The 72,089-nt window shown below is 40.1% G+C and overlaps 1 protein-coding gene across 1 annotated transcript; it reads left to right on the top strand.

Annotated features, from left to right (window-relative positions):
- Positions 1-47,084: 47,084 nt before the first annotated feature.
- ICOS (inducible T cell costimulator) lies at positions 47,085-66,751 on the top strand. The gene is made up of 5 exons (XM_060151346.1): positions 47,085-47,142; positions 61,872-62,210; positions 62,930-63,036; positions 64,314-64,398; positions 66,711-66,751. The coding sequence occupies exons 1-5, from the start codon at positions 47,085-47,087 to the stop codon at positions 66,749-66,751; spliced, it is 630 nt and encodes a 209-aa protein (XP_060007329.1).
- The last annotated feature ends 5,338 nt before the right edge of the window (positions 66,752-72,089 follow it).

The following is a 72,089-nucleotide window of genomic DNA, read 5'->3' as shown; positions in this document are numbered from 1 at the left end:
AATATTACCGTGTCCCCAAATACAAAATGAATTCCCCAAGGGACTTTTACTTCCTGGAGGCAGTGTGGGGTAATAGTTCAGCATGACCTCTGCTGCAAGGGGCCTGGGGCTAATCCTGCCCCGTACTCTATGCCTCTGTTTCCTCTTCTGTAGGACGAGGTTGCAGATTGAATGACTTGGTGTTTATAAAGTGCTTAGCATGGGCCTGGCATGGGCTGAACACTGTGTTGTGTAGCAATATACATAGTAACTGTATGACTACAGAATACTTGTATTATTTCTTCATGACCCCTTATGGTACTTGGCACGGTGCCTGGCACAGGTCAGGTCTACATTTTTCCTGTTTGCCTTCCTCTCTTGCACCTTTCCTTCATTTCCCCTTCAGCAAATATTTGCTAGGCAGATAGAGCCTTTTAAATAAGACTGATACTGGTTAAAATGGACATGGGCATTAGTTTGGGTGACTGAATTCACTGTATCCCCTAGTTATTCTCCTGCAAATCTACTCTGCATGCTCTCCTACTCTGCTCTGTGTGGGGAAAGCTGACCTGAATGGACCACAGCACCTGCCTTCCTTGCCCTCTGGAAATCACGATGGATGGAAGGCACCAGCAGGAGATGGGCATGGAGAGACAGTGATTGGGGTATTTCTTCCAGTCATCCCTGCTTTAACACAGCATCCAGGGCAGTAGTTGCATCCTTCCCTGACTTCATCTCTGGTTGGGTGGCTGCTTCTCCTCATTTCCTGCCCTCACTGAGCTCTGGTCACTACTTTTGCCCCTTCTCCTTGAGCTCTAGGGAAAATAAAGTATTTCTGTGGTTGTTGGTTGCTGAGGAATCTCGACATCCACTGTTTGCCCTTAACGCTGTCCACACCTCTGTAAGAAGTCCCTTTATTCAAGTTTCTTCAGTTGAACCATCTGAGATGAACTCTGCTTTGTGCTGAGATCCTAACTGATAAATCACAGATCCTTGGAAATGTCCTCTGTGCCTCTGGATCCCCATTTCCTTCTCTATAGTGGAAGGGGGCTGGTCAGACTCGCTACCTCCAAGGTCCCTTCTAGGTCTGAAAGCCTATGGAGCTAGCATTAGAATTCAGAGCAACCTTGAGAAGCTGCAGAGATTTTCAGATATAAACAAGGTGAATTTCAATGAAGAACAAGTGTAGAGGGGTGTGTTTGGGGAGGAAAAACAAAATTATAGAAATGTCAGGTGGTAAACGGCTGGCTGTGTGCAATTACATCAGCAAAAAGAAAGAAAGAAGCAAAAAACTCCAGGATGAGTAAGCTGTGCTGATGCTGTTCACGTTGAGTAAATCTGGGGGATAGACACAGTGTGTGATCTGTAGGAAGTACAAGGCGGTCCCCTGGAGTTGCTTGTCACTGCACACACTAGGCTAGGGTGTGGTGATCTGATTCAGCTCAGTAATTTAGAAGAGCTGAACTTAAGAGAAAAGATTCCCAGAGTTAGATTGAAAATCGTAACCGACTTCTACAAAGATCAATTTCTTCTGTCCTTCCTCCCTTTGTTAGAGCCTGAAGGTAGATCCAGGAGCAGTCATCATTCATATGAAGGGATATCTCAAGTCCCTGTGTCCGGGAAATGAACTATGTAGAACAAGTTGTATCTTGGCCAATTATGAGTGTAATCCTGGACATAAATTACAATGTACAGGGATTGGTGTGTTGTCATTGGTGGTGTCAGGGTCTTGAGAATGTATTCTTTTCACTCTGCCCAATTCTTTCCACTTTAACGGCTTGGACACTGAACAGTTACTGACACAGAGTAGGTTTTCAGTAAGTATCTCTAGAAGAATGAGTGCCTGATTGAATATGAAAATGGGGCTATAATCATTCAACGGAGTTGAATGAAGCTAAGACCAATATAAGAGGGAACCTCAAAGGCTTGTAGGGCCTTTATTTACTAGGTATAGACCTGCAACCTACTTCCCAGGAAATGATATAAGAATAAGCTGTAATCTAGAATTCTGCACATTTAAAGAAGAAACCTCAAGCACAAGACTACATTAATAGAGTTCCTCCAGTGACTGGAAGAAGACCTGGCTTGTGGTCAATGCCAGAGGAGGCCTTGGGTAGCAGAAGAGCAGGCAGAAATTCACGTCTCCTTGGTGGTGATTTGGGGAGGAGTGTGTCACCCAGAGAAGGACCACCTAGGACTGTGTCCACATGTTTCTCAAACATTAGTTTCAAAGCAGAATACTCAGTCATTTTAGTTAGAAGAGGACTCTTCAAATAGATCTGTTCCGCATTGTGATGTTAAACTCTTTCCATTCCTTTTGGGTGGTGAAGACCTGAGTGTAGTGCTTATTTCTAAAGCATGTCTTTTCAAATTGCTATCTTGGTTTCACAATTGGTTCACAAAGAGAAATTGGAAAGATGACAGAATCTCCTGAGAAAATACTGCTGGATTGTAAATAAAGACTCCTAGCTCTGAGTCCCAGACCCATCACTAATCAGCCTGCCAGTTTTACAAAAGCCACTTAACTTTTCCGGGCTTGAATTTTCTCAACACCTTCCACTTGAGGAACATATGCCTGTTTTAAAAGCATTTTCATGTACATAGCTGAAATGCAAGTAGTCAAAGAAAATGGTATTTCCTTTGATCATCATCACTACCCTAAGAAGTAGGCAGTGCCAAGCTGGTCATGGCTTAGAGACGAGAAGTTCAAGGTTGAAGGATGTCAATTAACTTAGTTAAGAAAAAGGCTCATATTAGCCCAGACCTTCTTACAGGAAGGGTTTACTTGATCAATCATTTTCAGCTTCATTTTATTGTGGTACTGACTTTGTGATAGATTTGATAAGGAACATAAATGTGAATATAGTTGCTGTCCTGTAAGTTTTAAAATAAGCAGGTAAAATTTATACAACATGGGCTGTGTTCTAGTTCCTTCTTGCTAGAACATTAATCTTTATTATTGAATGAAAAGAAAGTCATGTGATTTTTTTGATAGATGCCCTTTTCTCCTCCCTCCCTACCTCCCCCCCACCCCCCAGACCTCAGAGCTTTGCTTTCTGGAAAGAATTCAGTACATAAGCTCCATAACAAATTAGACTTGAGACCGCACACTTGGAACAGTCAGAATGGGTTTGATGAGGTGTGCTAATCAAGAGAGGAAAGGAGCACAATTCATTTCTGAATTGGTTATCAAATTCTTCTTGTAAGTGACATGATTGAAACTGCCAATTGGTTTTGTAATCTGCTGAGTCCATATTTCTACATCTGTGAAAGCTCAGCAAACGAGCCCTTCTAAGCAAAGCAAGAGCGTTTCACCAGCAAGAAATGTGATGAGGTGTTGCACCCTGTGGCCAACCATTTCTCAAGAGACCTCTTTCTGTTTCACCTATCGAATTCCTTTATGATTGATTGACAGGCAGCTTCACTCATTACTCAGATTTTCCTTCATGTTATCTCCTTGGCCAATCTGGTCACCACAATACTTTTCAAAAGCAGTCACATTATTATTATGGAATCATTCAAACCTAGAGCTTGGAGGGACTCAAAAGGTCATAAGGTCTCTTCTCCCAAGAGCAGTCATTAAGTTTTCACATGTTGAATCCTTACCAGGTGAAAATCTTAGGCTCCCTGAACTACACAATGGTGCCTTGAGTGATTTGTTTTACTACAAATTATGATAACGAAGATATTCATTTTCTTTGAGCTAGAGCATTTGTTTTGCCATTTTTAGCATTATAAGAGGAGCAGAAGCATTTTCATAAGGGCCAAGGTATCCTGAGAAGGTCTATCGATGCAATAAGAAACAGAAGCTAATCCACTTTGATTCAATCTCAGGACAGTCTACTACTCTTTTGGTGACTACATCTTTCATAAAGACATTCTGAGGAGTAGGATGTGTTTAATATTTGGGTAGGGGGCAAAGAGCATTAAGAAAAAATGATATACACTTAATTATTTTCTTCTGGGCGTTTTTCTTCCTTCCAGACGTTATAAGTTTGTTTCAAAGACACACTTCTCATAACAGAACAGCTACAGCTGCTTGAATAAACACATTGTCCATTTGAAAGAACATTATTCAGACTGCTGGAAACAGAGCTGAGTTAAACAATAGGTGCACAGAACCAGGAGAGTGGCATTTTGGCACTTAATGAATTACAAGAAACAGATGTGAGTTTTTTAAAAGGACGCATAGCCTGAACTCGGCCAGCTTATCAAGAATTAGCAAAAGGACTTCAGATTCATGATTTAGAGAAAAGCCATTGACTCATTTGTGTATACACATGCCTTTGATGATCCCATCATATGATTTGATGGCTTTTCTCATTCAAAGACCTGCTTATTATTGGAGATACTTAAGGCTTTTGCTGGGTTGGGGTTGGGAATATAGGGAATTTATTTAGCATCCATTTACTGTCACCCTATTACACCATAACATCATTTTCCACACGTGGAATTTACTAACCGTTTTCTTAGAACATAGTAGAGTGAGTGGGAGGTGCTGTTTATTAGAGGAGGTGAACATTTATAAGCTTCCTTAGGTCAAGCCTATGCCTTGCATTTCTGCTGTATCTCCTGGAGTACCTAACACAGTGCTACCAGGGCAAGTACACATCATGCTTAATAAGAACACATGGCACAAACGTATGCTTGGTAGCATCTCTCCTTGAAGCTTGCACAGAATCTGATCATTTACCTCCACACAGCCGTTAAGTTAAGACAGATCTGGGAAGGACAGAGAAGCAGCAAAGGCATGAGATTCTGTGAGGTGAAAGAGAAGAACTAAGATGGGGGCTGGTGGGGTGAGGACTGTCGAGGGGAGTGAGCAGGCGGAGATCATTCGGTAATTTGCGGCTGCATAAGAAGCCAGAATTAAGTAAATGTTTTCAGCCCTAAACTACTGTATCTAGTCCAAGTCCAGAGCTATCAGGTGAACTGCTGTGATTTCGAGATCAGGAAAGGCCGAGGGATAGGTCACGGGAAAAGAATACTGTTGAACATTTGTCAAAAACTGGATTGGGCTGCCTGTTGGCTGGAACCCTTGGAAGCCTGTGCACAGCTCGACTGGGGACCCATGGGATATCCATTCATGGTCTTAGCAGCCATTTTTGAGTGATAGCTTGATTCTGTAGTCACTCTGGAGCTGTGATATCTGCCCCAATTTTACAAATTTTCTGTTTCTCCTAACAACTTTTGACTGGGAATTATAGCCTTCTTTCTATAGGGTTATGCTGTCGTGACCCTTGGTAGTCTGTTTGGCTTCAAGTCCTAGTGCTCGAGAAGAGGGCAAAGTGGGAGGACAGGAGATGAACACTAGTCAATGTTGTTGAGATTTAGCCATGCTCTGAGATTCCCCAGTGCAGCTTCTCCAGCAGAGTTACACCCGAAAAATCTTCTTCAGCCATCCCTCATTGATGATGTATCTAGTTGAAGAGCTGAAGAGTTGAAGAGTTGAAGAGATTCTCAGCTGCAGAATCAACATTCTCTCCTGTTGCTGGTAGGTTGGCAGAAAGGACTTTCTCAGACCGAGAATGGAGGGATGGCTTCTGGGTCAAAGGGGCTAAGCTTAGATTCAGTTATGATGCCTCTGAGTGTCTTATGGACTGTGTGATAAGGAAACTCTGAGGTGGGTGATCACAAAGGCTGCCCTGTCCAGGGAACTTCAGGAAAAATGATGGTGGACTCAGCACTCTAAGAGAAGACCCTGACAAAGACTACGTAATTAACCTACAGGTTCTAGAATTATCAGGATGTATCCAATGAAAATGGCATTTCTACAACATTGGCAAGTGATAACTTTGTGTTTGTTTAGGAAACACCCTTCAGAGTCTTCAGGGATAGTAATTACAAATATTTAGAGCTGGCTATGCACCCAAACTGTTTTAGACCCTTAAAGTTGAATTATTTAGTTTATCTTCCTACGATGAGGTAGGAACTATTAATACCTTCATCCATGAGATTAGAATTGGGGAGCAGGCATCACAAAGACAGTGAAGACCTGTGTGACTGCGTGGGGTTTAGGGAAGGGGGAATATTTCAAGTGACCTAACTAAGCTTGTGGAAGAGTATCTAGGCTAAGTAGGATGAGAATGTTTCTATCCTTGCCTATAACCTAGATTCAGGTTTCTGACTTGTTAGAAAATCTTGGGTCTGTGGTTTTTCCTTTTATAGTCGCTGTCTTGAAAACTTAGAGATGAGATTCTTGTCAGTTATTTAGTGTCTGCAGAGTCCTTGGCATTCTTCTAGATGTGGATAGTAAAAATTGATCTTATCAGGCTTCCCTGGTGGCGCAGTGGTTGAGAGTCCGCCTGCCAATGCAGGGGACACAGGTTCGTGCCCCGATCTGGGAGGATCCCACATGCCGCTGAGTGGCTGGGCCCGTGAGCCATGGCCGCTGAGCCTGCGCGTCCGGAGCGCCTGTGCTCCGCAACGGGAGAGGCCACAACAGTGAGAGGCCCACATACCGCGAAAAAATAATTGATCTTACCACTTCATTCTTTTTGCTTTGAGTTTAATGTGTACAGTACCCAGTAAAATCATCTGGGCAGTGAGCTAAATAGAGCTATGATGGAAAAGGAAGGAAGGAAGGAAGGAAGGTCAGTAAGGAAGTCATTCTTATCAGGAGTAAGATTGACGTTGAAATAAGAACCAGGATCACAACGCTGCCATTGGTGATTGAGCATTAAAATCATATCTCTTCCCTGTTTTCTTATATACTTAAATTTCCAAACCCCGTTTAAAAAAAAAATCTTTTTTAAGAGAAAGAAAGCAACAAAACAGGATTTGTGGGTGGTAAGTTAGTACTTTTGAGCAGTCACTGTTAAAGTGAGATGTGAAATCATGTCACTTTCAGATGAGAACAAATGCAGAAGCTGTTGTTTGAAGTGTGTCTTAGCCAGTGGGAGAGAGACCTCTGCAGCAACAAACAGAATCCTATACGGCTGCCTCTCAGAGGGAGCCTGATGCCTTCGCTAGGGTTTATCCTATACTTCCAGTAGGAAGTGGTTATTATTCATCTATTTCTTAATATAACACCTCCCCTTCCAAATTATCAAAAGGGAGAGGTTTAGGAATATTTTTAGCAGCACGAACTATAATGTTGAAAATAATGAGGACCTAGGGCTGTTGAAAGGCTATTTTCAATTTCAGTTAACACCCGGGCATGTCTGGTTATAGCACAGCTGCCAGAGGTGAACTTCACACTTCAAAACGTAGCATCCCAGATTTCACAGTGGTCCTGGAGCTTCAAAACTCTTAACGCCTTCACAGTCCTTGTAAAAGCACGTTCGGCAGCTGTCTGCCTTCCAGGGTCAGCTTTCTGGTGGAAAGGATGGAATTCGTGCAGGCTGGATCTTTGGAGTAATCGGAGGAAACGGGATCTGGTAAAAGCTGTTATTAAGGGCCCTGTCTTAGGTCACATTTTACTGATTCAAATAGTTTTCTGCCTTTCGCTATTCAAACTAGCACACTAAAATAAAGAAAGGGAGTTGTTTCAGTGTTTCATTAAATATGCGGGTCATTCAGACAACCAGTCAGCCAGCAGACGGTATTCATAGAGACTGCTGTATGCCACGCATGGCTCCAGATACTTCAAGGATGCTTAGCTCCCAAGGAATACTGAATGAATTGTATTTTAGACTCCCTAGTATTTTGAAGTGTCGATACCTACTGGAGTTGATCGTGCAAGGCAATGCAACACAACACTTTTGGGATGGAGAGCAGTTATGAATTTTAGGGAGGGATAATATATATTTCAGTTCATTTTCTTAATTTTAGTAACTCAATTTCAGATTTTGATTTCTGACTGCAAGCTTCATTCTGCTAGGCTAGTGGAAAGAAATCTTAACCTCAGTCCCTCCTGGGGTTTCCCCATCTCTCCCCAGGATTGTGTCACACTTCTGGACCTTGTGCAATATTAAGACACTGGGGTAGGCTGATATCAGGTCTTTCCACACCTGTCCAGTTTCTTTCTTTCTTTTTGTTTTTTGTCTTCTTCCCCCTTCGGGTCTGGTGGGTCTCAGCCACAGCCATGCGCAGCTTGGGCAGGGGGGTCTTGGATGAGGCTGTTTCTGGTCTCATTGGCCTGTGTGTGCCCTACAGCCATTCCCAGCCTTCTCTGTGGTATCGATGTTTTCCAGGTGGTGTCTCCAGGGAACGAGGCATAGGTACCCTCTGCTCCCTGACCTATCTCTCTCTCCCCCGACCTCCGCGGGAGTCTCTTTCGGGGCTGAGGGAAATCCTCAGTTCACGCTTCTTTGAGAGCCTCCCGTACCCTGAGGACTTCTGTTTAAAAAAAAGCAGAAAGCCCAGTGGGAGTAGTTTTGCCTTTTCTCTGGCACATTCTTTCCTTGAGGCAAATAAGAGCAAAAGCGAGTTATGAGAACATTGGGGGGTGGGGGGGTGGAGGGAGTAGAGAGAAGAAGTGAAAGGGAATAAATTACTATTTCAAAATATTATTCTTTAAAACCCCTATGAATGTAAATGTACACATTCATCAAAATGGCAGGGGATGTAAAAGGAGAGGAGAAGGGGACTAGGAAGAAATAATCCAACTCACAGGGGATTGAGGGGGCGGTTCTCCGTGCACATGCTCAGTGGTACCTTTTAAAATTGGATGACATACAAATGGGTCATTCTTAAAAATGACTGTTTAATGTGGGATGGCTCCGTAGTATAGCGGGCGATCATCAAATGGCCTGTGGGGCAATTGTAATGTAGGAAGACTTTGGGGGAGAGGAATGAGTAAGTAGAAGGAAGAGAGAGAAAATTTCTCTACAGTCATTTCTCCTACTATTTTGTGAAGATTAGAACCACTGTCTCAAAGAGTATTAGTGCCAGGAAAGATTGTTGGAGAGCCTATAGTTTTACCACTTAATTTTCTAAAGGATGGAAAGCTAATAACATTTGCTCCAAGTTTTCTAGTCCATGGCAAGAAAAGAACTAATCCTAAGTCTTTGGGTCCTTGTTCTTTGTGCTCTCCAGGACATTCTTATGTATTGCAAAGGTCTTTAACAATTCAGTTACTTTAAGGATAAGAACAAACTGAAAAAGAACATCTCCATCAATGCCAATAAAATATCATTTGAGTGGATTTCAAGACAAAACCCTTTGTCAATATAACTCTTCCTGGTAGTCTATTTCCAGGAACCCAAGGTGTCATCTAAGGACTTGGATGGCGTGCAGTGAATCATCATTGTGTTCTCAGACTCAGAAGCCCAGGCCAGCTGCATAGCCAGATGGCCCTGTGGCCCCAGTGGACCTATCCTGCTGGCCTGAGAATTAGAAGCAGAGCAGAGCAGAGAGAGAGAGAGGGAGAGAGAAAGAGAAAGAGAAATTAGAGCCAGTGGCTGCTGCAACTCCAGCTGTTGATACGATTCCAGACATGAGCACAATGATGATTTGGCTGCCAAAAGAATAACACATATTCTAGCCAGAGAGAGAACTGCTAAGGGTCTGGATGATTTGCTTCAATAAATGTGTGTTGTCTCATGAGCATCCAGCAGAGGAGTGCAGCTCAGTTTAATTATTTTCTTCAGTATTATTTGAAGGAATGTATGTTGTGATTTTGTTATGACTTTGCTACTCAAAGTATCGTTCCCAGCAGCATCGGTGCCACTGGGAGCAGGTTAGAAATGCGAACCCTTCGTCCCCACCCCAAACCCAGTGACTCAGATTTTGCATTTTTAATAAGACCCCCAGGTGATTCACAGGCACCTTGGGATTAAGAAAGCACTTTAGGGGCTTCCCTGGTGGCGCAGTGGTTGAGAGTCCGCCTGCCGATGCAGGGGACACGGGTTCGTGCCCCGGTCCGGGAGGATCCCACGTGCCGCGGAGCGGCTGGGCCCGTGAGCCATGGCCGCTGAGCCTGCGCGTCCGGAGCCTGTGCTCCGCAACGGGAGAGGCCATAACAGTGAGAGGCCCGCGTACCGCAAAAAAACAAAAAAAAAGAAAGCACTTTAGGTGGCAAATAAATGCAGGTCTTAATACCGGGCCAATAGGATTGGGTAGGCAAAACTTGACTGTAGGCAGCCTTGGGGGTGCAAAGAAGACCAGATTGAGATACGAGACCTGGTTCTAGACCCAGTTCTGCCATTTTCCCTCAGTGTGATCCTGAGCAAATCACTCCCTCTCCTTAGGTATTGATTTCCTCTTCTTTAAAATGGGAGACTAACATCTGACTGGTTTACCCTAGGACTGTGGTGAGGATGGAATGAGATACTGTCAAGAAAATGATCTGTAAAGTAGAGTGCACTTTTCAAATGCAAGAGCATGAAGACTGCTGTAATTGTTCAGATCTACCTAAAATGGAATTTGGGCTTTTTTGACTTTTGAAATGAGTCATGGCATGTCTAAGTCAATTATGAAGAAAATGTACGTGACAGGCAAGAGCAACTCATGAGCCAAGGAAATATCTCCTCTGAGCCACTTTCCTCTGAGATGAACATAGAATTCTGACTCGTAAAAATGGCTACAGTCAGGCACTGTTCATGAAGTTAGCAGTGGTTCTCAGCCTGAGCTGTTCATTACAATCATCATCTCGGGGGATCTTTTAAAAACTATCGTTGCTTGGGTTCCAGCTCAAATCATTTGAACCAGAACCACCAGGGCTGGGACACAGCCATTCGTTTTTCAAAAGCTCCCCTGGTGATTCTAATGTGTAGCCAGGGTTAAGAACCACAGATAAAGGGCTCAATGAGAACAAGCTGCTATGTGCAACTGAATATTGCTTGTCATGGCCAATTGTGGAATAAAACTAGGGCAGGGAAATACTTCTGTGTTTTTTCCTCTGCTTCCAGAATCCCTCTTAAAGGAATTCATTTTCAAATGTGAACTTGGATGACTGAGGAAAAGATAACAATCTCATTTCACAGCACCAGAAACACTGAACATAAAGAATTCTTTCGGTGATCTATTGTGATGTGATAGGGTCAAGTGGGGCACCACGATTCTGGTTTATTAGGCTTTAGAAATGAGACTTATCAAAAGAAAGATGCTGAGAACTAAGGAATGGGCACTCAAACTCAGAGCGAATCCAGGACAAAAAAAAAAAAAAATGTACTGGTCAGGGAAAGGCTGATGGCTATGAATCAGGAAGACTCAGGAATTTGGAGATTGCTCAGCAAGAACTGGGACGGACACAGTTAGTCACTTTGGAGCCAGGTGAACTTTCTGAGACCCTGTGTCTTTGCTCTGGGTCACTGAGGCTGGGGACTCTCATACTGCTTTCTGGTCCCTCTGCTCCAGGGACCACCCCTTTTCTGATCAGGGCTCTGGCTTAGCTGAGGATGTGATCCACCCTTTTCACACCATTTCTACGGAATGTGAGTAGAAAGCCTCCATATTTCCAGTGTAAGCAAGTTCCCTAAAATGAGAGTAGTCTGCCAAGAGGAGGAACCAGATCACAGTGGTTACATTCGCCCTAGTACCTAGAATGCTTTGTGTTCCGAACCATGATACACGAGGACATTGGCTGTGGGAAAAGCACCCCTGTCTCATGCGGACACAGGGATATATTGCCTCAATTTCCTTTTCCTGAACAGCCTTTTCCTATATCCCTCCAAATACCTGATGACCCAAGGTCTTCTTGGCCACCTTTGTTAATGAACATGTTTGTCTTTCTGGCAGAAAACGCCATGCCCTCGCCCATCATCTGAACTTTGCTGGTCAAGAATCAGATACCTCCTGTTGTCCCTTTCAGAACTGGTGTGGACTCAGGAAGCGAACATGCTGGACTTAGACTGTCGAAAGCAGAGACTGCACATAACTCCCTTCCCGTGAAGGGTTGTGGACTCAGCCTCTTCTGTATGTCTTTCCTCATCAGACTGTCTCTCACTGGCTACAATGAAAACCCCTGGGATTTGGGACCAACACTGTTTTCCAACTCCTCTTTAATGGAGCACATTTATTAGTAAAGCAAAAGAGAGTTATAGGTTTATTTTCTCTGTACTTTTTACCCTGGGTGCGGGGGGGGGGAAGAAAACTTGATAGATCAGCAGCTGTTTTAGGGGTTGTTAAAAAATGTAGGCTATCGGGCTTCCCTGGTGGCGCAGTGGTTAGGAGTCCGCCTGCCGATGCAGGGGACACGGGTTCGTGCCCCGGTCTGGGAGGATCCCACATGCCGCGAAGCGGCTGGGCCTGTGAGCCATGGCCGCTGAGCCTGCGCGTCCGGAGCCTGTGCTCCACAACGGGAGGGGCCGTAACAGTGAGAGGTCCGTGTACCGCAAAAAAAAAAAAAAAAAAAAAAAAAAAAGTAGGATATCATTAGCACAAGATTGCTTACAAATGTGCATATTGTCTGTTATTATTTACAAAATGTCTGGCACTTTCCTAGTGTCCAGGAGACTTAAAAACTTATAGGGAAAAAGAGAAACAAATGAAAAGAAACAAATGTCTTTTTAAGTTTCCTGTATTTTGTTCTGCCTCTCCTGTCCCCTGTCTCAATTCTGAAGCAATGGTAAGTGGAAGGAGCAAATCCTCTGGAATCAGAAGGGCAGCCTTACCACCCAGCCAGGCCTCAAACTTACTGCTCGACAGTTTTATTCATTTCTTTGAGCCCCGCTTTCCTTTTGTGAGGTTTCCATGTACCTCCATGTCTTTGGCCTTGCCAGTAGTTTTAAGTATTTTAAGCAGTCGAAACACAAGAGATTTATTTTCTCATATACAATTTATACAATCACGTCTCCAAACACCACAGCATTTAATTCTTGTTAAAAAACAAACAAACAACCCCCCCCCCCAGAAAACCCTAAACCCTTATTCCCTGAGGTTAAAATATCAATTTTAATGGAATCATCTGGCTTGGAAACCATCAACTAAGATTTACGCACTTCCCCCCAACCCCTACCACTCTCTTGCCCTTACTTCGGGCCTGTGCTTAGCTCCTGTGGGTCCCAGGAGCTGTGTGACAGTTATGGTGGTGATGAGATTGCTCTGGAGGAGAGAATCTTGAAAAACTCACACTGCTGAGCTGATAATAACTCAGTTCCTTGGTAATGGCCTGGACAGTAAGCAGATACTGGACATTTTTACTTCTGTCTCTTTCATTTCATTGATAGCCCAGTTCCAGATATGTTGCTTCCAATCTTTGACCCTTTGCCACAGTTCTGAAGGGGTCAGGCAAACAAGGGGCCATTTCTGGGGGCCTGGAAAATCAGATACCCTTTCTCCCCCTTTTTTCTGATGTGGCAGAAGGTGAAAAGTTGAATTCTCAGATAGGATGGGGGTTACATGCACCTTTTGGGGGAAGTTTCCAGGTGCATTTTTTAGTAGGAAGATTGTCAGCCTAGAAGGGTGTAACCAGATTTGATCTCCAAAGTATGGTAATTAACCAACCTCTCTTTAATTTTTTAAAAACAGGATATTGCTGCTCAGGTGTGTAACACTTGTGGTCTTATTGGGTGTTCTCCCTAACATCAGTGCTGGCAGGAGCCAGAGAATCACATCCTCAGACAATAGCCAAGCCTCTTTCCTGCCTCCGACTGGATTCTTTATGCCTTGTAATCTGTTTGATGGCCTGAAAATTCACTGTATTTGCAGCCTAGGCAAAGAAATTGCAAAATGTACTTGACCTAAAAATAATTCCTGTTCATCACTCAAAAGGTTCAGAGGAAATTTTATTGAAGGCCATGAATAGAACCTTCATTTCCATGGGACCTCTCTTGATTTCTTTAAATAGTAAGTTTTTCATCTGTCTTTCACTTCCCATTAGAAAGTGCTGACATTTCTTCTAATTTTTTGTAAGCTTATTACTCTATGTGGCTTCCATAGAGCACCTTCTTATTTTTTCTTCCTGTTATCTTGATTTTTGAACATTTACAGGGTGTTAGGTGTCAATGATAATTAACCCCAACCATAGGCCTTTAATCTTTTCATAATGGGGCCCTAAGATCTTTATAATTACGAGCAGAGAGCTCTGTAACTGGCCAAAATTGCAATTAGTAAGGAAGAGTCCCTTCCTCCACTCTATTTTCTATTACGGCTTTTTCCCCTCCCTGCTCCCCTGCACTGGTGAGCACAAGACTCTGGAGGAATGATAAGTGCCTCCTTCTCATCAAAACTGGGGGACCCTTGCTTTCTAGAAAAACCACAGAGACACAGTGCTATTCTCATAACACTCTCTGCCTTTCCAAAATTCCCTCTATGACTTGTGTAAATTTCTCTAAGCTATATCATACTTTTTATTCATTTTTCCATTTAATTTTTTTTTCTTTTTTTTTGCGCTATGTGGTCCTCTCACTGCCGTGGCCTCTTCCATTGCAGAGCGCAGGCCCAGCAGCCATGGCTCACGGGCCCAGCCGCTCCACGGCATGCGGGATCCTCCTGGACCGGGGCACGAACCCGTGTCCCCCGCATCTGCAGGCGGACTCCCAACCACTGCGCCACCAGGGAAGCCCCTCCATCTCATTTTTAAATGTCAGGATTGACATTTCAAATGCTACTGTAAACGGGGTTTATCCATCTTCTTCCCCAAATCCAAAAGAACAGGCTCAGAAAGGAGACCTTGGTACCTCTTCTTTTCCTGGCACTGCAATCCTTCATAGCTTCTAAGCCAGGGACACTTGTCAAAGATAGATGTGGTAGGGGCTGTATGTGCAACTCTGCCTCCCTTTTACCCAGACCCAGAAACCCAGTGATGACAGATTATGATGGTTAATTTTGGGTCAATTTGACTGGGCCACGGAATGCCCAGATATTTGGTCAAACTTTACTCTGGGTGTGTGTGAGGGTGTTTCTGGATGTAACCGACATTTAAGTTGGTAGGCGGAGTAAAGCAGATTGCCCTCTCTAACATGGGTGGGCCTCCTCCAACCAGTTGAAGACCTGAATAGAACAAAATGGCTGACCCTCCTGTGAAGAAGTAACTCCTCCTGCCTGATTGCCTTTGAACTGTGACAGTGGTTTTTTTCCTGCCTTCAGACTCAAAATGAAACATTGGTTCTTCTGGGTTTCCAGCCTGCTGATGGCAGATCCTGGGACTTGTCAGCCTCTAGACTGGCATGAGTCAACTCCTTATAATCTTTCTCTCTCATCGTATTGGTTATATTTCTCTGAAGAACACTGACTAATACACAGATGTAATGATTTTATGCCTGGATATAACAAAATCTCTTGGTGTTCAATGGGAAGTCTTGATTTCTAGGTTTTCATGAAAAGCACTGTTGGGAGACCGTGAATCCTAGTGCGTAGGCTTTGGATCACTTGTTTCAGTATCTAGACTTGTATTTGAGACCCAGTGTCTAATTCCATCTCTGCCACCAAGTAGCTGTATAATTAGAGACAAATTACCTCTCTTGGAGCTCCATTTTTTCATCCACTGAATGAAGGAATTGTGGTAGATTATCTCTAATGTCTCTTTTCCCTCTAAAGTCCTATGGTTTTTAAAACTAAAATAATTAATACTCATTCAGACACCTTTATATTTGAAATCTCAGAGGGAGTTGAAGAGGATCGAGGGAAGGACAGGGTATTCAGGGATCTGAGGAAACATGTTCTGCGATCTTACCTTCCCAGCTGTTCTCTTTTTCCTCCTCTCATCTGCCCTGGACTCATTACCATCTGGATCAATTAGAATTTGGGCTTTGGGTTATAGGTGACTGAAAATACTGATTCACATTAGCTTCAAGGGTGATGAAAGTTATTACCCCAGGTAGCAATAAGTTCAGAGGCGGGATGGGCTTCAGGTGGGATGCAATTAAGGGTCTGGTTTCACTTCCCTGTGGCCCCCTGACTCTGCTTCCTCTTTGTGTTAGTTCATATAGCAAGATGGCTGAAGTAGTTTCTTGGGGGCCAGAGAGACGAGGAGACTTCTCTCCAGAGCCTTCAACAGATTTTCCCTTATATCTCATTGGCTAGAATTACATCACATACCCTCTTCTAAAGCAGCAATTGATAAGGGGAATGAAGCTATTATGACGGGTTTGACAAGGAATTGGCAAACTATAGCCTATGAGTCAAATCCAGCCTGTGGCCTGTGTTTGAATGACGCATGACCTAAAAAAAGGTTTTTACATGTGTAAAGGGTTATAAAAAACAAAACCAAAAACCAAAGACTATGTGACAGACACTTAGGTAGCTGAAACTCTAAAATATTTATTATCTGGCTCTTATAATAAAAGTTTGCTGGTCCTCAGCTTAGATGAGTCAAGAGCTAGTTCTAGAGCTGAGAATGGGGTCAACATTCCCCTGAGTTGCCTGAAGGGCAGGGTTGGACATCTGAACAAAAACTGAGTTCTGTTAGAAGGAAGAGGGGGAAATGGAGGTTGGTTGTGTAGGCAGCCAGTTGGGTGCACAGCACGACCTCTTCTTAGCCTCTCCACTCCTCTTGGATGCAGGAGATAGGTCTCCACTGCCGAATGGAAGCATTAGCAATGAGCTGTCAAATACAAGCTCTGAAGAGAATTTAGGTTCCCCGATGGAAAGTATTTTCTCTCCTGAATGTTCTGTTTCTCTGCTTAGCAACAGATTTTCAGGTAATAGTCAGCTCTTCTCTTTCTTCCGGAGATCTGCACAGAGTATTTTTAGACCACAGACACAGACACGCTGTCTCAGACACACACTCACACACTGACATAGAAAGACGTACACAGAGACACCCACCTTGAGCTGCTCACTCAGAGAACATTCGACAAACATCCAGGAACTTAAACGTGTACACACTGTTAGAATGGTTTTTAAAGGGAAAAGCTAATTGTAGTTCCTGGTTCAGTTTTGGGTAAACACAGGTTGTATTAGGACTAAGTGAGCCTGCATATAACTGATAATATCTCTAATTAGACACCTGTGCTCTTTTCTGGGTCCCTAAGTAACCCACTGAGTGTAATTGGTTGTTAAATATACCCCAAAGCCAAGAAGATCCTGTAATCACCCTTTGAAAGTGCTGGTCTTCGGGCATTGTTTACGACCCTAGAAGAGTTTGTATTGGGGATTAGCATTCACAGACATGAAGAGCTGAATACTAATGAGCGCTTTTTCTTTAAGCCTATTATTGACGTTGTCATATCAGCTCATGTTCTGCAGTGCTATAAATTCCTAATACCAGCTGAGGACATTGTTATTACAGCCTCTGCGTACTGGTCAAGAACAGTGAGGGTGAAACAGCCTGGCTGTGCCACCAGAAATTCATAGTTGACCTTTATTCTGCCTGTGCTCAGCAGGCTGGGCAAGGGTATGGTTTTCCTTGTCTTCTACTAAGACTTTCAAGGGGAAAGTAAATATGAAGTGCTTTAACGAGGTTATTGATAAAGCAAGGCAGCTTCTAGTTACTTATTTATTCACTCAACAACTCTGTGTTTGCTGCACTGAGATGTAGCTGGTCCGGTTCTGGGCTCTGAAGATGCACCAGGAAAGAAGCAGACAAGGATTCCTGCCCTCATAGGGCTTATACTCTAGTAGGCTGGAGAGAAAGTTTAGGAGCTGCAGTATCTAGATGGTATTTAAAGCTATGACACTGGATAAGATCACCAAGAAAGTGAACGTAGATAGAAAAGAGATTTCCTAGGACTGAGGGGCACTCTGATAATATGTGGTAAGAGAGATGAGGAAGAGACAGACACAGAGCAGCTGGTGAGGATGGAGGAAGTCCAAGACAGGGAGGTGTTCTGTAAACTGAGTGAAGTTTTTCAAAGAGGGGAATATACACTGATATTCTGATGCTGAGAATTAACCATAGAATTTCATTATGCGGAGGTCATTGTTGATCCCGATAAAAGTGATTTTGCTGGAGGAGTAGGAGAAAGGAGTTGACGGAATTGTGTTCAAGAGAGAGTGAAAAGAGAGAAACAAATGGCTGGGGAAAAAAACCCCATTAAGACAATGTTCTGTAAAGGATATTACTTATCTGGTCTTTTTGCTCATTTGTTGTGTGATACCAAACTTGTGACTAAAATTGAAAGCCGCAGCGTGTTAGATAAAAATGTCTTTAACAATATCTTGAGGGTTTTGTTTTTGTTTTTAAACCTGGAATTTTAGACAAAGATTGTATTACTTAGGATACTAATTTGGCTGCTATAACAAAGGCCAAAATAGCAGTGGGTCAAACAAGATGGAAATTTATTTCTCTCTTACGTAATGGTCTGAGTGAAAGGATTCAAGAAGATCAGTGATGTTGGGGATCTGGGGTCCTTCTTGCTCTGCCGTGCTCAACACATGGCTTCCATATTGTGATCTGTGAAAGCTGCTTTAACTTCCACCTTGACTTCTACATTCCAACAGACAGGAATAAGGAATAGGGAAGAAGATATTCCTATATTTTTAAGGGTATGACTTATAAATTGCACATCACCTTCTCTCATTTCCTACTGGCCAAAACCTGGTGACATGACCACATCTAGGTACAAAGGTGGCTGAGAGATGTAGGCTTTGGTGGCGGAGTTATATGTCCAGCTAAATTTTTCTATTATGAAAGAAGGAAAAGGGACAAGATGCTGGGGGACAATTAGCAAACTCTGTCACAAAAACTGATTGAAAACAACTGAACTGTGACTATGGACTGAAAACTTTGTAAATTTTTTTCCTGTACAGTTAAGCATAATTATATTCAATGACTAATTTAATATTAAACTTAAGTTTTGCTCCATTAAGAATTAGGTATCAGGTCATGCTGGTCATTTTCAGTGCTACAATGGTTATTTCCTTGGGTCTAGCTTGTATCTTGTATCTACCAATTGTGTAAGATTCTTATTTTCTGAAAGCACATTTGTTTATAGTATAGAGTCTACAAAATGCCTGTTGTCAGTTATTTGTTTAATAGGGCACAGCTTCTCTTTATTTTTCTATCACCTTTTGAGCTCTTCTTGTTGCTTCTGTCCATTGCCTCTTGCATCAGTATCTCCCCAAAGAAGATTTCCTCCTAACTCATTTTATGAGGATAGTATTACCCTAATACCCAAACCAGGCAAGGACATCAGAAGAAAAGAAAACTACAGACCAATATCCCTTATAAATATAGATGCAGACATCCTCAACAAAATAGTAACAAACTAAATCCATCAGCATATATGAAGGATTATATACTGGGACTAAATCAAATTTGTCCCAGGAATGCAAATTTGGTTCAACATACAAAAATCAGTGTATAATGCACCATATTAATGGAATAAAAGATCATCTCAATAGATGCAGAAAAAGCATTTGACAAAATCTAGTACTCTTTCATGCTGAAAACACTCACAAAACTAGAAATAGAAGGAAACTCTCTCAACCTGATAAAGGTCATCTCTAAAAACCCTAGTTAACATACTTAATAGTGAAAAACTGAAAGCTTTTTCTCTGAAAACAGAAGCAAGACAGGGATGTCTCTTCTTGCCACTTCTAATCAACACTGTACTGGAGGTTCTAGCTAGGGAAATTAAGCAAGAAAAAGAAATATAAGCCTCTAGATTGGAAAGGAAGAAATAAAACTCTTTCATTTGTGTATGAAATGATCATATATGTAGAAAAATCCTAAAGAGTCCACCAAAAAACTATAAGCACTAATACACAAAGTCAGCAAGGTTGCAGGATACAAGATCAACAGTTGTAGCTAAAGTATGGTGAAGGTTAGTGGTTTGCTTCTTTTGGAAAATACAGTCACTTTCTGATGGGGGTTCAAATTAAGAAGGCTCTGTAGACTTACACGTGCCAGGTGTTTCTTATGCAGCACTGTGAAAGCACCCTCTGCTGGCTGCATCTTGGGCTCTCCTGTTTAATTTCATGCTCACAGTGGAGAAGTCTGGTGGTTTTCAAACGCCAGCACTAGGAGGAGGAGTGCTTTTCTTTGATAAAATTTCACTGGACTGTAGTAAGATGAAAACAAAGTATGATTATATAGCACAGCTTTAATTCCATTTAAAGAATTGTCCTTATCTTAAGAATATAGTCTTCCTAATTTTTTGGTGTCAGATGTGTCCCTTTCTTTCTATGAATTTGTCATGGTAGTTTATACTAGGATCTTTGCTGTTTTTACAATTTTATTTACTCAGTGCTATTACTTGGCAGAGTGAAAAGCTAATGAGGTTCCCCAATTTTTATTTATTTTTGAAAATTTACTTTGTGAACTTTGAGAATCTGTGAAAAGCAGGTTTCAGTTACATTAGCTATGTTTACTAGGTTTCTAGGGTTCTCTCCGGCAAGCTATCTGATTACAAAACATTTTGATGACCTACCCCAAATTCCTGTATGATTCTTACTGCACCGTGTGTGCTCGTGAACTTTCCAACTTCTTTACGTAAGGTGTATAAATAGACACTGACCCATGGGCTTTCAAAAATGTACTTTGACCAGAAAAGAGACAAAAAAGAATAATACCCATAGTTTGAATGACTTCATTTTTAATGTTCTGGGTTTTTTTTTTTGTTTGTTTGTCCAATGTCTTCTTTCTTTTTTATTTGAATTTTTGAATTTAGTTTTTTATACAGCAGGTTCTTATTAGTTATCTATTTTATACATATTAATGTACATATGTCAATTCCAATAATGTTCTGTTGACTTCAATTATTTTATGATTATCTTGTTCATAATGATAAAACCTGGTCAACCTTCTGCAGGCAAAGCCAACAAAAGTTTTGGTGATCCCGGAGTGTTCTTTTCCCTTGTCTTCAGAATAGTGAAATAAATATCACTATCTAAAACGTCATGTAGTTTTATAACATTGGACCTCACATCACAGCAATGGTTCTCTTGCTCTGAATGGCACTCTGTTCTTTTTGAGCTAAAAAATGTTCTCCAACTCTCTATTTATGCAATGATAGGAGTGAAGGCCCACAGAGGTTAACCATCTTGCTTGAGGTAATGAAATTAGGATCCGAGCCAGATTTCCTGATTTCTAGCCTATTGTTCTTTCCACAACGCCAGACTGTCTTCCTCAGATTTCTGTTCTGAAGAAACAAACTCTGAAGAGAAAGAGTCAAGCAGAGTGAGAGAAATCTCTGAAAGCCTTTTTATTTTGGATTAACTGTGCTACTATTTAGTTTACAAAATGGAGCTCTGGCACCGTGCAGTTCAACGAAAGTTGATTGATCAGACTCGCCTGTGTTCACAGACTTGTGGAGTGTTGGAGTCTGGGGGACTTTTGAGACTGTCCAGTCTAGAAGCTTCTGAATGATCCAAAGCTGCACAACTCTTTCCTCAAATGAACCCTTCCATAGAAACTCAGTCCAAGAAGCAATGGTTCCAAGTGAAGCTTCTCTCACAGAGACAGGGTGTGGGTGGGGGGAGCTGGGATCTGTCCCAATCCCTCCATCACCCCTCACCTCCAGGGACCCTGGCACCTATGTCCAAGCACTGGGCTCTGTGGTGAGCAGATTCAAAAATGAAAGGCCTGGTTTTGGCCCTCATTTTTTCTCTGAAGAAATTGAGGCCATACCTTTATTCTCTAAATTATATCCTCAAGTACCTTCTTAAGAAACGGTGTTTGGAAGGCAAAAACTCTATTCCTTGCAAGTCTGAAAAAAGTTTTTATTTTGCCCTCCCATTTGATTAAGGATATGTAAGTTGAAAATAATTTTCTTTCCGAGTTTTGATGGCATATCTTCATTGGCATAGAAGTCTGATGCCATCTGATGTTCTCATTCCTTTTGTGAGGAATATATTTCTTTCCCTCTCTCTGGACAGTTAGAATCGATTTTAATTTTTAAATTTCCTTTTGCTACATGCTTGGCTCTTAATACTTGTAATTTTTTGTATTATGTGTAAAGACACATGTACATAAGTGTGTGTGTGAGCATGAATATGTGTGTACCCTTACCATGCTAATGTTCCACATAGTCCTTACTTCTTGGGTCTGATTTCACCTGTGTTTCTGCAGAGAAATGATTTGCTTTCACAGCAGCCAGTGTTGTCAATCCCTCTCCCATTTCTAGAGGAGAGAGCCCCCTGCTGTTTTTGTTGCTGCCCTAGAACCCACTTTAAAAACCACCTGGAGCTATTAAATAATCTGTAGTTTCAGAGGCACGGGAAGGGCAGGTATCATAAAAACAGGAACAAGTCGGGACAAATTCTGAAGCTAGATTCTTAGCAAGGACAGTCCTGCCTATTCTCACATGGTTCTGATGATTAATTTATGTGTCATCTTGACTGGGCCACAGGTGCTAAGACATTGGGACAAATGTTATTCTGGGTGTGTCTGTGTTTTTGGATGAGATTAACATTTAAATTGGTAAACTGAGGAAAGCAGATTGCCCTCCCTAATGTGAGTGGGCCTCATTCAATCAGTTGAAGAGCTGAATAGAAGAGAAGGGCTAAGCTTCCCATGAGTAAGAGGGAATTCCTTTCGCTTGCCTGAGTGCTTTTGAACTAGGACATCAATTTTTCCAGTCTTTAGACTTGAACTGAAACATCAGCTCTTCCTTGGCGTAGAACCTGTTGGTCTTCAAAACAGAATTATACCATTAGCTTCCCTGGATCTCAGGTCTTTGAACTTGGAATGGAGCTATCCCATGAGCTCTCCTGGGTCTCCAGCTTGCCAACTGAAGATCCTAGGGCTTGTCAGCTCCCAGAACTGTGTGAGCCAATTCCATATAATCCACACGCACACACATACACTCTCACGCGCTGTTGGTCTGGTTTTTCTGGAGAAACTTGACAAATACAATGGTGTCCAAACTGACATTTATCTGTATGTTTTAATATTTATTTTATTTCATTGACTGGAATTCTATTAATTAGTGCCTCATTTAGTTTAACAAGCATTTTCCTTTAAAATACAAAGAAACAGACTTCCAGTTACTAGTCCAGCATGGAAGCCGCTTAGAAGTCACCATACCATCCTGAACACAAGGAAAAAGCTGAGCAAACTGAAAAATCAACAGATCTCTTGAGTTTGTCAGAGAGGTAAGATCACAGGGCCCACTGCTATTCCTAAAATTAGAATGACAGGCAGGCAGATACAGGGAATCACAACTAACCAGAGTAGAAACCTCTGCAGAAGCCAGTGCCAGGGTAGGAAAACCTGGGCTGTAATTGACAAATTCCTGGACACTCAGTGTAGACAACTGTGAGAGTGAAAAACTTCAGAGAGACCCAGTCATTGGGAAGCCCGCACACTTTTGTGTTTTAACTCTAGGAGTTCTACCAGGTCTCATGGTGAATCTTGGAGAAAAATCTTCTTGTGCTTCTAGAAGGAGAGGTAAAAGAACCATTTTGAAATATGTGAGAGCATTCTGTTCTCCTGTTCTCAGAAGAAACTATGTTACCAGAGCTTAATCTGCTCAAGATTTATCAGAGCATAACCTACCTGAGGGAAGAGAAATACCCAACTTCAGTCTGCTCTAGCCTTCCATGTAGGGGAAGGAAACACCCAATCCTCCCCCCTCCCCCCATCCTGTACCACCTAAGGGGAGAAAAAAAATGAGAGGCATTGGAAAAATTCATAGTGCAGGGGGACACATTATTATTTAAATTAGCACCCTCAGAAATGAAATACGTCCATATAGGTCTAACAAAATACATACAAGATGTATATGAGGAAAACTACAAAACTATATGATGAAAATACCAAAGAAGAACTAAATAAACAGAGAGAGAATCCATATTCATGGATAAAAAGACTCAATATTGTCAAGACATGAGCTCTTGAATATAGCCAATATTTTATAATAACTATGAATGGAGTATAACCTTTAAAAATTGTGAATCACTATGCTGTACCCCTGTAACTTACATAATAGTGTACAGTAACTATACTTCAATTAAAAAAAAGATACCAGTTCTTCCCAATATGACACATAGATTCAACACAATTCCAATCAACATCTGAGAAAGTTATTTTATGGATGTGGACAAACTGATTTTAAAGTTATTGTGGAGAGGCAAAAGACCTATAATAGCCACCTCAGTATTGAAGGACAGAGTTGGTGGACTGAGATGACCTGACTTCAAGACATTATAAAGCTACTGTAACCAAAACATTGTGGTGTTGGTGAAATAATAGACAAATAGATCAATGGAACAGAATAGAGAGTCCAGAAATAGACCCACATAAATATAGTTAACTGGTCTTTGACAAAGGCGCAAAGGCAATAAAATGGAATTTTAGTGGTCATTCCCATTTTAGTGTGAATTAGTTTGTATGTGGGGGGTCATTTTCTTCTACTAAGGAGGAAAGGAAGAAGAGGGTAATTTTAGGGTTTAGAGAAACATAATAGCACTAAGACTTGGAGGGGTAGAAACTAGTAGGTGATAGGTAATAAAGGAGTTAAAATGGCACCAATGTTAATTTTTGCCAGTTGAAAAGTGGTATCTAGGATTGGTCCTATGTTGTGTAAAGGCATTGTTGTGTTGATGTATATATGTTTTTTTCTTCTTTTATAACAGAATCATTTGCACATGCAATATTGTGTCTTCCTTTCTAATGCTTTCACCTTCTTAATTCCTTTTCTTGTCTTGTTGCATGAACTAGAACTTGTAGAACAATGTTGAATAATAGAGAATAATAGTTGGATTCCTAGTCTTGTTCCTGACTTTAACTTGAATACACCCGGAATTTTAAACTGAAATATAATGCTTTTGATTTCTGTTAATATCCCAGAATTAGAAAGACACATCCATAACATAAGGTGTTCTAAGAGCTTTAACTAAAAATGACTATTGACTTTTATTAAATACCTATTAATGTATTTAAATTAGTTTATTTTTATTTATTTTAACTTTTGTATAAATTGCATAACTATATGTACATATCCTCACACACATGCATAATTTTCACATATGGGAAAAATGTATGATGTATGTACTTTTTACATCCTGACCACATATTCTCCCTCTCTTTTCTTTTTTTTTTTACATACAGTATGATCCATTTTATATACAATTTGAACAAAGGAAAAGGGAAGTCATTTATTGTTTGGGGTTACATATATAGGTGATAAAATTAAAAGGAGAAAATATGAATGATTTAAAAGATAATTATTACCTTGAGGAGGTTTACGTGCATAGATTTGATTGGGGAGAGTGGTACAAGGAGGTTTCAAGGTATGTATTGGCAATATTCTATTTTGTGACCTATGTGGTTGGTACATGGGTGTTCAACTTAGTATGATTGTTTATCTTTATACACTCTCTTGTATATATATATAACCTACTTCACAACGTTAATTTTAATTAAACATTTACAATTCTGTAAAGTGAACATTTGGACATTTTCTTTCATTATTTACAAACATGTGTCTCAAAGCCTTTTAATAAATTAGAAATCACATTCATAAGTAAAAGTAACATTAACACTACACATATTCTCTTATAACCTAGATTAACAACCTCAGATGTTTCCTCCTATGTTTTTTCCATGTTAATGTAATTCTTTACATATGTATATTTTAGGTAATTTTTGGCTTTGGCTTTTTTTTAATTCAATAATACTTCCTGGAAATCCCTCCAAGTTAAACAAATGTTACATTTTTAGTCTTGCCTCTGCTAGTTATTAATTGCATGCCCTTGGGTAGGTTAAGTAACTTTTCTGGCACAAGTATTCCCATCTAAACATGAGGATAATTATTCCTTCCTCCCAGGACTACTGTGAGAACCAAATGGTATCATAAATATAAAGCACTAAACATGGACCTGGCAAATAATAAGCTCTAAACAAGTGTTACTTAATTTCATGCCTGGTACAGGGAGAGAACGCCCTTTCTTTCCCTTTTGGCACTCATGGCCTTTAGCCAGAGGATTTGTAACTCAGCCAGTGCCTGAGCATTTGCTGAGGGGCCCTGGGTAGTTGTTTGTTCCACAGCAACTATTCTGCAGCCCCATGGCCTGGCTTTGAGAATAAAATAGGAAAAGGTATGGTTGGTGGTGTACACAGTAAGTGCTCAGCGCAGGCTGCTTCCCTCTGCTCCTGATATGGTCTAGCCTACGGATTGCATGTGCTTTGATTGGCAGCCTAAGGACTCTAACTGTCCTTCCTACTTTTCTCAATTCCAAACGTGGGCCTGCCAGTGAACTTCCAGAGTGTGTTCTCAGTGAGTTGGGGCATGCCTGAGTCCTGACTGTCCCTTCACTGGTTCATGGCATATCCCAGCGGGCGCTGGGGTCATGCTCTGTTCTCAGCCTTTGCCCTTCCTTTTGTTTTCTCCCTGCATGTGGGAATACGAATTTTGTTTCAAGTTACTCATCTTGTTTTGTGGGGTGCAGATCTACCGCTGGTCAGGCAAGCACTATGAAGTGCGGTTACAGTTAGAGGAGGTAGTAATGGACCAAGATGAGCCTGACGGGATGCATAGCAATTTCAGTTGGTTTTCTTGCCTTCACTGGGATATCGCAATCCTCCAAGGACGTCTCCGTTTCCTTCTCAAATCTCTGTGTGTGGAAGCGTTCCCACTACCCTGCCGCACCCCCTCACGCCCCAAAGCAAAGCACGACAAAACATGCACAGGTTTTCAGGCAGTCATCTCCTTCAATGCAAATACAAAATTCTTTTAAGAGAACAATTCAAGCGCAGGTATCACCACATCAATCTGGCCATCTGGCTGAGACTTACTTGCATCTGTTGGCAATACAGGAATTCATTGCAGTTGCTCTATAGGCCTGTACTGCAAACTGCTAAAACAACAAAACAAAAGCAAACAAACAAACAAAATCTTACACTGAATTGCACGCAAACCTGTGGAAATTGTTCCTGATTTTTTTTTTTTTTTGGTTGCAGCAAAGGAACAAAAGCATTTATACAGCTGTGGGTTTTGCTAGTTAAGTATGATTCAGCAGCACCCCCTAGCGGCTATATTTGGGAATTGTAGAAGTCTCTGAGACTTCTTGCGATGTCAAAGTAGGACACCCTTGGAAATACTTTCTTTTTAATACCTAATAATATCAGCCACCCACAACTGATCCAAGTATGTTTAATTACACCGGACTTTAAAAAATCACCTAATTACCTTTTTTTAAAGGCAGCCAAATTGAACAAATAGAAACAACTACATTTCTCTGCTTTGGTCTCGGGAGTCCTTGGAATATTCCATTTGGACCACACTCTGCCTGTCTCCACTTAAGGAGCACAGCCCCAGGAAGTGGTGCCCAGTTCTACTCCTTTATTAAGGAAGAGTCTGTCATTCAGCCACTGGAGTGGGTATTGATGAACACAATGGATTCTGTATTCAACCACAGGGAGCTAGCTCCATTTTGAACATCAGGGTCATTACCAGTCATCATAAAACCTGACGATGGATAGAATCCCTACAGTAGAGAACCAATTTTTCAAAATTATTAACACATTAAAAAGTTGATAAAATAAAACACTTAGGCAGTTGAGCTAACTGGAGCATATGTGAATATAATGGGAAGATAGGCAAATATGTGACTCCCAGCCTCTGCCAGTTGTTATTTTCTCGAGCTTCAATTTTCTTATCTGTATAATAGAACTTCTGTGAGCATTTAATGAGATAATGTTTGTTAAAATCTTAGCACAGTGTATGGAAGCTTAAATAAAGGTCAATTCTCCCACTCTATGTCATGTAGAAAAAAAGTTAAAACAGAGTTTACAGTTGGTAAATCTTGAGCTGTGGAATTTGAATGAACTGATGCCAGAGACTAAGGGAACTAAACTTGATGTTGTATCTTGGATTGGATCCAGGGACAACAACAAAAGAGGAGATCAGTGGAAAAAAGTGAAATTTGAGTACAGTTCGCAGTTTAGTTCATGGTACTGTATCAATACTAACTTATTGCTTTTGATAATTGTATTGTGGTTATAGAAGACACTGACTTGAGAGGAAGCTAGGTGAAGAATATACGGGAACTCCGTACAGCTGTGCAACTTTTCTGTAAGTCTAAAACTGCTTCAAAATAAAATAATTTAAAAGTTAAAAAGAAACAAGCGAGTTTAGTATTAGCAACATTTTGATTTAACCCAATATATCCAAAGTATTATCATTTCAACATGTATTCATTGTAGAATTATTTAAATGAGATTTTACCTCTTTTTGGTTACTGTCCTAAAAAACTTTGGTGTGTATTTTACACTGAGGTGCATCTCCAAGTTGGACTAGCAATTTTCAAGTACTCAGTAGCCATGTGTGTCTGGAGGCTGCCATATTGGACAGTGCAGGGGTGGATGCAGTGATGGGATGTCATCCAGTGGCCCAGTGACTACTTGGCAGTGTTTCTCTGGGGTGGTGCTTCTCCCAGCTCCGATCCTGGACTTCCTCTTATAAACTCTTAGAACTCCCAGAGGTGATTAACTCCTAGAAGGGGGCTCAGGTAAACTAAAGTCTGGTGACACTGATGACTATTCTAAGGAGAAAATGTATTAATTTATAAAGAGCAAGGTCCCTTCCAGAAAATAAAATGCTCACAGCCACAGTGCTTTTCAAAGCTAGTGGATACCACTAGCTTTAGGGGGTATAAGAAAAAAAAATGAGTTCAGATAGAACTTGGACATGACAAAAAATCACATTGACACACAAAGTGGGAATATTTTTTCTCATTTCAGTTCTCTTTCATTCTTTCTGATTACATTTAAGAACAAGTCTCATGCAGTCCTCTTATATCTTTACCACTCCCCTAACATTTGCTAATCTCAAACACACTCACTCTCTGGCTAGAATTTACTGCATTGTTTCAATTTTATTTATTTTTGTCATCACCTTTTATTTATGGCAAATAATACTGGCTTTCCATTTAACTACTGATATGAAATTCCTTTAATTTTAAAATAAAGATATAAATAAAAGGACAAATTTAGTAAAAATACAAATATTAAGGTAATCATAGCCCAAGTGGCACTGGGAAATAATGAAAACAGAAATAAAACCCCAAAGCAAAAACGAAACCAAAAATCATCTGGTGACTACAAGAAGGTTTAAAATTTGGGGAGCTTGTAGCTCAATGCTTAGTTTCAGAGGTGCCCTCTTACAGAAGCCTTTAAGAAACCAATTAAGCCTGCCGAGGTGGAGTGGGATGTTCTCAATAAATCAGTTCCCTTGTTAAATCTTTCCCTAGAAAGACTGCTTTCCTTCTCCCAGGCCTCTCTTCCTCTAGCTGTTGTCTCTCCCTTCCCTTTCACTTTACTTCTCAACCCTCGAGTCCTTTCGCCACTCCCTCTCACGTTTTCCTCTCATCTCCCACCAAAGTTTCGGCTGTCCTCACCCACCAATCACTGCCCACCTCTGATGGGGCATGTACTGCCCTCTGACCAATCAGGGTGCTGCTTTCGGCTTCCTCTGATATCTTCAAAAGAAGACCAACGTACACACAGAAATTTCCCCGGATATTTTGAATCCCTTTAAGGTTACTTTAACAATTTCTGGGTTCCAATTCTGGGCACCTGGAGGGTACTATGCCCCAATGACAGCATTGTCCATGATGCAGTCACCCTAGACTTCCTTGGGCCAGACAGGTGGGTTTTCGAGGTTATGGAGCACACTGTTTTATCTATTTTAGGCACAGTTTGGACATCAAAATGGATCTGGCTTGGATAATTGATGTCCTTAAAGAACTGGTATTATTGCATTAAATTCTGGGGGTATTTAGGGAAAACACTGCCAAAGTGAAACTAGATATATCCAACAAGGCAGTCAACTTGGAAATTATTTTGGGGAAAGTAATTACTATTTCCTTCTCTTCCATCATTGTTATGGATGGAGTCTGATGGGAAGGAAAGCTTCAAGGGACTTTTTCCCACTATGAGATAATATAAGAAAACTTTCCACCTCAGACCTGAAAATAAATTCAAATTCGAATTCTGCATTTAGCTTTCTTCACACCTCTCTTCCTTTCTCACATTTCACATTTCACGTCAGTTGTCTTCTTTCTATATTCAGCTTGGAGCACACATAATAAGGAATAGCTTTAAATTTGGCTAAATCTTATAGGTCAAGCAAGAAAAAGTTTGAAGTGGTTCTTTTTAGTGGTAATTAAGCAACCTCTGCATCTTCAGAACAAAACCCACCAAGAAAGCTTGTTCCACAAAACCTCACCACCATCACCACAGGCCTGGTTCAGGAGCCCTAAAAGACAGCTTGAGGCATCTACCAGCTAACCACGGGGTCATTGTGCAATTCACACAGGCACCCTTGGTCTTTCCATTGGCTGTTTGACTGAAATAGGAGGCTGACCTGAGCAGTGTGGAAAAGAGGCGAGAGTCACAAGCTGTTTCTCTGTGCTTAACACCAGCTGCAGCTAATACTTATTGAGCAAACAAAACATATTAGATGGAAATACGTTTATTGTGTTAATTTAATTACCACATCAAACTAAGGAGGTAGGTATTGTCATTATAATTTTCATTTTACAGATGAGAAAACTGAACTCAGAAGTTCAGGCACTTGCCCAGTGAGCCTGCAGCTACTAAGGTGGGGAGCTTGGGTTCAAACCCAGAAGGCCTGGCTCCAGAAGCCCAGCTCTTAATCCCTGCACCAAGCCCTGGGCCTTCTGGGTGAAGCTGTGTTGCTCCAACAGAGTTTGGAGCCAACAACAGTCTGTGAAGGAAATCCAGTTTTTCTGTTCTGAAATCAAATTGTATTCCACTGGAAAAATTCCTGGGCCCTGGCGTGTAATAAACATCACGTTTGAGAATGCAGCAGAACTTCCAATTTTATATATTTGGATGGAAAAACTCACTCGTATAAACTATTGTGAAGAACAGTGAGCCTCACTAAATTAAATAAAAATGAACAGCTCTGGAACTCGAAACTAAGATGAGACGTTATAGAACAAATGACTCCATTACTGGGGTTTCTGTCACATATGACATTCAATTTTTGAGGCTGAGATCTCTAAAACTTTAGCAATTTGGTTTTGATTTTCTTTGAGTTTGTTTTTTAATCAGTTCCAAACCTACCTGATGCTTTTACATTCATTTCTAAGGCAATGGGTTCCCAAGCCCAAATTTCAAAAGAGAATTTTATTACTTCTTAATAATTGCAAGAGAAGTACGGGGCATCCTGGAAGCATTTAGTCCTATAGAGAGAAAAAATAAATGGGATTGCCTGGGGCTCTTTCTTTGCTTTGCTCTCCATTGCTGTTTAGACTTTTCCTTGTTCATGTATAGTAGTGGCCAGTAACAAACTAAATAGACTACTAATCCTTAACAAGCAAATCCTGCAAAGTAATGGAGTTGGGTTAGGTGAGGGTATGGCCTCAAGGAGACCCGGCAGTCTCAGAAAAGGCTTTATAAATACCCTTTGTTGGAGTAGCAACACCTAGGGATTGGGCAGGTGCTGAACTCTGCAATCCAGGGATTTTATCTAACCTTATTTTATTTCTTACTCTTCATATCATTTGAATTTCGACACCTCTTTATCCAGTATATTTTTGCCTAATATCATTGTGTGAGAAGAGGTAACACATTAAGTACTAAAATGCCAAGTCCTCACTTAGAAATGGAGATTGATCCCAATATTTGATAGGTTGGGCAGTAGTGCGGCCATAGGCTAATTCCCCAGAATGTCTGGCAAATAAATGCACTGACCATTCTGTTGTCCCAGATGATGGCTCTGGTAGCATATATTTATGGACAGATAGGTAACACAATGGCTAAGTCACCTTAGGGTTTATATATGTAAGTTGCAGTTTCAGGATACTAAAACAATGGTTTGATCTGGTTTTCCTGGTGTAGTGGAGGAGATGTTTTTTTCCCCCTGCAAGTCTTTACTTTAGGAGCCTTGGGGGTGTGTGTATTAGTTTGCTAGGGCTGCCTAAACAAAGGGCCATAGATTGGATGGCTTAAACAACAGAAATTTCTCGTAATTCTGGAGGCTAGAAATCCAAGATCGAGGCGTTGGGAGGGTTGGTTCCATCTGAGGGTCGTGAGGTAAGGATCTATTCCAGGTTTCTCTCCTTAGCTGATAGATGACTCTTTTTTTTCCCCTATGTCTTCACAGGCTATTTCCTCTGTGCATGTCACTGTCCTAATCTCCTCTCCTTATAAGAACACTGGTCATACTGGATTAAGACCTACCCATCTGACCTCTGTTTACCTTCATGACCTCTCTAAAGGTCCTATCTCCAAATACAGTCATGTTCAGGGGTGTTGGGGGTAGTAATTCAACACATGATTTATAAGGGAGACACAATCCAACCCCTAACTCTGGATAACCTCATTTATTCCAGGCTGTTCGAGAAGAGATCCTTTGCTTTAGAGCTAGCCTTCAAAATTACAAGTTGAAAAAGTCTATCTTTGGTATACACAGTCTTTCCATTTTTTTTCCTGGATCCTTTCTCCACTGTGTTGTCAGCATCTTCTTTATCCTAATCAGATTCTCTGCCTCACCCTCTGTCTCCCTCCATCATCAATGCTATGCTATCTCTCGAGAAAGAATCTGATATAGCGAAGCAATTTTAACTCAGGGCAATTTGCACATTATGTCCTCTCCAGAATAATGTAGTGAAAGGCTTTGTGTCCACTTAAAGGAAATTCACCTATCAGTGAGTACATCAATAGGTGGTATGGGGGGGGAGGTGAGATTTTCCTTGTCTCACCCCTGAAATAACAAGAGGTAGCTAGACACCTACTAAATTCACCTATTTATAAAATTGTTTCTCGGATCAGTGGGGGCATCACCCCCCCCCAACTCCCCCAGCATACACACAAAGGAAATAGGCAATAAACTCAAGCAAGAGTAATTGAGGAAAGTTTAATAAAGAGACTATTTGCAAAGGTGTAAGCAGGGTTAAAGAGAACCTTAAGAGATGGAGAAACATCCCAGGGCAAGCAACAGCAGGAAGCCGTTACCACCTCTAGATCTGAAGGTCAAGGGGAAAGAGTGCTTACCAGAACCCAGCAGAGCCAGGGATAGCGGTAGCTGTGACAGGGCTCCCAGATAGAAGCTATGGTTTTGAAGGGAGGCAGTCTAGGGAATAAGTACTCAGCTTCACTTTCCTCCCACCCTACAATTTCCCCCAGCTGGAAGCACATGGAAGGCAGAGGTTGAGGAAGTTGATGTGGTCTGTAGGGTCAGTCTCCCAAAGTACAGAGCAGGGTGGAAAAGTCCTTCTCACACCAGGTGTTTCATTTCTTGTTGCACATGAGGTAGCTATTCAAGGCCTTGGAACAGTCAAACAATGAGTGCTAATTCCAGGCCCCCATTTTTCTCCTTCTCTATTTTGAATGTTGAAATGACTAAGAAAAACTTCTCTTAATCACTGTCAGTTATTTAGTCTAAAAGTTTTTTTTAAATAATTTTATTTATTTTATTTATTTTTGGCTGCGTTGGGTCTTTGTTGCTGCACGCGGGCTTTCTCTAGTTGCGGCAAGCAGGGGCTACTCTTTGTTGCGGTGCGCGGACTTCTCATTGCGGTGGCTTCTCTTGTTGCGGAGCACAGGCTCTAGGCACGCGGGCTTCAGTAGTTGTGGCTCACGGGCTTAGTTGCTCCGCGGCACGTGGGATCTTCCAGGACCAGGGCTCGAACCCCTGTCCCCTTCATTGGCAGGCAGATTCTTAACCACTGCACCACCAGGGAAGTCCCTAAAAGTTTTATTATTCATCCTACCACAGTGAGTTTTCACACTGTGCCTTGGACATTTATTTTACCCCCAGCATCAAGATGAAGGAAGCGTTTTCCCGTTTGTGCCTGTGCAGACTTTCAGCTGTTTTTGTCTGACCAACATTCCTTTTCCTCTTTTCTAGTAACAGTACCTTGATTTGCCTTTAGGGGCCACTTTCCTCCAACTTTCAGTTCAGGTCATTGGGGTGGGACTGACCTTGCCCCTGGGCTCCAGGGATAGGCACGTGACCAAACCAATCAGAGCTCTGCATCTCCTTTGCCAATGGGACTATTTCAAAAACATGCACGTGCCCCGTATCAGCCTAGTGCATCAGACATAGGGCTTCTGCTAGTGCTGCAAACCCTTTATAAGCTGTCACATTTTCAAGGCTGGGAGAATGTAACACCAATGTTCCTTGGAATAACCTGCTTCAGAATGAAGCCAACGCAGAAAACAGCAGGAAGGGGATACAAATAAAGATAGATTCTTGGATCTAGCTGTACCTAAAGTTCTGTTGGACTTACTTTAGTTTCATTATGGCTTATAATTCTTAGATAAGCCACAATTCTTTTTCTTTTCTTAAGACAATTTGGGTTTCTGTCATTTATAATGGAAATTCCTGGCTAATATATTGCTTTATGTTGGGTTCTACACATCTTGTTCATCATCAAATGGCATGGGTTCACTTCCGTTCTCCAGTGTCGCACGGGAGGGACAGGTAGGTTAGCATTGTTAAAAATACATTTGTCAGCAGAAAAATAAAATACTTTACAGGCTGTCAGCTGACACTTTTTTTCTTGAGAATAGAAGCCACCTAACAATGATAAAGAATATCACTTGTTTGATGAAATAATGCAAAATCCAGACATGGGCCATCCAGAGGAATACAGAACAATAATTTTTAGTTTTCGTTTATAGCAACAAGGCTACTAGAGCAATAAAAGATGCAACACACTTAGAAACTATTCTGGTTTCTTATAAATTTTTAAGCTACGTTAACTATATTCCAAGCCCTCTTTCCCTCGGTCTGGGAAGGATATGCAGAATAGTTCTCATTACATTTTCTGTGTGTTTTACTATTATTCTCTTTCAGGCCATAAATATGTTTCCAAGGCTATTGCCAGAGAAATTTTTCAAAGCTGGAATAGGTATGTATTCTGCCACATTTCTGTTCAGGCTTTTTCCATCTAACACTAAATAATTGAAAGAATAAAATTCATTCAATCATTTGGATGATTTTAAATGGCTATGAAGACCTATTTTAATTTATAATGGGGATGCATATCTGTATATGGATTTGGGGTTCATTGGAGCTTCACTGAGGGCCGTGACCTGTTGCAAAATGTCTGATAAAATGGAAGGAGAGGCCTCCTGAGAAGGTGCTGGTTGATCATGGGACTGTGTAACGCACTTTAAGACCTCTGATACTATTATCAAATGGCCCTTCAGAAGGTTGTATCAATGTTCACTCCCACCAGCTGTGGAAAAAATGCCCATTTTCTTACCAAAACTGAACATTAGATTTTATTTAATATCTTTAAGATATCATTTAATATCTTTTAAATACTATTTTAAAATATCTTGGCAAACTTGGTAGGACAAAAAAGTATGTCATGGTTTCATGTATCTCATTTCTCTTTGCTTACTAGTGAGCGTGAACTTGTTTTTCTTAATGTGGATTTTGGGCTTTTGCCTTTCTTCTTCTGTGAATTGCCCACTTAGGCCTCTTATCTGCCTTTTAAAGTTAGAGTGTTCATCTAATTAGGGATGACTTGTAAGAAGTTTTATATATGATCACACTGGCCTTTTTGCTGTCATTTAAATTGCAAATAGTTTTCCTGCCTTCACTGTTTGACTTTTAGATTTATGATGCATGAAAATTTGTGAGTTCTTATGAATTAAATTTATTAAGATTTTTTCCTTTATGTTTTATTTTTCCTTTGTTTTTAGGTTTAATATTGATTTTTTAAAACTTTATTTAATTTATTTTATTTTTGGCCACGTTGGGTCTTCATTGCTGTGTGCGGGCTTTCTCTAGTTGCGGCGAGCAGGGGCTACTCTTTGTTGCGGTGCGTGTGCTTCTCATTGCGGTGGCTTCTCTTGTTGCGGAGCACGGGCTCTAGGTGCGCAGGCTTCAGTAGTTGTGGCACGTGGGCTCAGTAGTTGCAGCTCATGGGCTCTAGAGTGCAGGCTCAGTAGTTGTGGCTCACGGGCTTAGTTGCTCCGCAGCATGTGGAATCTTCCAGGACCAGGACACGAACCTGTGTCCCCTATATTGGCAGGCAGATTCTTAACCACTGCACCACCAGGGAAGCCCTGTTTTTAGGTTTAAAATACTTTCTTCACCCTGAGATCAGGCAAATAGTCATCTATATATTTTTTCAAAAATGTCATTATTTTTTCTAACACCTGATTATTGATTTTAAAGAATAACAATACAGATGAGGAGAATACCTGAGAAAAAACTGTGCAGGAGTTTATCTTTCCAAGCAGTTAGGGTATACTTTTCTAATCTAAATTTTCTTCAAATTCTTTTATGATTTCATATTTTTACATTTAATTTTGGATCAGGAATTTTATTTGTCTTATTCTATGACTTAGGGCTCTTAACTGAATTTTTGGCTAACTATTCCTACCTCTTTACTGAAAAATACATATTTCACTCACTGGCTTGAAATTCTATGTATTTATCATTTTACTAAATTCCTAAGTTATGTGGATTTGGTTTTGGATTTTGTATTCAGTTTGGCTAATTCTTACACCCATTCTTAGGACTCAACCCCCTTGTCACTCCACATTCCAGTCAATTGTGAATTAATTTTGTTTTTCTCAACTAAATTATTCCCCCCAAAAGCTGGGATCCTTTTGTAAAGTGTTCCACTTGGAAAATCCACTTGACGTTTTGGGTGGAAAAACATTACATTTATAAATTAATTTGAGAGAATTCATATTTTTATTACATTGAGTTTTCCCATTCAGAAGAGTTATGCGCCTTTCCATTAATTTGGATCTTCTGTTAGGTCCTTTAGTAAGGTTCATAGCTTTCTGGATATAGACTGTGTGTACTTATTGTTATTTTTTTCCTTAAAGTTTTCTAACCCTTCATTTTTTCCCCCTGACTTACAGAAAGCTATATGTTTTCTTATGTTTATTTTGTTCTTGGCTGCCTTACTAAACTTTCTTATTAATCGTAATACCTTTTCAGTTTATTCTCCTGGATTTTCTTGGTAATCGATTACATCAGAACAAATATCTGGTGATTGTTTCTCCTCTTTTGAAAAATGTGTAGCACTTATTTTCTTTAAATGTCTTTCTAAATATTGAAAAACAGCAGGCATAATAATGTCTTCCTCCAAACTTTAGGGGATTCCTTCAACTTTTTGTAATTAAGATGATAATGTCTAGTGATATGGGGTAGAAACTTTTCATTAGGTTAAGAAGTATCCTTCTAGTTTTAATATATTTACAGATTTTTCTTTTTAAAAATCATGAATTCATTGAAGTTCTGTTCAGCATCTATTGGGATGATTGTATATTTTTCCCCTTTAAGTTATCGAGATTTAGATTTCTTAATATTAAGCAATTCTTGCATTTAGGGAGTAAATCCCATTTGGTGGGTTATTCCCTTAATAAACCTCTGGGTTAGATATTTTAGTATTTAGCTTAGAATATTTGTATCTATATTCATAACTGAGATTGGTCTGTGGACCTTTTTTGAGTCAACTTTGTTAGATTTTGTTACTAGCATTATCTCAGCTTTACAAAATAAACTGAAACGCTATCAGTCTTTACCTCTAGAGGTCCAGAGCATGAGTGTTATTTATTTTTTGAAAGTCACTGAAGAACTCGCTTGTGGAATAGTCTGGGTTCAGCCCTTTTGTACGGGCTAGTCTCTTGTTCCATTTTCATTTTCTTCCAAGGTTATAAGCATGTTCAATTTTCTATTTGTTTCAATTTTCTGTATCCCAGAAAACTGGCCATTTCAACCATGTTTTTAAAAGGTACCCATATTGGATGTTGTATTTTCTTCAAAATTAAAATCTCATCAGTATCTGTATTTTCTTCTTTTCTTCTAACATTTTCTCATGCTAAGGTAGTCTTGCTCAAGATAATGTTTTTTTAAAAAACAAAAACAGAGGGGCTTCCCTGGTGGCGCAGTGGTTAAGAATCCGCCTGCCAATGCAGGGGACACGGGTTCGAGCCCTGGTCCGGGAAGATCCCACATGCCGTGGAGCAACTAAGCCCGTGTGCCACAACTACTGAGCCCACGTGCCACAACTACTGGAGGCTGCGTGCCTAGAGCCTGTGCTCCACAACAAGAGAAGCCACAGCGATGAGAATCCCGCGCACTGCAACGAAGAGTAGCTCCCTGCCCGCCGCGTGCAGCAATGAAGACCCAACGCAGCCAAAAATAAATAAATGAATACATAAACTTATTTAAAAAAAAGCCAAAAACAGAACTTTTATTAATTATTTATAATTTGTTTTTGTCTATTCAGTATGTTTTCTGCTTTTAAATATATATTAAATTTTTATATACACAGGTGCCTAGTTCTGGATATATACTCCTTTCCATTGAATTATCCAGCTTTGTGCCAGTATAAAAGGATCTAATTATTATAACTTTACAATATGTTTTAATATATGGCAGGTCTAGTATAAAAAATTTATTCTTTTGGATGAACTTTAGTATTACTCTGACCACTTCCTCATGGTCCTCACCCCTGTTCCCTGGGGATGGTTATTCAATATGCCATTTGAGGAAACTGCTCATCCTCTGAGCTGGGGGTTCCGCTGGGCCCACAGTGTCTTGATAATAAACCTAGTATAACTTTCATGATGCAATTCTAAGAATTTAAGTTGGGAGTTTTGATAATAAAATGCAAAATTAATTTTCATGGCTTTACAACTGTACCAGAGAAAACTTCACTTATATTTTTATGTCAAATGACTTATGAAGAGCTAACATCAAATAGGTCTGGACACTTCAGCGAATCTATAATCTAGAGAATAATCAATGGTTTTTTGTGAGGGGAGGCTGGGTCCAAGATTATTTACAACTGCATTCTTTTTTTTTTTTTTTTTTTTTTTCTTTGCGATACGCGGGCCTCTCACTGTTGTGGCCTCTCCCGCTGCGGAGCACAGGCTCCGGACGCGCAGGCTCAGCGGCCATGGCTCACGGGCCCAGCTGCTCCACGGCATGTGGGGTCTTCCCAGACCGGAGCATGAACCCGTGTCCCCTGCAACTGCAGGAGGATTCTCAACCACTGCGCCACCAGGGAAGCCCCTACAACTGCATTCTTTACGCATAGGAAAACTTAAACTCTGAGAGACTGAAATACAACCAAGACTCCAGTATAACCTTCTATAGGCCCAGTACTTTTGTTCCTCTCGTTCTTTCTAGACACTTATAAGAGCACTAATCTAGAAGTGAGCATATATGAGTCGGGTTTTGACTCTGGCTTAGCAAATTTGGGCAAAACATTTAACTTCTGAGACTCAGATCTCCATTCCTACAACATGGGAATGATAGTAGCTGTTCTGGGCAAGTCATTGGTTTTTAACATAAAATGTATGTGTAGGTATCATGTAAACTGTCCCATGCCATACAAATGTGAATTAATATATTTTCTGTCTCTTGTCTCTTTTACCTTCTTTAATCATCAAGGCATTCTGCCCTATCTTCTCTGTTAAACTTTTCAGCCAACTCTGATTTTTTTGACCTATCATGAGTCCCAAACAGCTACTCATTTGCCTATATTAGTTATCGTTGCTCATTTACTTTTTGGTGACTCCACTAGCCTTTTTGCAAGATCCTTGCCCCTCTTCTCAAGTAGTTCAGCTCTTAAGAATGGGGAAAACTCTCACCACATGTTAATTTCTTATAGCCACCGATGTCTACTCAAGACATGAAATAGTGATTAAGAAACAAAGATGAACATTGATAAGGATATGAGATTAGTTTTATATCTGTTAAACTTTCATTTGACTTTTAAAATAAAATGGTTTACGAAAGCTTTGAATTACTAGGCTGTAGGATGCTCCGGAGATCAGAAGTAGTAACACAGAAGTCTGGGCACTAGATACTGTATTAAATAAAAATCCCAATGGAATTTGAGGGTTGGGGAGGTTAGACAGGGAGAACTTATAAAAATTTGACAGTGACTGTCAGGTTCATTTGGAAAAACAATTAGGTGACAATGGATATTTTTAAAAAAGAAAAACAAATCAGAGGGCTTACCTGGCCAAAATTTAAAGCTCATTATTAAGCTTTGTAATCACTTTCGTCCTTTGTGCCTTAGGTATTCGGGTTCCTCATGCATAAGGTAATTTCATAAAAGTTTTAGGAAAGAAAAAAACAATTACACGCACACACACACAGACTGTGCTTGTTTATTACTGTTATGAGAATGATACATGGCCATAGGAGAAATTTGCAAAAGTGCAGCAAAACACTAAGGAAAACTAATCGTTTGTAATGCAAGCAAATTAATATTTTGCTGCCTATCCTTTCAACTTTTAATGTATAGTTTCTCTCTATATATATTTTTTAATAAATTTATTTATGTATTTATTTATTTTTGGCTGCACTGGGTCTTCGTTGCTGTGCATGGGATTTTTCTAGTTGCGGCGAGTTGGGGTTACTCTTCTCTGCGGTGCACAGGCTTCTCATGGCAGTGGCTTCTCTTGTTGCTGAGCACCGGCTCTAGGCGCGCGGGCTTCAGTAGTTGTGGTGCCCGGGCTCAGTAGTTGTGGCTGGTGGGCTCTAGAGCACAGGCTCAGTAGTTGTGGCGCATGGGTTTAGTTGCTCTGCGGCATGTGGGATCTTCCCCGACCAGGGCACGAACCCGTGTCCCCGGCACTGGCAGGCAGATTCTTAACAACTGCGCCACCAGGCAAGCCCCTATATATTTTTTCTTTACAAATTTTTATATAAAAATTTAAACATTAACCTTATACCTATGTAATACATGTGACTTGCTTTTTTCACTTACTCTATCATGAACATTTTCTCATGATTCCATGGACTCTACTGGATGTCGGGTTTGTTTTTTCTTTTCTTTATTTTGGCTTAAAAGATGAACATTTACTTTTGTTCTTAAAAAGAAAAAGCAAATTTTCAGTTTATGCCAGTAGGTGTCATCCATTCACACAAAGCACAACGCAGGAAACCTAATGTAATTTGACTTAACCTCTGTAATTTCTATCAAGTTCCAGTGTTGTGTTCTAGCTTATCTGAGTCCCTTGGGTGAAGAGCATTTAGGTTCTTAATAGAAATTGGAGAAGATGCTACCTTTGCCCTTAAGGTGCTTGCAAAGAAAGAAAGAAGAAAAAAAAAAAAGAACAGTTTTGAAATAAAATGAATTTCATAAGCTTATACTTATCATTTTATATCCTAAAAATACATCAATTACTTGGAAGAGGTTGTTAAAATCTTACTCTGAGTTAGCCATCCAAATAAGGTCAATTATGCTATTGTCTTTTTTTTTCTGAAAGGGGGTCACCAATCCAGATTTTGTGTATAAAAATTCAAGATGAGTCAAAATATAATGATATATTTAAAAAATATCAAAAAACTGTGAAAAAGTTATGAAATTTAAAAATTATAATGACTATACTTTTCGGTATCATGTAACAGTTCTTAAGAAATTTTATACCCATTACCTTTTGGTCCTCGCAAGAATCGTCCAAGGTTCTAAATGAGTAAACTTTTGTTCAGAGAGGTTAGGCATCTTGCTCAGGGCCACATGGCTGGTAAATGATGAATCCAGGTCTTGAACAAGGATCTTCTGACTTTGTATGCATACGTATATAGTGCCAAATGAGCGTTATCCTTTAAAGCAGAGGTTAGACCAAACTGGATCTTCAGATATGTTCTATTTGCCTCCCAGAGTACTCGCTCAGACTGTATTTTAAATTTTTTGAATAAGTTGTAAAATTTAAAAATTGGGACCTTTCCCACAAAGACTAGACTTTCATATATATTTGGAAAAAAGCAGAAGATATGGCTACATTGGGGTTGTATTCCCTTGTAGCAATGTACAGCTGGATCTGAATGGCTGCTTTTCCTGTGTGCTCTCCAACTTGCCCCACTTTCCACCACTCCCTATTTCCTTATACCAGGTCCACTTCATTCGTTTCTTTCATCTGCCTGGCCCCCTGTTTGCATATGAGTTTGCAAGTCTTTTGTGTTTCAGTCTTCCAGGAAAGGTTACGTACTCCTTTCAACAATTGTATTATAGTTCAAAGTCTTTTTTGGAAGCGTTCAGAATCAGGTTAAGAGTCACACACGAACACACTGTAAGAACACACTGTGAGAATGCCATGAGAGGACAGGGATAGAGACAGGAGTGACGCAGCTGCTAGCCAAGAAACACCAAGGATTGCAGGCAACCCCCAGAAGCTAGGAAGAGGCAAAGAAGTGTTCTATTCAGAGTCTCAGAGGGAACGTGGCCTTGTTGACACCGTGATTTTGGACTTCTAGCCTCTGGAACTGTGAGCCAATAAATTTCTATTGTGTCAAGCCACTCAAAAATAAAGAAGACAGGGCTTCCCTGGTGGCGCAGTGGTTGAGAGTCCGCCTGCCGATGCAGGGGACATGGGTTCGTGCCCCGATCCGGGAAGATCCCACATGCCGCGGAGCGGCTGGTTCCGTGAGCCATGGCCGCTGAGCCTGCGCGTCTGGAGCCTGTGCTCCGCAACGGGAGAGGCCACAACACTGAGAGGACGGCGTACCGCAAAAAAAAATAATAATAATAAAAATAAAAATAAAGAAGACAGTCACACAAGAAAACTGGTGCTTGTATGTTAGCCCATTTAATTTCTTAATTAACAGCGGCATTATCTGCTTGACGACTTAGGAGGAGTATATAGAATGAAGAAAGCAGAGGATGAAGCTCAAATTCTGGGGAATGTCAACATCAACATTTAGGAGGAGAGAGGAATTAGAAGAACTGGCTAAGAAGAAAAGGGGTCTGAGAGATGGAGGTTAAAAAGGAGAGAGCAATGATCTGACCAATCACTCTGATGCAGACCACAGAGGGGCTTTGATGAAATGTTTGAAATTAGGAGGAAAAAGGTTCCCTTCTGAGAGTTAGACTGTATTCAACACAGAATAGATCACAGTAGAGGCAGCAAAATAAACTAAAGGAGCAGAATGGCTCTTAGTTCTGATAATTCCATCAGGACTGGGTGGTACTGTTTTCGAGATAGAGTAAGTGTAACATCAACACCAAGTAAGCATAGCATCAAACGGTTCAGAGAAATCAAGGAAGGGAAGGATGGAGAGTGTTGGTTGGAGTTGGCAATGTGGAGGTCATGGTGGGCTTAGGGAAGGCAGTTCCAATGAAACGATAGAAACAGAAACCAACATACAGTGGGTTGAGGAACATCTAGGAAGCAGTGAAGGGTAGAGACTGAGGGTGGTCTTCTCTTTACTAAGGAAGGAGAGGGAAGTTGATGGCAGGGTTGCAGGGTCTGAAGAAATGTGTTTGTATGTGTTAATGATCGAAGAGCTTCTAGCATGTTTATAAATGGAAGGGAAAGAGATATTGAAAGGCAGGAGTAAAAGGTGGGACTGAGGGAACCAGAACCCTGGAGATTCTGGAGGGAATGGGATCCAGAGAGGGGCTTTGTGATGTTTGGAGCAACGGCACCATCATTAGAATGGGGGCCTTGCTGCCAAAGTGACCAAGTTGAGGTATTTTTGTTAAAAATATCAGTAATATCACTTTATAGTCACATCTTACACTATGATTTTTTTCACCATTCATGGAAACGTGCAATTAGTTTTCTGGGCTTTAAGGATGGATTAATAACTTTTAAATGAGAAAATATTATTTGGCTGTTAAAATGGAATGTTCTTTTGTTTGATGATTAGGGATGGACAAATGATCAGATAAGAGATAAATCAGTATCATTAGTGATTATATTATTGAATTAATTTCAACGTGAAATACAAACAAATTTGACTATTTTATGCCCTCAGATTAACCATTCAAAGAGCAAAGTGTTAATTGGTGATGGTTCCTGAGGTAACATGGTTCCTTCAAAAGTCAAGGATTCTTCCAACACTCACTCATTCAACCAATACTTATGGAGCATCTGCTCTGCTCCAGGCACTGTGTGGGGCGGTGAAGACATGGCTACAGACAGGCATCTTCAGTCTTTTTCCTAATGCTACTCACAGCCCAGTAGGGAAGCAAACAGGCCATTGCAGTAGCATGATGAGCTTTAGGATGGGGGATACAGAGGGACTTTATGGGGTTGAGGAAAAGGCACCCAATGGATGCTAGCTATGAAGTAAACGGATCGGGAAAGGCCTCTTCGATGAATTTGTGGGCATGTAAGCAAAGACCTGAAGACTGGTAAGATTTCTGCAGAAGAAGGGAGGCTTGGGTGGTGAGGAGGGGAAGTGAGGACAAGAGGAGGGCTCCTGGTGGTTGCAGGAGAAGGAACACATGAGGCAGGAGACGGGGCTCACGGGAACCCTCTTGTAAAGGGTCTTGTAGAGTCTGGGTGGCTTAGCTATCTGGCAGGAGGCTGGGGGAGGGTGCGAAGCAGGGGGGCAGATGTATTAGATTTACATTTTACAAAGATGACTTACTCTGGTTATAGTGTGGAGACAGATTGAAACCAGGCAAGAGTGGGACAGAAAGAGCAGGGGCAGGATGCTGGAGACAAGAGGGGAAGAAAAACGACCTGGCAGAGAGTGAGGAAGTAGAATCATCGGGCTCCTTGGTGAACTAGTGGAGCCGGGAGGGCTGACACACAGGTTCCTGGCTGACTGGATGATGGTGTCACCCAACAACTGGGGACATAGGAGGAGAAATAATTTTGATTAGGAAGAACCCTTCTCTTCCAATGCCTTTCTGTTTCAGATGGGCAAGCCAAGTTCAGGTGAAGCAGAGATACTTTGGGGGTCCTTTTAGCCCTGTTGTTTGGACTCAGTGGCCTTGGTGTGTGGGCTCTCCTACACCTGCGATTATTGGTCTCAACAAGTTTCAAGCGAAGCAGAAGAAAGATATTCACCTGTGGAACTTCAAACGAGCAAGCAGTTAGCCTCCCCAACTCCGGTGCCCGCAAAGCAAGTAATAATAAACACAGCATCTTTAATGTAGCAGACTTTCCATTCCCACCCTCACCCTGGGCATCTGCACACACAAATCAAAACCCTCTTAAGTCACGGAATGAAAAAGTAAAAAAAATAAAAGCAAAAAAAAGGGCTTCCTGTGGGGTGAATGGAAATTTCTGCCCAGTTTGTTTTCCAGGCACATGAAGAGTAGTTCTGAATAATCAAAACCACAAGTAATTGTATTCTGAACCGAGATTTTTGAGACAAGGAGGAAAGGGAAGGATCCCTTAGAGGGGTCTTTGACAGAAGGCTCCGTCTACAAGGCTCCGTCTACATAGACACAGGGCCTGCTCTACTTCAACTCAGTTTCAAACAGATCCCTATCAAACAAAAATGCGCGTATACAATTGAACTAAAGTGAGCTCAACCATAATTGTGTAACTTTTCTCCCCCAAGATAGAATCATTGCACCTAAATTTTATTAGGAAGTCTCTTTTGCATTCAGATATTTGGGAACTTCATCTAGGACCTAAGTGCCCTTCTTCCACCAAAATCTGAGGCCAAAACATCATGTCACCGGTAATTTCTGGCCAGATAAATGAAGGCTAGCCTGTGAGTATATTGTGGTAATTAAGAGCATGGAATTCACAGAGTTCCATTGTCTTTGTTTGACCTGGCTCCATCACTTAGCAGCTGTGTGATCCTGAGCTACTATTTAATCTCTCTAAATCTCAGTTTCCTCATCTGGGAAATGGGAATAATGACGAGATTTACTTCAGAGAGTAGTTGTGAGAACTGAATGAGACAATTCATGGGAAGTGCAGTACCTGGCACACAGTACACACTCAATAAATGTTCATTACTAGATTCCCTCCCGCATTTTCCTCTGCATAACTGCAGCCAAGCTCTAGAATTTGTAGCAGCTTTTATCAAATGAAGTAAAATCTCTTTATTCTCAGTTCCAGAGCTGGGCCACAACTAGGTTAGAAGCAGTCAGTTATTCTCTACTGCCTGTCTTTGCTGGGAAAGGACTCCAGTATAATGTCAGTGGGACCCTTGATGCTGTCAGGGCAGAGTAGAAGGGAAAGGAAGGAAATACGGGTAGCAGGTTCCCAGGGGACCTCGTGACCCAGTCTGTACCGCTCAGGTTCTACACTTCAAATGGTTTCTTTCACATCCACTGTGGAGGCCCAGGAGCCCTAAAAAAGTTACCTGGGAAGCCTCAGCAGCTTGGAAATCTCTGCAGGATCAGTCTCCTGCCTTACCTTTGGAAGCCCTTGACTCTCCAGTATCTTTAATTGCTTTTTTACGGACCATCCTGGATTCTGCTTCAGAGCCTGGACATTTTGGACTGACATCTTGGTTGCCCTGCCCAGCTGATTCCAGCTTCTTACCTAGATGTCAGCTCTGCAGGCTGAGAATCTATCCTGCCCTGTGACTCCCCAGAAACCCAACCTGGATCCCGCATTCTGGAAGCCAGTTCAGACCTCTGAGTGGCAGGCTCAGCAGGCTTTGGCATGACTGGTTTCACCTGCTTGGTTAAGAGTGAGGATTCTGGAGCACACACTCCAAATCCAAGCACTGCCACCTACTAACTAAGTGACTTGGGCCAGGTAATTTACCACTCTGTGCCTCAGTTTTCCTCATCTGTACAATGGGGAGACTAGCAGTCCCCATCTCATAGGATGGTTAAGAGGATTAAATGAATTAATACATGTATAAGACATCATATAAACATATACATATAATCCACCTACATAAATGTGAAACAATATAAATATAATATTAGCTATATTCACATATTTTATACATATTAAATATATATTATTTTACATTTAACTTTATGTATGCTTTACATTAACATGTATTATTTCATGTAAAACATTTATATACATATAAACATAATTATTTATATTATTATTACTGTTGTTTTTGTCTACTCTATCTCCCTGCATGGATAGAGAGACCATGGGTAGGCTCTTCAGCTTTCTTGCTTTCATCTGAGGCTATAGATGTAGAATCCTGATTTCTACAGACTCTGCTGTATTATGTAAGGCAAGGTTTAAGTTAGATTAAAACCAACTCTAACACTTGGAAAATTACCATCTACAATGAATGCCATGTAAATATTCTTTCCTAGATTCCTATGTTGCTCTTCTTTCAGTAGCATCATTTTAAGTTCTGTTGCAATTGCTTTTATTTCTTGTCTTATTTCAAAGGCTTTCTCTCTCTGGAGCACATAGCATAAGATAGAAATGTGTCAAAATACATGCTATTTATCATGTGGTTAATTTTAGATCATGTTATGCCCAAAACTATAGATTCAGAGGAATGGGGTGGTTCTGAAAAGAATAGGCATTGTCTCTTTCACTTCTTTTCATGGAACTGAAATGAGGGTAAAATTTTCCTCTGTCTTCAAAATCATTAATAATCCATGGATTAAGCTTAACCTCCATGAGCAATAATGCCATATAGCCACTGACATCAATTAAGAGACACCACCCTGCCTTGATGGTAAGTGTGACACTTCATTAACCCCAAAAAAACCCACTTCCTTTCCAGCAAACAGAAAACAGCAGAGGACATGAATTCACTGGCAGCTTTAAGCACTGAAGGAGAAAATTGTGTTTGTTTCTGGCAAACATGAAGTCAGATCTCTGGTATTTCTTTCTCTTCTGCTTCCAGGTTGAAGTTCTAACAGGTAAGTGACCTACTGAATATTTATTATTAAGTTATAATTCAAGTGAACATTAAGAAAAACCAATTGGAAAAGTTAGGCACCAAATAGAAAGGCTTTTTTTGTTTGTTTGTTTTCAGAAAGTAAGAACGATTACAGAAGAGCCCAAGTCCATGGCCAAGGACGTTTATGTCACTGTTTTAAGATGAAGAAAAATGTCTCATTGGATCATTAAAACTTTAAATTACCTGCTTGAAGTTACTTTTTAGTGGATAAAGTAGAAGAGTGGCTTACTGTTCTCAGAGAGAGATGAAAGGCAAAATGACTTGTGTCAACAGAATGAAAATTACGTAGTCCTGGCATTTGGGCTGGGGATTCCTTCTGAAGGAGAAAATAAGATGGAAGGGCTTTGGAAAGAAGGATTTTGATTTTAATCTTATCTGGGTGGTCTTTTGTCAGAAACGCCCTGGCTGCCACCGAGTTTTTTCGACACTAATGTCAAGGTCCTTCTAAAAGGCTACGGAGTAGTGCATGATGTAAAAACACTCTCTAGCCTCTGTAGACATTAAAAAAATCTGAAGTCCTCAATTCTTTCTCTTACATGGTATATATCACACTCTACTTGAATACTTTAAATAATGTTACCTACAATGAAATTAATATGTATTTCTGCTGCTTCTTGTTACATTTTCTATTATTTTTGTTTCATCTTTAAGTCTGAGTCTCATGTTCTTGAGGCTGAGAAAAAGCAAAGTGAAATTATATTACATTGGGAAGTTCTACTAACACTAAAAGTGCAGAGAGAACTTTTAGTAGGTGTAACTTTATTTAGAAATAAGTTTTGCAGTGGTGCCAAAAATAGACTTTATTTTTCTCTCCAAAGAATTAAAAAACAAAAATGTATTGGTCAAATATTTGATCTTGTGGTGGCTCAAGGTGGCTCCAATGCTCTTAAATAAAGAGGAAAGAGGAATTAGAATCTACTTAAGGTCCCAAGGGCAGTTTGGGGCCACTTGCTTGTTAAACTATGGCTTTTATACAACCCAGTGAAATCCTTTAGCTGCATGAGCAACAAAGGAGTAGCTTTGGAATTGATAACCATTCATTCATTCACTCATCCATTCTTTCAGCACCAAGCACTTGCCATGCAGGAGGTACTGTGCTAGCCGCTGTGTGTACAATGATAAGCAAAACCAGGTCAGCCCCTGCCCTCAGGAAGCTAATTGAATGGCAGGGAGAGAGACATTAATCAAATAATCCCATGAATGAATGACAATTACAGGCAGAACTCAGTTCTGTCAGAGGATGTAACAAAGAAACCTGCATAGACTGGTGGGTGTGGAGGTGTGGTTGGGGGATGGGTTCATCCAAGTCTTTCTTGTGGAAGTGGCACTTGAGCTAAGCCTTGGGGGACAAATAGGAATAAATGGGGAGAATGGTGGGATGGTGGGTAAGAACATTCCACATCATGAAAAGAGTAAGTGCAAAGGACCTGTGGCAGGAAGGCGTGAAGTAAGTCAGGAAGCTGGAAGAAAGTGGACGTGCCTGAGTACAGAGAGGAAAGGGGTTGGGGATGGTGTAAGATAAGGCAGGAAAGGAAAGCAGAGACCAGACCATTCAGACCATATGCGCCATGTGAAGGATTGTGGATTTTCTTCCAAGAACATTCGTTGAAGTCATTGAAGGGTTTGTACTGCTAAAAAGCATCCAATATGCCAAACCCATTTAGGCACTTATGGTGGTGATATTATGCTCAGGAGATTTGAATTAGCAATGGTGTTACCACTGTGGAAGGACTGATCCAGCCTAGGTGGAATTATTTCTGGTTGGCAGATAAAGCTGATGAATACATTGTACTTCTGGAATGATATTTATCTTGGATTCTAATGGAATAAAACCAACATTCCCCCTCATCAACAGAAAACCATGCCATGGGCAAGCTGTTATCCTATTTGACAGGTGGCAGAACTGGCGCACAAATGGCTAGATGGAGATAGTGAACTGCTGAACAATCTTCATATTCAAAATATCACCATAATGCATGTATCCAGCAACTACCATTTGAAAGGCTCTAAATGCAAAGTAAAGAACCAAACTGAAGTCAACTAAGCTCTTGCAGATCCTTTCTTTGGCATATTTTTAATCCTCCCAACTATGTAGGCTTTCTCATTCCATGAAGAGGTAGGCATTCTTACTTTCAGTTAATGTTTGAAGAATCTCAGACCAGGAAAGGCTAAGTGTTTGGTTACCTAGTAATCAGTGGCAGAACCAAGATTAGAATTCAAATATGTCTGATTCCAATAACCACATTCTTTCCACACCATGTTGAAGTAGTGGAGATATAACATGAATCTCAAAGGAGAGAAATTCTCATCAGTTTTGTTATTTGGTTGGTGAGTTAAGAGGAAAGAAATCTTGGTGATTCTCAGTCTTCTATTGATCTCAGTGTAAAACTTAACAAAGTCATCTTCTTTTAATGATTCTGGAACAATAAGAGGCTCTTAATTGTAAAAGGATCTGAGAAAAATGAGACACTCTGTCTGCATTTAGAAGACACTCTTTCTAGACATTATGGGCAGTGGAGACCACGTGGGTGACCTGATGAATTCTGGTTTGGGAAAGACCACTTTAAAAGCAGTGGAGTGGGAATGACCAAGGTTGGGTGGTGTTTAATATATGTGCATGTCTAATGATATGTTCAGGGTGGAAGCTGGAAGGGTAACCCTCAGGCTCATTCTGAGCCTTGATTTTGTCACCCAGGCATTGAAGCAGTGATTCCTGAACTCCATCACCTCCAAAAAACCCAGCCCTTTGGCGCTTCCAGCACCTGCCCCTCCCCAGAGCTCAGGGAGAGTCCTGCGGAGCTGAGTTGACATTTAAGCCCCTCCCAGCACCTCCTTCCAGTGTTCATGCTGAATTTTAAAAATCCACATTGTCCATCTTTTCTTTCAATAGATGAATTCAGGGCATTCTCACTCAGCACAAGAAGCCTATATTGATTTCACTCCTTCAATATTATGTTTATTTCTATTTTCCTTGGTTGTGGTATTCTCTTTTATTTTTGTTGGTATGAGGAAGTTTCTTTTAACTCCCCTCTTTCCCTCTGTAATTTGGAAGGTTGACCACATGTCCTATTTGACTAATTCATTATCATGTTCAGAGCAGCTTAATTGAATATCTATTTATTATTGTAGTAAAGTAAATAATGACAGTAGCCTTGCTTGACGTGTTTACCCCACCTCCCATCCCCTGCAGTGACGTGAGAACTTTGGAATGTTCTCTTTTCACTCTCTTGCTTTCCCCTTAGTGAATCCCTGCCCCATACATGGATTTTGTTGAAATAACTGAAAACTTGTAGTTGCAGATCATTGCTAAGTTTCCTCTGACAGTGTTTCTCTTCTGGTTCAAGAACTCTTTACACTCACTTCACCTTTTTTCAGCGGCAGCATCACTCTTGCCATCTGCTCCTGTCTTGTCATCCTTGTTCCGATCCAATGATCAGAAGACTTCCATTATTTTCTTCAGATACCTCAAACTCAAATTTCGGGGATATTTTCTCCCAGTAATTGTTTAGTCATATCTTTTTCTTTGTCTTTTTTCCTTCTTTTTAGACATGCCTATTATTTTTATGTAAGATCTCGAGATCCTTGTTTTTTCATCATTAGTGAGCAAAATGAATTTCATAACTTGCCATGGCTGTTAACAACTCCCTCAGATGAAATGGAATATTATAGTTTTTAAATTGCTAGCAGCATATTCCCATTCTTGGTAGAAACAAAATGTAGGTGTGTAGGGAGGACCTCAATTCTCATCTGAGCTTTGCTCACTGTGTATCCATAGACTTGTTTGACGTAAAAAAAAATTGGCCTCAGCATTCACAGTTGTAAACTGAGCAAAACCCACAGCTTATGCTGTCTCCCTATCCTAAGAATATAAGTTTTATACATAAAAGGATGTACTGGGCTTTGCAAATTCAAAGCCCAGTATATACATACACATACATATACATATATAAATATATATGTATACACACACACACACACACACACACACACACACATATATACCAGTCATTTGTAGCCTTCAATACCCAAAGAAAAGACCCCGTTTACTCCATAAATGGCATCTCTGTGCTACTGCTCTTGTAATAAATTGAATCTATTAAATGACACGTTTTCGTCATTCTAAGTAAACTAAGAATGTGGCATTCAATACCTTTTCAGGAAAATTCAGAATTATACTTTGGAAAGTGGAACTTAAATATGTAGAAAACATGTAACACAAATGAAAGCTGTTGGTCAACAAGAAATTTTTTTGCAGTTTGTCCTGTATGGTCGATTGAAAGAGACTGAGATTTGCAAGTTTAAAGAGAGAGTCAGAAATTGGGCTACAAACCTCCTCTGGCTCTCGTATAACATACTGATGGCTGCATCTACTTTGCATGAGGAAAAGCTAAGAAGAAGCAGTTTGTCTTTAAAGGAAGGTGATGGACTCAAGAATTTTGAGTCAGTCAACCACTAGTTCTGAAGGTCTTTTGTTTTTCTGAGTGTGTTGTCATAGACATGGCACTTCCAACAGGCAACAAAGAATCACTTAAGTGGAACCTTTTTGAATATGAGAAATCAAACTTTTTTTTTAATTAAGGGTACTTTAATTAATTAATTAATTTATTTATTTTTGGCTGTGTTGAGTCTTCGTTTCTGTGCGAGGGCTTTCTCTAGTTGTGGCAAGCAGGGGCCACTCTTCATCACCGTGCACGGGCCTCTCACTGTCATGGCCTCTCTTGTTGTGGAGCACAGGCTCCAGACGCGCAAGCTCAGTAGTTGTGGCTCACGGGCCTAGTTGCTCCGCGGCATGTGGGATCTTCCCGGACCAGGGATCGAACCCGTGTCCCCTGCATTAGCAGGCAGATTCTCAACCACTGCGCCACCAGGGAAGCCCGAGAAATCAAACTTTTATAGCCACCATTTACACTCTCCTAGGGCTTAGCACGGAAAAAAGTTCATTCATGAAAAAAGCAAGAAACAAAACCTCTACTGCACTCACAATTCAAGTTTTGTTCATTTTGTACTAAGACAAGCAAAATCTCCTAGTAGTTCCTGTTTGCTCTCATTTAACTATAATAGAGTTTCTTGTAGATGTCAATACATCTTTTTACATTTCTACAGGCAGATAATTTACAGAACACTTATCAAGAATTTAGATCCCATCAGAGCAAGGACCCAGACTTTGTTGCAGGTTTAAGTACACAGGGCAGCTCAACACACAATGATCCATGAATGAGGCTGTCTAGGGAAACAGGTATGTTAAACAATGTATTTTCACATCAAATAAATAATTTTTATATGTTTTTTGGTGCCTAATAACATTTTCAGTCATAGAATACATATGTGGCACCAATGTAAATACTACTTTAAGTACCTGGGACAATTATACACCCAATACATCTTGAAGGAAAAGAAATACTTGAAAATAACTTCCAAATCTAGCTTAATGTTAAATCTTCTTTTTCTTTTTCTTCTCTTTTCTTAGCAAGTCTCTTTAGCTTCTGTGCTTCAGCTTCTATAAAATTAAGGGGTTGGACTAGATCATTGGACTAAGGGGCTCCTTAGAAATGTGGACTCTGATGTCAAATTGTCTAGGTTCAAATCATGGCTCCACCACATTTTGCCTCTATGACCTGGGGCCAGTTACTCAAGCCTCAGTTTCCTCACCTGTAAAATAGGAATAAAAATAGAAAATCTGATGTCAAATGTTGTTATGAACATCAAATGATATATTGCATGTAATGAATTGGAAACCTTAATACATGGGAAACATGCAAATGCTTGTAAGTTGCAATTATTATTATTATTTGGAAGTTTTTGAAAGCTTAGATGTTTATATAACTCCAGAACTGTTGGGCTTCAGACAATTGGTTGGGCATCATTCAGTGTGAGACTTTGCCTTTGGACTTGGAAACAAGCATCCTCCATTATCTGGTAAATTGGATCCCCTGCTCTGTTTTTCTCCTCCTCACCTCATTGCAGGACATTTACCAACCATACTCAGCTTCGATATTCTTCTATTCATTCATTCATTCATTTATTATTATTGAGCATCTAATATATTCCAGGTCCTAGGATTATTTGTGACCATGATCCAGTCTTTATCCTTGTGAAGTTTATGTTTAAGTGAGGAAGACAGACAAAAATAATTATGATCTAAGCTTATACACATTATAAATATATTGGTATAAACAAAGCTTTATTGAAATCATTGAGATAGGAGTCTTTCTCTGGGGGTCTCAGGGACAAAGCGGTTCTTTAAAGCAGTTCTTAAAGAATGAATGAGGATTTCTAAGCAAATAAAGGGGTAATGGGATATTCTAGTCTATGGGGACAGAAGTAACAATGAGAAAGTAATGGCCAAAAAGTATGGCGTAGCTTGAAGCTATATGGTCCCTGAGATTGTGAAAGGATTTTGTGTCATTCCAAGAAAATTGATTTATTTTTTTACCTCATAAGCAAGAAGGTAGTGAATATTTTCAAACTGGGCAGTGAAATGCTTTTTAGAAACACAATTTTGCAAGCAGCATGGAGAATGGATTTGGAGGGAGAGACTGCTGTTGAGAAAGCCAGTCAAGAAGATGCTTCAACAGATGAAGGAAGATGTGAAAAATCCTAGTTTGGCAATAGGAATGGGGAAAAACCATCCATGAGCTAGAGTCAACTGGTGACTCTAGAGACAACTTGGTGACCAGTTGGATCAGGACAGTCAGATAGAGGGAGTAATGAGGAAGACTCTGAGATCCTGATGCCTTAAAGGACAGGACTTGGGTTAGGTGAGTGAATGCTGAGTTCAGTTTGGAAATGTTACTCTTGATGTGTCAGGGGACACATCCAGATAGAGATATTGAAAGGAAACTGGAAATAAGGGACTAAGCCAAGGGAAGGAGTGGGCTGGAGATGAAGGTGTGGGTTACTGGAGTAGAGAGTAGAGTTTATTCTAATTACTTTGTAAATATCACTATAAAGTTTTACAACACGCTTGGGATTTTTCCATTTTCACAAAGAAAATCAGTTTTTACGAGGAGAAAATCAATCATTCATTTAAAAAATTATGCATTTTAGAGCACCAAAGGTTGTTTTACCCCCTCTACAGAGTTCCTTGGAGAATAAAAAAGTCACACATTGTGTGTGTGTCTGCGTGCGTGTGCACGTGCAGGTGTGCTCAGAGTCTTTTGCCTTTTTAACCTTCTCCTTACTTTTTTTCTTCATGTTTTTTTGACTTCCTTTTCAGCAAATGTTAAGACTTGGAATTGGGTTTATTTTGCCTACCCTTGCTACTGATTTCAATCACTATTTTAGATTATGGATGCCTTTGAATAATAATGTAAATATAGAAATTATGCATATATAAAAATATGCTAATCAGGATTCCAAAAGTTTTAGCTAGTAGACGCATAAGAAATGACGGTGGTTTTATGAGAGGTAAAAAAAAAAAGTGGTAGAAAGCATATTTTTTAAATGCCAGAATTTCTTAGGAAAAGATCAAATGTAACAAAACCCTAATATAAATATTGCAATTTTTAGAACTTCACTTCTTATGTCACATTCATGTGCTGTGCTAAGCTAAAGCTTATGATTGTTGGATTACAGAAAATATTTTTAATAAACACTATCAATAATTGCAAACTCAGGAACTCTTATCTTTCGATCACTCAGACCTTTGTGGAGGTTTGTGGTTAGAAGTCTGAGTTAAGGAGAATAAAGTGAAATTGCTGATCGGTCTCATATCCCCTTCACTGTGTGGGTTTTCTAAGTGCTTTTGCTAAAAGATTTTCAACCAGGCATGATACAATTGCTTATAAAGAGTCCTGGCAGGATGGGTTCTATCAAGACAATCTTATACTGAAGAAATGAAATAGCTTAGACGTAAAAGAATCAATTTGTAAATAAACTTCTGAATCATAATGCGATTCTCAGCTGAATGACCCTTTTCTTCAGAGATTTTTTTCTTAACAGCTCCCCCCAAAGAATATGCAAATGCTTTTATCTTTTAAAAATTTTGAAGATCTAAAGAAATCATCTGATATAAACATTCTGATTTTACTCTTGAAACCTTAGTCTGCTGATATCAACAGTAATGTTATAAAAATCATAGCAGCAGTTAACAGGTTTGAACCTCTATTGGAAAGATTGCACCCTTTAGACATGGTAGTCAATGTGATTAAGATATAGCAGCTATTTTCTAGAGTACTAATAATCTAGGAGCACCAACAAGAAGTAAACAGATATGGTAGCAAAGCGAAAATGAAGTCTGAATATTCAGATTTTTAGACTCATCACCAGGATTCAAGAGAACATATTCCTGTTTGTGTTTTTAGCAACGCATTAAATGCTAAATTTTATAGCATGGTGTTTCTATTGCAAATCACTAATATGCTCTGGTTATGAAACATCTGGATGTATTAAAACAATCATTGGTTCAGAGGCACCTGTCCTGGACATCCATTGGGCAAATTTAATGATTCTGCACTTTACAAAATACAAATACATAACAAATAATACAAATAATAACCAGGTTTAAACCTGTCTTCCCTTCTATAGACACAAAAGAGCCAAGAGAATAGTCAACCATCTAAACAAGTCTTTATGAACCTGGTAGATATTTATAATAGTTAAAGAACGTGCTTCTTTGTAGCTCAGCCAGATAATATTCATTAGAACCTGACATCCCAGTCGAGGAGGTGTCTTTTGAACTTGATTGTATATTTGCACGGACTTGTCTGCAGAAGAAAGGCAACATGCCGTAGCTAACCCTGGGATCGTGTCCCAGCTATGAGCTATGTAATCCTGGGAAAGATACTAGGTTTTCTGGCCCCAGTTTAGCTTGATAAATTTAAGGGTACAATTTAAAATGAAAGGCTTAACTGAATAATTTTTAAGAGCCCTTTTGATTCTTATATTCTATAGTCTATGCTTTGTCTCCCCAGATTTATAACATCACTGAGATCTACGTATCCATTCATCCGTCCAACCATCCAATACATATTTATTGTGACTTACTACTTACCAGGTGCTATTGTAGATACTTGGGATGAATCTGTGAATAAAATCAACAAGGTCTCTCATTTTAAAGCTTATGTTGTAGTGGGGTGGCCAGACAGTAAACAAGAAAACAAAGCAGACAGCAACCTCAGGTAATATGCTAGAAAATGACTTGTGGTGTGTTTTGGATTGAGTGGTCAGTGGTTGCTGGAGAAGTAAGAAGCAGCCATGTGAAAATCAGAGATAACATTCCAGGCAAAGAAACAACACATTCAAAGCCCTGGGGACCAACTTCTTGTGTTTGAGGAATAGAAAGGAGAACAGTGTGACTGCATTGTGGTGCGTGACTGGCATAAAATGGTGTTAGCGGAACAGGGTAGATCACGCAAGTCATGGAAAGTAGCGTAAAGAGTTAGATTTTCTTTTAAATGAGATGGGAAGGCCCTGGGTGTTTTATAAACAGGGCAAGTACACTATCTGATTATAAAGAAGATTATTCTGGTTCCCCTGAGGAGAGTGGGTGGTGAATGGGCACGAGTGAGAGCAGAAAGTTAGGAAGCTCTTTTCATCCCAGAGAGAGTTAATGCTGGTTTGGACCAGTTGCAGCTTAGATGGAGAAATGGGTAGATTCTACTGGAAATAGAAGAGAGGGGCAGGAAATTAGACTTTCTTCCTGTAGAAGGATTTCAACAGTGATCCTCTAAGACTCAGTCTATAGTGACCACTTTGTAGCTTCACGTGGTTGCCTGCTTCCATTATACTTCCTCTTGTTGTTGCTAGCGACACTTCAACCTCAGACTGTACCCCAAATCTTTCATCTGCCCAAGAAGTTGTGTGACCTCGGACAAATAATCTAATCTGTCTGGGTCACCAGCTGTCTGTATGTGGAAAAATTGGACTTGCTGTATGATTTGTGTGTTTGCTAGGCTTGACTGTGTATGACGCTGGGCAGAAGTTGAATCATGTTACAGGAAACACAAGTGTGAAGGTAGGGGTGTTTACAGGATGTCTGAAACATGTACAGACTGTATATGAGAGCTTATGGGGGTTGGAAATGGAGATGGTTAGGGTAGGGAGAGTGAGGAACATACCAAAGATAGTGTGAGAGAATATTTTGGAGGATAATTTTATATTAAAAAGTGGTATGTGGTGTGATTTTAAGCTTGATATAAGGGAAGAAAGAACAAGAAGAAAGAGATCGATGAGGGGAATTGTCGCAATTTTCAACTACTGGTATGACAGGGGAACTGACCAAAGAGATTTGACACCCAATCAAAGCAGACACAGGGTATAAAAAATGGTGCTATCGTACCAGTACTCCTGACTGAATATTAGACTTGGAGATAAGAGCATCCAGGGAAGGTGTAGAAAAGATTCTAGCTGCTTCAGCAGTTATAAGGAATGAACATATTCAGATTTTCCTTAAATTGTCTGTCTATCCATTAAATGTTTTAGTCATGATTATAGGGATGATCTCCTTTTGATACTATTTTTCAAATATCATCAAAGACTAAGGAGATTTTGTGATTAGGTATTTGAGCATATCTGTTCTACAGCTGCCAAAGTAATTATGAAGCAATTGATTAAATCCCCTATCTGATTCCTTTAGTTGAAAACATTCAAATAGAAGACCAGGAATTGCCAAATCGTTTTCCAGATGGAAAGTTTAAGCATCGGGTATGTGGACACTTAAGTCAGGCTTCTTGTCACCACATTTAATAATAAAAAGGTGACCTAGGTAGTTTTTAGATTAAAAAGGGTAAAATGAATAACTAAGAGTGTCCAGTAGAAATGACACTTTGGGATCTCCAGTTACTCCTCTGATGTCAATGACACTGTCACTCAAGAAAAATGTGGAGCGTTTTCCTTGCCATACCTAAATGCTATTATGGGCCAGGAAGATTGTCTCATTAATTTTCATTCCTCCTGACTTCATGGAAAAGCCCAGTAAGATGCTGGGACAGAGAGAGTATTATGGAAACATGGTTTCTCCTCTGGAGAACCCAACAGCAAACTAGTAGCTCTCTTAGTTGTTCATGGTCTCATCTAGATATGTTCTCATCCTGAATCCATAGAGAGTAAATGTTGGAAAGAGCTTTAAGATGTCTTGGTCTTACTTCCTTATTTCACAGCTGAAGAGACTAAAGTCTAGAGAGGTATCCTTGTCACAGAGACTTGCTGATGGCAAAGCCAGAATTTTCCTCTGGTTTCCTTGGGAACCACTGCATTGCACTTCTATCACCCTGCACCGCTAACCATTATATTTCATCTTGCATTGGGTTATAGGTCATAGTGTGGGCCCAAAAGGAGAAAAAGCTGCTGACAAAATCATCTTCAGAAGTAGAAGACAATGCCTCTATGTCTGTGTGTGCACAAGGAGGCCGCAGACACTTTTGTTCCAAGATCTCTTTGTGGTTTACACGCTGCCATTCTAAAGTCCTTGGGAAATTTGCTCTGAACGTTTCTAAAGGAACTGTGAACCAGCTCACTGATTTTATCTTCTGCAATAGACAGTAAAGACAAGCATCAAAGCAATAGTAGTGCAACATAATTTACTTTCAGACAAATAAGTCCCCATGCAAATTATCTTTCACTTTAATCTAATGTAGGTTGCACCTATTCTCATATGATGAGTTTTTCCCCTTTCCCTTTTGCTTATATTTACTTTCAGTTCTTTAAATGAAACAAGCATTATTTTTCTTCTTTATACTTGAAAACTATTTTATTCTAGAACAAAACATCTACTCACAAAAGTGAAAAAATATAAATGTACAATTTAACGAATAGTTACAAAACATACTACCTTACTCCTACAATTATCACAGGTCAAGAGGTAAAACATTGTCAGCCCACAGAAGCCTCTCCACCCTGTGTTTTCCTTCCCGGTTCCAATTCCTTTTCCCCTTTATACAGAAGCATCATACTGAATTTTGAGATATTCATTTGGGTTATATATTCTGTTTCTATTCTTTTGGTCATTATGCAAGAAATCACAACATGCATACTTCATTTGTCAAAGTCTCAAGTTACATACACCTTTTCTAGCCTCCTAGACAGTGTGTTTTAGGTTGACAGTTTCTTTCAGTACTCTAAAGATATAAGGTGTAATTCCACTGTATCATGACTTTTACTGTTGATGTTGAGATACCACCTGTCAGTCTCACAGTTGCTTCTTAGAAGGTAGTCAGTCTCTTTTCCCTGGCTGTTTTTAGGATTTTTATTATGATTTGTCTAGATGTGCATATTTTTTAAAAATCTGCTTGTGTTTTATTTTCCAATTCAACAGCTCTGTTTAACCATCTAATATGCTCTTAACTTATCTCCTGAGTTTCTAATCTCAGTGTGGGTTTTTTTTGCCAATTCTAGTTGGTTCTTTTTCAAATTAGTTGACTTTTTTTCTTTAAGTTTCCTGTGATCTATAGATATTATTACAAGTTTGTCTTTTATTTCCTTAAACACAGAAGGTTCAATTGTTTTATTTGGGGGATCTGATAATTTAAATATATAATTGTGTGTTTGTTTTTGGAGTCTGTTTTTTCTGTTGTTGTTTCGTTTCCTTGCATGTCTGATTATTTTTTATGGTATGCTTGTCATTATAATTATTATTTGTAGATATGAGTTGAAGCCTAGGATGTAAACCTTTTCTTTCTGTAATAGTTTGCATTTTTACTTTCAAAAGCTTAGGGGTAATAATAATCCAAAATCACCTTAGACAAAGTTCAATTATTGAGATTTTCTGGACCACTGAAGTGATTTGAAGGTGGGCTATGATCTGCATGAAGGCTGGTTTACTTCTGGTTTAACCTGTATTCCAAGGATGTAGCCCTTTGGGATTTTGAGGAGCTTATTGAGGAGAATGTCTTTTACTAGATTTCTCACTTTCAGACTCTGGGAGTTGAGACATGAAAACAGAAGTGTGAATCTGGGAGAACAGCACATGCTCTCGAAGTAAAAGCAACTTCTAACCTTTGCTTATCTCTCTGGATTCTGGTTCTTCAAATTTAATCTAGTAATTTCTTCTTTTTTTCAGCTCTTTAATCCTTTACATTAATATTTTTAGACATTTCATTCAGCATTTTTGGTTGTTTTGGTGTGGGAATTAGTTTGAATAATCTGGACCACCATACTGAAAACTAGAAAGCTTGTGTTTTCACAATCAAATCCCCAAGTTGAAAATCTATTCCCTAGCAATATGAGAGATATAAATTAAAGCCTACAGGTACTAGGAAAAATAAATAACTATGGTAGATTTTAAATAAAATGAACGCACTGGTGTAAGCAGAGCCATGACAAGTGAATCCAGGAGGGTAATGCTAGTCCTGTTATAAAGTGGAACAGTTCTTTCCAAAAGCAACATGGCAGTACAGAGTGTTTTCAGAGTCTTTAAATATTTTGCCCACATGTCAAAATATTTACATAAAATCAAAATGCTGAAAATAACCCCAACAGTCAACATTGGTAGAATGCTTTAACAAGTTATGATAGATGAACATTATGCCCTTTTATATAGCCATTAAAAAGGATAAGTATGATGACTACATAAAAAATGGAATGTTTATGATAACATTAACTGCCAATAGAAGAACAAAAGGAATAGGTTTGCTATATAAAATAAGTATATGTCTGGAAGGTAAAGAGCAAAAATGCACAAATGGTATTTCTATTTCACTGGAAAAGGAGGAGTAGGTAATATTTTTCCTTAAAACTTCTTTGTACTTGTTACATAGTTTTCTCAAGAATAAAAACAGGAATTTCAAAATTTAAGCTAAAAACTGTCATGCTAATAAATTTTCCCAAACAATTTCAGCATGAGACTTATTAAAAGTCATATTAAAAAAGAAGAAGAAAAAAGAAAAAGAAAAAGGAAGGCAAAGAGTTGTTTGAACTTGTAACTGAATAACTCAGAATCTGCAACCAGGCCGAATCCATTTCAGTTTCCTTCTTCTGTGATCCCCATGTAGCTTGTAAAAACAACCTTGGTTTCCTATAAACTTTATTTTAAAAAATGAAAAAGTAAACAAAAATCTGGGTCTTTACCTTTATCATCAGACTTTGATTCAGTTCTCAATGGATGAGGTTCAGAGAAGACATGTTTCTATCATTTGAAAATGATTCATCTGTCCTTTCACTCTCTAGCGGGAGGGTATAGTGTAAATATATACTCTTATATAACCGTTCATTTTTAGTTTAAGCTGTTTTGTGCTTTAAAATGTTTCTTCCCTAAACTATGTCTTTCCCCAAATCTCTCATTGTTTGACTGAAGTGCTTATCCTCCTTCAATTTCAATTTTCAAAGTCGCTTTCTCCAAGTGGCATTATCTGATTCTCCAATCAAAATGTGACTCCATCTACATTTACTTGAATAGTACTCCATTCCTAGCATGAATTATGGTGCATAACTTTATATTTATCCATCATCTGTCTCCAATATGAAATCTGCCCAAAGGCAGGAACAATTTCTGTTTGATTCATACTATGTAAATATGTTATTTAATATATTACATATTATATATTCATATATGATAAACAAGTCTCCAGTTAGGTTTTTTCCCAAGACACAGTTTTACCTTCATGTTCTATTTTTTGGTTGTGAAGTTCCTTCATTTTGTTGCAATAAAGGTGACTTTATGAAGAGAAGAGATGACTTTTGTGCTCAAATATAATGATTAGGTCAACAGAATCATAAAATGTCACTTTTGCTTTTTTTTTTTTTTTTATCCAGGAGAATTCAATGCTTCTGCCACATCTGAGATGTTTATATTTCACAATGGAGGTGTACAAATTTTATGCAAATACCCTGATACTGTCCAACAATTTAAAATGCAGTTGTTGAAAGGAAATAATATACTCTGTGATCTCACTAAAACAAAGGGAAGCGGAGACAAGGTGTCCATCACGAATCTGAACGTCTGTCAATTTCAGTTATCCAATAACAGTGTCTCTTTTTTTCTGTATAACTTGGACAGTTCTCATGCCAGCTATTACATCTGCAAACTATCAATTTTTGATCCTCCTCCTTTTCAAGTAGATATTCTAAGCAAAGAATATTTGAATATTTACGGTAAGACATTGTTTTAATCTTCCAGACTTAAGAGTACATAGGCATTTTAACAATTTTTCTCACTAATGAAAACAGTTAAACAAATAAATATCTCTTGTGTTGGAGTTCATTTCGGTGCAACTGAAGGCAATAATTTATGATGAAATATATCAATACAAGGATGTTTATTAATAATAAAAATAATTATATTAATCAGTAATATGAAATTTAATCATATAGACTGCTGAGTTAGAAATAGGTTACGTTGTCTCTAAAACACACATGCCATTGAAAATCAGGACAAAAAATTAGGAGAAATATCCAAACCCATGGCTTAATGGCTGTGCTTCTATTCACCTAAAGTTTAACGTTTGGGTTTTGTGCTGGGAATTGTGGAATTAAGTGAGATAATTGAAAACAATAGTTTTATACCTTTACTTTCCTACTTATTCTTTTTCAAAAACATAGATAGCGAAGTCTTTTCTATTAACCACATTTATAGACATATACGTGCATAGAGTCTTTTCGTTTTTAGTTTCTGGATCCTTGCTATCATACTGAGATGATGTTATTTATTTACTGTTTACTGGATTTCATGATTGTAACGAAGGCAAGCTTTATGGCAAGCTGTTTAATTTAAACAGCTCTTTTAAATTTGTTAAGTGAACTTGTGATTCAGCACTGAAAGAGAAGATTTGATTCTGAGAGTTTTTCCTCACCTTAATTTTCTTCCAACCCAGAATCACAGGTTTGTTGCCAGCTGAAGTTCTGGTTACCCATAGGATGTGCGGCTTTTGTTGTAGTGTGCATTTTTGGATGTGTCCTTACATGTTGGCTTACAAAAAAGGTGAGCAGGGCTTCCCTGGTGGCGCAGTGGTGGGGGGGTCCACCTGCCGGTGCGGGGGACGTGGGTTCGTGTCCCGGTCCAGGAGGATCCCACATGCCGCAGAGCGGCTGCGCCCGTGGGCCGTGGCCGCTGGGCCTGCACGTCCAGGGCCTGTGCTCCGCAGCGGGAGAGGTCACAGCAGTGAGAGGCCCGCGTACTGCAAAAAAAAAAAAAAAAAAAAAAAAAAGGTGAGCAACATTGATCTTTTCTTGCACTGGCTTTACTGAGGAATATGAGCAGTTATTTACTCATCAAAGTATGTATTGCTTTTGCCAGAGTAATTTGATCAACAGGTAGATGATTTCTTTTCCTCCAGATACGCCTACTAATTAAACTACTAACTTGGAACAGAAGCTCTTTTACTTTATAGACACTTCATTCCAAAAGGAATTCAGTGGCTTACAAAGAGATATGTCATTATTATTATTCAAAAAAGATAAGGAAATTGGGGCCACAGAAAGACAAAAAGGCAGGGAGGAGGGAGGAGGGTTAAAAGATAAAAATAGATGCTTCCGACTTTTAAAAATTATTACATGTGGGCTGCAAATTTGATTCTAAGTTTCCAAAGTCAGGGCAGATGAAACAAAATTTTCCACAACCAGTCAATTAAAAAACAGTCAGTGAGAAAGTCTCGTAGGGCACCATCAGTAGTTGAGAAGGAAATTGACAGCTTCTTTACATGGTAACTTATTAGGACTCCTTGCTTTTAAAGAAAACCACTGAAAAACTAGGCAGAAAGATGAAAGAATAACAACACCGATAACAACCAAAATCTCTCTGTGCCAGGGGATATTCTTTTTAGTCTATCACAAAACGGGTTCTCAATCAAAGAACCTATACCATTTTGCATATTATGCAAGGGTGTTAGCATCCTCAAGTATATCCATAGTGTGACGGTTGGCCATACAGTGTGTATATCTGTGTCAGAAGGGAATTTGAAAAGAGAGATAAAGAAGGAAGAGAGGAAGATAAGCCCCGTGGTCTAAGTCTACTGGGGAAGGAACAGTAAAGGCATAAATGAGAAAAGACATTGAGCAGAAAGAGTTTTTATTTAAAGCCCTTTTCATATTGTTCTCCTACTTAGCCTAAAGTCAGGAGCCTAAGTCACATTATAACACTTTGTCATATACTGCTTCAACAAAGAATAGAAAACAGTAACAAACACACAAACACATCCCCCACAGGAATGGAGATGGGGAAGGGCAGATGACAAACCACGTTTCTGACTTTTCTTGCAGAAGTATCCTTCCAGCATGCACGACCCTAATAGTGAATACATGTTCATGGCAGCAGTGAACACTGCTAAAAAGCCTGGACCCACAGGTACAGTGACACATGGGGGCTTGGGAAGGGAAGAGCGTTCTTTACATGAAGCCTACAATTTTAATTTTTTATTTTAAAGGAAGGGAAAATGTCTCTAGTATTTTCTGTAAAAAGTCAAATTTTCATTTTAACTGAATTTGTGCTCTCTCTAGTTCATTGAAAACATGTTTGTAAACCACTATTAAAAAAACCAGAAAGTTCATAAACCCCTATGGTATCAAGGCAATCTTCCAATCGATATTTTAAAAATTGGGGTGATTCTAAGTCTTCCTTGTTAAAAAGTTCTTTAAGTCATACGATGAGATTTATTGAATATCATTTTAGTGTAAATTACTGAGTGAGGCACTGTGGGGGATACAAAGATATGAAGGTTTTCGACTGAGATTTGGAAGAAAGATCTGGGCTGGTATTCCCAAGGGGAAGAAGGAGAAATTGGTGAAGATATTGTTATTTCAACGTAAAAAATGTGCATGGTTAGAGAAATTGGATGGCTGTGGAAGTCAGCTAGGTGGGACTTTGACATTTTTCATTCAGAGTGAGTGTTGTCAACTGCAGTGTTCTTAAGTTGAGGACCATCGCAGAAAGTCTGAAATATCCATTCTTGTAAATCTTATGCCTTTGAGGTTGCAGTGATGGAAGGTGTATAATGAGACAGAAGCCACTGCATTTCTGCCACCACTCAGTGGTAAAGGACTTGTATAAAAGGGATGCACAAAACACCTGTAATCATGGAATTAAAGCGCGGGAAGGGGCTGAATCTCCTTTAGCCCTCATTTTTTTTTAGATGAAAGAAATTGATGTTTCTTCTGGTGTTCAGTGATTCTTTGGTTCTCCAGAGAGTTGATACCATAGCTTTGACACTAGCAAAGAGCTTGTGTTTCATTATTCTGCTATTGGGAAAAAAAATCTTTTCTCTCAATCTCTGTGCTTATAATAATGTGTCTCTCTTAATTTGGGTCCCTGAAAGCAGACCCTGAGACAGACACTTGGATGCAAGTAGTTTATTTGGAAGGAAGAAGGGGTGAGGGAACAGGGAGAGGGAGACAGGAAAGGCAGAAAAGCAGATGAAGGTCGCATTACTAAGATCTCAGCTAGAGGCCACAGGACTTCTGAGAAGTATACAGATGTCTCCCAGAATTGTTCTTCTGAAGGATGGCAAATGGGGCATTTATCCATTGGCTCCCATCCCCACTGGTTTGGGGTTGCCTGCAGGACGCATTAATCCCCTTTGTTCCTGAGTCTTGCTCTGTGCATGCCACGAGGCTGCTCTTAAGCCTTCAGAGAAAGCCCTGAGGCAGAAAAGCAGAGAAATGCAGGGTGGGGTTATTTTGCTAGAATAGTCAGCATACTCAGAAGTGGTGCAGCTGAAATCAGAGGGGGGTAGTTTCATGTCCCATCTACCAAGCCTAGCATATATCTTGCAATTACATGTAAACATATAGTAACTGAAAATGGCCAGAGTGTAGGCCAGAGTGTAGCTCTAGTGTAGGGCTACCTTCTTGAGGGTAGGCAGGGTCTTTCTTCTGTATTCCGACAGCATTACACATAAACAATTCCAGGCAGAGCATGACTCAGCACCTCTGTCAAATATTTGTTATTATGTGAATAACACCGTGCTGAGTAATGTGTATTGGGTAGAGGGAGGGAAGCCCTAAGACAGTCCTTGTCTTCAGTTTATAATGTCACTGGGAGAGGTAATATGTTTGCATGGAGGGTGGAGTCATGTGATAGCGTTAAAAGTCCTCAATTAATTGCAAAGCGGTAGAGTTCAGACAAAGTTTGCAAAAAGAGTCAAGAGTGGGATGGGGGGCTTCCCTGGTGGCACAGTGGTTGAGAGTCTGCCTGCCAATGCAGGGGACATGGGTTCGAGCCCTGGTCTGGGAAGATCCCACATGCCACGGAGTGACTGGGCCCGTGAGCCACAACTACTGAGCCTGTGTGTCTGGAGCCTGTGCTCCACAAGAGAGGTCACGACAGTGAGAGGCCCGTGCATGGCGATGAAGAGTGGCCCCTGCTCGCCGCAACTAGAGAAAGCCCTCGCACAGAAACGAAGACCCAACACAGCCAAAAATATAAATAAATGAATTAAAAAAAAAAAAAAGAGTGGGCTGGGTAAAACTCCATGGAAAATGTGGAAATGGTGCTCGGTCTTGAAGCATAAAGAAGAGTTTGGACGGGGTATGTGTTTGCCTGTGTGTGTGTGTGCATGTGTGTGTGCGTGTTTACAAGAGTCAGAGGAAAGGGGAAGCCTTGCTGAAGGGGATTGGCACATGGAGAGCTTTTAAAGAATTTATGCTAAATTTTTGTTACAGATGTGACCCGTAATTTGGAACTCTCTGGCACCCAGGCATGAGCCGCACTGGCCAGTTCCCTCCAACTTGAAGAGCAAGATTCTCTGTTTCCTGGACCACAGAGAGTCTGACTTGATTTGACTACGTACATCTTTTGCTGATGTTTTGTTCCGTCTGGACCAGTGACTATATCAGTCAATAGGGATTTTAACAGACTGCCTTAGTACCGTTAGAGTTCTCTCAAAACAAATACCCTCTCGCAACTAGCTTTATAGAAAGCCCAGCTTGTGTGTGCTCAACAAACAGACCTCACTGGGATGGAAACCCTGTCTTCAGATCTGCTTCTAAGCAATGCATCAGCCAGGAGAACAAACACATCTATAAAAATGTTTTAAAGATGTCAAGGGTATGGAATCTGCAAAGCAAATGGACAGCTGAGGGCCAGAGTCTGTCTGCATTTCACTAACAGACTACCTCTTCTTTCTGTACGGAGGAGCATTCCTTTTATAATCAGGCAGTAGAGGGAGATGCTTCAAAACTGCAGTAATTTTATCTCTGAGGTGTGGCTGTGTAAGGATAGCCTACTAATACAGTGGAACACAGTACCCTTCTCCAACTTCTGAACCCCAGTTGACCACTGCACAAGCAATTTAGGTGCCTTCTTCTGCCCTCAATTTTCCTTTTAAAAATACTTCCACATAAGTACTTGACAGATATGCTGAGTTGGGAGCTATGTCTACATTTTTTCCTTCTGCTGCTTAGTTTCATATATATAGCTGCAGCCTAGTGAATATAACTTGCCTATATTCTCCCTAAATAAGCATAATTTTTGCTCCACAAAGATATCTTATTTTCCCAAATTCAGTTCAAATGGTTTACTTTGCTGACTCACTGACACCAGTAGTAGGAAACATTGCCCAGAATCAAAAGTGACTTCATTTTTTGATATTCTTTTCTATCGTTATCTGTGTTTTCATGGTGCTATTAATTACAAGCTAGGCTAGTTTTGGAGATCATGCTAAAATTGCAAGCAAACAAAGGAATCCATCTTTCACTGTCAAGCATTGTCCTGGGAGATAGAACCCATGATCTATTCAGCATGAAACCTGCAGTTCCTAGAGGTCACTGCCAAACTATAGCCGCGCTGCCTCTGGGCTGTATAGGTTGAAACAGCCCCCATTAGCCTGGAGCAGCCATCCAGACCTGGGTGGAATTCCCAGAATTGAGAAACTCCGCTTAGCCAGGACAAACAGGTGCTCTTGCCCCCAAAGGCTGAAGTCACCCTGGGGACAAGAGTGGGTTTGCCTGCATTTTCCTCCAGGATCTGTGAAGAAGCACAGATGTGTCAAGGAACATCTGTATGATTCCGTCTCCTAGAAACCATTCAGCCTGGAAACCGACCCTGGCCCTTCAAGGCAGTCTTCCTTTGAATTTGGTTTAGCTGGAAAGATTCTTAAGTACATGTGACATGTGATTATTCTTAGCTGAAATACTTTCTCCACTTCCTGTCTGCATACCCAAGGCTTCTGAAGCAGCCAATGTGTATGCAACAATATTTCCAACTTAGGTAAAAAAGGGATTATTTAGTAGTTTTAAAACTTGTAGTTGCCTGCTTATAGTTTACTTTAAAAGTGAGACCTGATATGTCATTATACATACTTATTTTAAGCATGTGTAATGCTGGATATGTACAGTACAGTACTGAACGTGTAATTTGAATCAAGTACGGTGTTTCGCTGACTTGGGCAACCTGGCTGTCTTGGCATAGGTGTTCTCTGAGTTGTTTGTGGGTTTCTGCGTGGGTGTCAAGTGGGGAGGACCACTCTCATGTGGTCTGCTTCTCCTGATTGTCCAAGTTGTGCCCTGAAGCATCCTCATCCTTAGCCCTGTACATTTCAAAGTGAATTATTAAAGAATACAGTTTCTGTGAAATAAATACTGGTTTTAAGAGGAGCTAATTATGAAATACATTTTTGTAGTAGTAGGAAACTAAAGAATAAACATTTGATGTTCAGCTGAAAATATCTGTTTTCTTGGGGGAGGGAAATGATTACTGTAGCCAGCACTTGCAAATTTGACCTTGTTCTTAAAGATCGTTACACTGCTTGGAACAGTTCCTCTTTTCTTTTTTTTTTTTTTTTTTTTTGCGGTACGCAGGCCTCTCACTGTTGTGGCCTCTCCCGTTGCGGAGCACAGGCTCCGGACGCGCAGGCTCAGCGGCCATGGCTCACGGGCCCAGCCGCTCCGCGGCATGTGGGGTTTTTCCGGACCAGGGCACGAACCCATGTCCCCTGAATCGGCAAGCGGACTCTCAACCACTGTGCCACCAGGGAAGCCCTTTTTTTTGTTTTTTAATTTGAGACAACTACAAATATAAAAAAGTTGGAAGGCCAGCAAAAGGACTGTTATTTTTCTAAGTTTCTGACCTAAAGGCCCTATCACCTCTGACTGGTATATATTTCTTATAAACAATACACTCTCCTCCATAAGCACAATATAATCATTAACATCAGAAAATTAACATGGATACATTGCTGCCCCTAATTCTCAGACTTCATTCAAGTTTTTCCAGGTGTCCTTATAATGTATTTTATGCGAAAGATTCCATCCAGAATCTCCCTTTGCATTTAGTTATCACATCTCTGTTGTGAATGTCAGTCTGTACAGTTCCTCAGCCTAGGCTTTTACGGCCTTGGCTCTTTTGAAGATTACAAGCAGTTATTTTGCAGAAGGTCCCTTGATTTGTATCAGTCTGATGTTTCTCCATAATTAAAATCAGGTTATTGATCTTTAGCCAAAATAACACAGAAACGATGCTACTTTCTTTTAATTACATCTTATCAGGTGGCTCAAAATCTCAACTTGTTATGTTACTGATAACATTCATTTTGATCACTTGACTAAGTTAGTATCTGTCAAGCTTCTCTGTAAAGTAACTCTATTCCTCTTTTTTTTTTTTAACATCTTTATTGGGGTATAATTGCTTTACAATGGTGTGTTAGTTTCTGCTTTATAACAAAGTGAATCAGTCATACATAAACATATGTTCCCATATGTCTTCCCTCTTGCGTCTCCCTCCCTCCCACCCTCCCAACTCTATTCCTCTTTATAGTAACAGTTTATAGGGAGGTACTTCGAAATTTTGTGAGTCATCTGTTCCTCAGCAAAGTGTCAAGTTATTCATTTGTCTATATATATATATATATATGTATGTATGATTTCCTATTTTATTCAAAGGGCAAACATTTGTTATTGTTCTAGGCTATTTTTGGAGATCATGCTAAAATTGTGAACAAAGAAATCCACCTTTCACTGTCAAGCATTGTCCTGGAAGTTAGAGCCCATGATCCATTTTGATGCTTAAACTGTCCCATCCTTGGCCAGCAGGAGCCTATTCAAACTGGCTCTGGTATCCTTTGACCAGGCCCCATCATTCTTTCAGCACTTCCTTGCTTTCTGGCAGAACAAGATCCTCCAGGCTCAGCTCGTGTTTTTTCCTGTCCCAGTGCTGGAATCAGTTGTTTTCCGAAGGGGTCCTGGTTTCTTTGAGTGAACAATGGTTTTTAGAAGCCAAGATTTAAGCATTAGTAAATGTTCATTCTTATTGCGATTTCCCTGCTCCGGGATCCTCAGTGGACAGAACTGGGACACACACAACCACACACACACAAATTCAGAGGTAAATGTGTGTGCATATGTGTATGCGTGTGGATTTAAATATACACGTATATAAAATATATATATTTAAGTATAGATGTAAATGTGTGTATGTATATACATATATATGCATACATATACACATTTACAATTGTATTGATTTCTGTACCTATATCTGTATATGTTGAAATCCATGAGTTCATACCTATGCCTTTAATTCTAATACAACACTACAGAGTTCATTCTAGATTTATTCCTTTCTATTATTTGTTCCTCTTATGACATTGAGAAACCTGCCTCTTATTATCCTTAATATGTTCACTTATTTGATCAATGCCTCAGTATGAAACCAATCTCCCATCTCGGTGGCATCCCCTGCCCCCCATGATAGCTTCCTCTTTCTGCCAGGGCTCTGACTCCCCACTCTGCGGGCTCCCACGCCATGTATGCCCTTTTTACCCTGTTTGGGCTCTAACAGCCCAGGCTGGGTGGTTCATTCATCCTCAGCTGGGGGCCACAGTGGCTCCCTTGGCCTGGGATGCCTAATCTATGGCCTGTGTTTTGTACTGATTCCCAGAGTTTGCCCTTTGTGTTAAGTTCTGATTGCCTACAGTGATTACTGGTTCGATACCCTTTATTGCCAGCTGCTCCTTCCCTGTCTCACTTCCTTATGTCTCCAGTAACTCCAGTTCAGACACCCTTTTTTCCTACCAGCGCTAGGGGAAAGCCTGGTTTCCCACTGTTGCTCGTCCCTGGTGCTTCATCCTCCCTTGTTTGCTCCTTGAATCTGCCTACACCTTTGGGAAAATCCCGTCATCACCCTCTTCACTTAGCTTCTAAGTTGCTACCTATCGCTCCTTCTGGTCCCTTTCTCTTGCGTCCAGCACCCTGGGACACAGGGTCCTCCTAGGATCTGACCTCCTTGCTTAAGAGTGTCATCTTGAACTCTGATGAATACAATTCTCCATCTGGTTACATGTTTTTCTTTGCTGAATTCACATTCTTTTTTTTTTTTTGCGGTACATGGGCCTCTCACTGCTGTGGCCTCTCCCGTCGCGGAGCACAGGCTCCGGAAGCGCAGGCTCAGCGGCCATGGCTCACGGGCCCAGCCGCTCCGCGGCATGCGGGATCTTCCCAAAGCGGGGCACGAACCCGTGTCCCCTGCATCGGCAGGCGGACTCTCAACCACTGTGTCACCAGGGAAGCCCTAAATTCACATTCTTTGTGAGACGGGACCACTGCTTTGTGTAATCCAAGTCCTCTTCCCATTTCCAGCCTACTCCCTTTAAAAATTTTTCTCTTGTACTGGGTGGATAAGATTTTTCTTTGTGCCATGGAAGATAGGCTATGCTCAGCCTACTTGCTTGTCAACCTTTGTTCTATGAAAATGAGGAACTGGGAAATTTGAAATTTTCTAAGAGGTTGACCTCATCAGTATCAACATTTAATACCCCTTCCAGGGTCTATGTTCTCCGTAAGAAGATAATTCAAGTCTTTCCTACATAAAGGCAAGCTACCCTTGGATGTCTTTCACTATATGCCACCTTTTAGTTCTCTCTTGTTGATTAGTATTTATGATTCAATGTATGAATCTAAGCTATTCTCCACCTTGCCATATAGTCCATCTAAAGGCAGTGAGACAGTCTATCATCAAAGCTAGAAATAACCGTTAAAAGCAATGCTTGCAGACTCTCACTTTGTCTTCCAGGTCTATTCATTCTTGTCTCATTTCGGGGACTGCTC

The sequence above is a fragment of the Lagenorhynchus albirostris genome, chromosome 6 (genome assembly GCF_949774975.1).
Source record: "Lagenorhynchus albirostris chromosome 6, mLagAlb1.1, whole genome shotgun sequence".
NCBI lineage: Eukaryota > Metazoa > Chordata > Mammalia > Artiodactyla > Delphinidae > Lagenorhynchus > Lagenorhynchus albirostris.
Note: the sequence above shows the minus strand (reverse complement) of the source record. Positions and strands in the feature narration are given on the sequence as shown.

Coding starts and splice junctions, on each gene's coding strand:
- ICOS (XM_060151346.1), top strand. CDS start 47,085: ATGAAGTCAGATCTCTGGTATTTCTTTCTCTTCTGCTTCCAGGTTGAA. Junction 62,211..62,929: donor AGAATATTTGAATATTTACG/GTAAGACATTGT, acceptor CTTCCAACCCAG/AATCACAGGTTTGTTGCCAG. Junction 63,037..64,313: donor CATGTTGGCTTACAAAAAAG/GTGAGCAGGGCT, acceptor CTTTTCTTGCAG/AAGTATCCTTCCAGCATGCA.